The sequence below is a fragment of the Ictidomys tridecemlineatus genome, chromosome 14, assembly GCF_052094955.1.
Source record: "Ictidomys tridecemlineatus isolate mIctTri1 chromosome 14, mIctTri1.hap1, whole genome shotgun sequence".
Taxonomy (NCBI): domain Eukaryota; kingdom Metazoa; phylum Chordata; class Mammalia; order Rodentia; family Sciuridae; genus Ictidomys; species Ictidomys tridecemlineatus.
Genome location: NC_135490.1, coordinates 66130309 through 66202397, shown reverse-complemented (window position 1 = coordinate 66202397; position 72089 = coordinate 66130309). Strand labels below are relative to the sequence as shown.

Below are 72089 nucleotides of genomic sequence, written 5' to 3'. Positions count from 1 at the left end.
ACAAAAAGGACATTAGAAACTATTGAGGGAAGAGGACAAACAATTAGACTGGGAAGCTGGGGTACAATTGTGAGATAAAGCTGACTTCATGGGGTGTTATGAGGATTAAGAAGAGTAACTTGTGAGAAACAATTTCCCATTGTCCACTCACAAATGCTCTATGAATATTAATCTCCTTTGCTCCTTCTTTTTCTGTAGGGTAATCATTGAAGCATGTATGTATGCATTTAGTTATTTTTGATACCAGGGATTGAACCCAGGGGCACCCTACCACTGAAGTGCATCCTCTGATAGGGGCTCATTAAGATTCTGAGGTTAGCCTTGAAGTTGCTGACTTGGCCTCCCAAAACTCAGGGGCTGCAGGTATTCACCATCCGGCCTGGTTAGTGTGTGTGTATGTGTGTGTGTGTGTGTGTTTGTTTCTATGTGTGTGTGTGTGTCCCACTCAGGGCCTTGGGCATGGAAGGTTAGTACTCTATCACTGAACTACATCCCCAATCCTGTCACTTACTTTTATTTTCATTCCTGTAGAACTTTGTACAACTAGACAGGAGGCAAGACTTATGTAATTGTGTATTGAATTTATTTTGAAGGGTTTTCCTTATCCTAACAAGTTAGGGAAAAATTGTTATAATGTGGTTTGTAGAATATGACCTGCTTAAAGGTGAAAATACTTCCATGTTACGAAAAATGCCACATCCTCTAAAGTAATGCGAGTAGTAGTATTATTCTCTCAACTAAGTCTTTTTGGAAAACTAGAACTTACTCCATTGAAGCTGTCATAACTCAAAACTTTTTGGATCTTCTTTCCTTTTTGTGGAAAGAAACAGTACTGGCAAGATGACTAAAAGGACAGACTTTGGAACTCTGGGCTTATTGGTATTTGATCCAACTTCTATTGCTTAGCAGTTTTGTGGCCTTCAGTAAATGAGTTTGTTTTCTCACCTATAAAGTAGGAATATCAATAGTATCTATCTTATAAGAATATAACATATAAGAAATTTAAAATATTTTTAGCACCTAGGGTGGAAATTGTTAACACTCAGAGACACAAAATGAACACATGCCAAAGATTTTATTTAATGTGAGAATCAGCAAAGTGTTAAAACTTTTTCACATGGAGATTTGACCTTATTTTCAAGAGGACAAAACTCGGAGCTGGGATTGTGGCTTAGTGGTAGAGCACTCGTCTAACACGTGTGAGGCCCTGGTTCAATCCTCAGCACCACATAAAATAAATAAATAAATAAATAAATAAATAAATAAATAAAGATATAAAAAAAATCAATAAGAAATTTAAAAAAAAGAGGACAAAACTCATTTGTACTGCCATCAATAGGAATCACTGCATAGTGAGGCAGGACATATGCACATTATTTTAAGTTTTCTCTGCCAATTTTTAAATTTTATTTTGAGACATGGTCTTGATAAGCTGGCTACACACACACACACACACACACACACACACATTTTTAAGTTTGTTGGCCTCAAACTTGTGATCCTTCTGCCTCAGCTTCCCATATAGCTGGGATTATTGGCATGCACCACCACACCCAGCTCCTGTAAGTCAACTTTTACCTTTTCAGGGTTGTAAAATGACCTATTGGAAGACATGTGTGCATACTCCACAGGGAACAAGCATTCTATTAAAAGGAAATCTGGTAATTTCTTCTGCCCATTCCAAAACCTCAAATTCTCCCATGCAGAGGGTTGTCGAGATTTACAAGTTTAACTACTTAATGCATAAAGTCTGATTCATAGCAAACACTTAATCAACACTAATTATTACTAGTCCTTTCAGAATCTTCAGTATAGTATGTTCCTTTAAATTCTCTCATCAGTTTTTTGGCCTTGTAAGGAATATCCATTTTTTTTAATAGCTGAGTTATCTGAAACTAAATCTGTTAAATAAGTACAGAATATTGATTTTGCTTTTATAAGAATGTTTTTGATTTGGGGTACAGTGGTAGAGTGCTTGCTTAGCGTGTGGGAGGACCTGGGTTTGATTCTCAGAATCTCCAAAAAAAAACCAAACCCAATTAAAGAATAAAGCTTTTTAAAAAAATATTATGTGAGTACTTTCACAGTTGGTTGATCAGATATATTTAAATGCCAATTCTTTAATTCCAAATGTTCAAATAGCTAAGACAAGCTATTTGAAGAACATATTTAGAGTTGATATCTGTGTTTGCTTTGAAATTTACTCTGAAAGCTTTATGGTCAACTTTTATGTATTGTAAAAGGAAGGTGCATTCAAGGGAGGTGCTAGAGCTGGGTTGATTGCAGAGGCTGCAGCATCAACCCAGTTGATATACTCTGCTGGAACAAACCTGTATAGACCTGCAAGAGTTCTAAGGAAGAGCTATCTTACAAAGGGACAAGCTTATAATAAGGGATGTTGTTGTCTGGATACAAGGTGTCCCTGTTAATGCAGGAATGTTTGGAGGTGAAATGATTGAATTGTGAGAGCTGTAACCCAACCAGTTCAACCTACTTTGAATGGACTGACTGGGTTATAACTGTAAGCAGGTGGGGTGTGGCTGGAGGAGGTTGGTCACTGTGGGTGAGGCCTGGAAGACTTCATCTTCCCTGCAGTTCCTCTTTCCCTTCCTTTTCTGCTTCCTGGCAGTCATGAGTGGAGTAGTGCTCTTCCACTAAGCCCTTCTGCCATGATGTTCTGCTTCATGGTGGACACACCACAATGGTGTTGGCCCACCATGGACTGAACCTTGGAAACCATGAACTGAAATAAACTTTTCCTTCTCTAAATTGTTGTCAGGTATTTCGGTCAATGATAAAAACCTAACATCAAGGAAGATGTAATTATTTGATGAAAATGTTCTGAAATGCTTTCAGTAGTGAGTTTTTAACAATAAAACAATATAATAATCATGCAAAGTTAAAGTCAGCGTCAATTATACCATATCATTTCCCTTTCTACTTGGTTTTGAAATTCAACTTCCCCTTTATTTACAGATGACATATCGAATGAGTTTTCCTTTGAAGAAACAACTTAGGAAATGGAACAGTTCACCTTGTGGTTTTAGGAGATAACATCATCTCCCCTGTGCAGCTTGGTACGTGCATGTCAAGAGCTGCCCAAGAAGGTGTAAAGTCCTGCCACTCAATGTAGTCCCTGGACCTGAAACAACTGCACAACTTGGGAGCTCCCTAGAAATGTGGAATCTTGGAATCCATTCCAGATCTTCCAAATCAGAATACATGTTTTGTTTTGTTTTTTAATGCTAGAGATCGAACCTAGGGACTCTATCACTGGTCCACATCCCTCTCACCACCACCTGGATCTGTATCTTAACATGATCTCCTAGTGATTGATATACACATTAAGACTTTATTGGGCTGGGTTTGTGGCTTGGTGGTAGAGCACTTGCCTAGCACATGTGAGGCACTGGGTTCGATCCTCATCACCACATTAAAAAATAAAATAAAGGTATTGTGTCCATCTATAAGTATCTATCTATCTATCTATCTATCTATCTATCTATCTATCTATCTATCTGTCTATCTATCGAGAGACTGACTTTATTTGTTGAGTACTGGGGGATTAAACTAAAGGGGACTTTTACCACGGAGTTGCATTCCTAGTGCCACTTATTTTTGAGACTGTGTTTTGCCAAGTTGCTGAGGCTGGCCTAAAACTTGTGATTCTCCTGTCTTAGCCACCATTTTGCTGGGATTACAGACATTCACCACCAGCTGGGTACATTAAGCCTTTATAACTGTTCTAGATTATAGCCCAGGTTCCTCTCCTGCCTGCTTAATGCTACCATGGGGAGCTTGAGGAGGAGGAAAGACTTGGGTTGATCTCAGTCTTAACACTAAATATCTGCTTTGTTTTCCACCACTTAATACCAGCCCTGCTTACTTACTGCTGTGTGGACCAAATGGGATCCAACAAAGTCCTACATGACCTGGGTCCAGCCTGTATAAGCCTACAAGCTGTTTCTTCATTGAGATTCTCCTACATCACCAATCTGGTCACCTTCTGGTGAGTTACTCTGTTTTAATTTTCTGTAAGGCATTTATGACATGATTTGAGCAGAAACAAAGTCAGACATATTCAGGATTGTAACCCCAGTGCCTTGATCTGTGTCTGACATACTGCATACTCAATGCATTTAATGAATAGTTGGAGAATAAAAACACTCTGGAAAACATAAAGCACTAGAAGAATATCAAATGCTTTTATCCACATTAAAAAAAAAAAGCTTCCTTGCTATTACCTATTGATTTCTCTTGGAAATAAGAGCAATATTCTACTGGTTATTCCCCAGCCTATATTATGTAAGTGAAAACCTGCTGACTTCATTAAGCAAGAAAGACTGGAATGCAGATTGCTTTTTATTATGTTTCAAGGTCGTAATTCATTTGTTGTCTGTATCTCCTGCCTTTAGGTATCACTGTGAGACTCTTCATTCACATTAGGTCCATTTTATTCATTTCCATGGAGAAAGGGAAGAACATAAAGGAGAAAAAAGATACTGCTAAAGTCACATTATGGGACAGCTGATGCTGCTCTGCTCAGACACTTTGCCAAGAATGGCCAGATGGATGAAGGCTGGCCTGGCAGAGCTGCCTGAGGCTCAGGAAGGGCTGCAGGTCAACAGCCAGATCACACTGCATGAAACCACTAGCTGAGAACTAGTCCGAGGTTCCTTCTGCCATGAACCTCAAATGTAATAATGGCTTATTGGTTTAGTTGTGATTTTCAGTTAAGCATGACAGAAATTGGTTTTAAGTTCAATACTGTAGGTTCCAAAGGTTAGTTCACACAATCCAATGACATATTTTAGTAGACCACAGCTGTTTTCTTTAATCTATTTAGTTCTCTTACCAGAAAGGTTTAACAAACTCTCCTATTGTCATCAGATTAGGGCTAAATACATCCCTCTGATCATAGGTAGTGATGCCTTTTAATGAATATGCTATGAACAAAGACAGCAAAAAAGCCACAAGAAAAAAGTGCACAAAGCGACAGCATATTTATTTGCCTAGTTTGCAGAATAAACAGAGCAATGGCCCCATCTGCTGATACTGTCTAAAATGGCAGGAAATGAGGATGACGCTATAGCAATATTAAGACTCCTGCCTTGACTTCATTTCAATGCCAAAGTGATTCACAGCATTGCTGAGAAAAGTCTGTTTGGAGAACTATTTTGATGTTGTTCTTAGGCACAAAGTGATGAGAGGTTTCTAATATTTCCTATAATTCCATGCTTACTTTTAAATGAGCTGTACTGCTCCAGAAGCAACGAGAGGTGCAATGGTTTTATATCGGATCAAGTGTTGTGAGCCCTCTTCCAAGTCAATCACATAGTCTCTGAAAAAGGAGGGAAAAAAGATTTAGCTGCAGAGATTAAGCTGGTTCTCCATTGCGAGGAGTATTTCCACTGAGAAAGACACATAACACTCACCTCTGCTCATCTGTTTCTGGCTCTACCAGTATGTTTTCTTGTCGTTCTTTCACTCTCAGAAACACATATGAATCTAGATCTGGTTTTGGAACTGCCGGAAAAACAATAATGCAATCAGAAAATGTGTAGCTAACAAGGTTGATTTGGGAAAAGTCACTGGGGTTAATGGTACCGAACACCCAGGGATCCCTGATGAAAAGCACTGTTGGAGGGTGACACAAGGAGAGATCTGGCTCCTTATAGCCACCACTCATTCAGTAACTAAGTATCTATAATGTGTAGGGAATTATTCTCTGTAGTGATTCCCCTAATCCAAAAAAAATGTATTCCAAGGCCCCCAATGGATGCCTGCAACTGTGAACAGTACCAAATTATATATTTCTTACTATACATATCAATAATATGTATAGAAATAAAGTATAATAAAGTTTAATTTATAAATTGGACACAATAAGAGATTAACAATAATATAAGAAAAATTATACTGTAATGAAAATTATGTGAATGTGGACTCTCCCCTTTAAAATATATATATTTTTTCTTTTTGGGTGGTACTAGGGATTAAACCCTGGTTTTATCACTGAGCTATATCCCCTACCCATTTAGTTTATTTTGAGACAGGGTCTTGCTAAGTTGCCTACATTGGCCTCAAACTCGCAATCCTCCTGCCTCAGTCTCACAAGTGACTAGGATTATAGGGAAGTCTCACCATACCCAGCTTCAAAATTTTATTCTACTGTATCTACCTTTATTGTTGTAAGGTTGTGAGATGATATAATACCTAGGTGATAACATAAAGTGAGGGGAACGACTTAGGCATTGTGAGGCAGTGTAGGTTGCTAGGTAAGGATTATTTGAACCCAAGAGGTGTGTGACAGTTGATTTGATAAGTGAGATTTCATCATGCTAGTCAAAAAGGCACACAATTTAAAACTTAGGACTTATTTATTTCTAGATTTTTCCATTTATTATTAATGGATTGTGGGATGTAACAAAAGCTAAAGAAGGAATATACATGAAGTTTTAGGAGGGAGTGTTTAAAGGAGAGATTAAAAAGTTTGGGTCATATGGTGACAGTCTTGAATGTTAGACTAAGGAAGTTAGGTCTTGTAAGTGGTCTTTCATTGATCAGTTACAGGTTAAGAAACTGCTGCCCTCCTGCTATCACTAGCCAACATTTCCAATAAGTGCCCTAGCTGGGCTGATCCACTCTAGTTCCTCATCTCCTAGAGTTCCATTAGTACCTAGAAGACTCAATCAACTGCAGGGTCCAGAGAAGCTAAGGATACTTTCCCATTCTAAGAGTCCTGCTTAGGTTTCATACTACCCTTGGCTCCCTTATCTACGGGAAAACTAGCTCCAAAGTTCTAAGGAGGGTCCCTTGGGCTGCTTAAGAACTCTGGGCCTATTAATAAACTCCAACTTCATCAGAGTAAATTTGGCTCCACTGGAGAGTTTCTGATTTTAGAAACACAGCTTGGGTTTCAAAAAGTCTACCCTTACCCTCTACTTGGGGCCCAGATGTTCCAGAGGCTTTAGGAAGACTAATTAAGGAAGACCCTGATTTTATCAGGGGAGGCTAGTTCTGCCATGCAGCTTCGATTCCAAGAGTCTGGTTTTTGTCCTTGGAAGTGATCCAACATAAGCAATGAGTATCTTAGGAAGCGTTCACCAGTGTGAAGTAGAAGTTCTGGGGACAATGGCGAGATTTAGTTCCAGGAATTCATATGCATGCCCATCAGCAGTCTCTCAGCTGATGTGATCAACCGGATAAGATAGCACCAGGAAATGATTGGGGATATTGCCTTGGTCCACTCCTGTTCCTGCAAGGTGTAGATAACCGTGACTGACCAAGGAGGGAACTGGAAATGCATGGGGCTTTTTGTTTCCCTCGGCGGGCTTGCAAAATGACCAATCCAGAATTCAACAAATCTGGTATAGATTTGGCTTGCTCCTGGTGTTATGGACTAAATTGTATTTATGTCTGGAAATAAGGCTTTTAAGGAAGTAATTAAATTTAAATGAGGCCATTAGGGTAGGTCCTAATCCAGTCTCAGTGGCATCTTTACATAAAGAGATTAGGACACAGATAATGATATTAGTGACCTTAATTTTTTCAGTGCTGAGGACTGAATTCAGGGCCTTCATTCCACTGAGCTACACCCCAGACCCATATTAACAACTTCACAAATGAGGCCTGAGGGAGGACTGGTAGTGTAGCTCAGAGTATAGACCTTGCCTAGCATGTGCGAGTGTTTTTTTTTTTTTTTTTTTTTTTTAAAAAGGAGATGATTTTATTTGCCCCTTCCCTTCTAACATGTGAGGAAACATAGAAAGCACCACCATGAGGGATAGGTTCTCACCAGACACTGATTCTGCTGGTGCTCTGATTTTGGACTTCCCAGCCTCCAGAACTGTGTGGCTTGGACTAACATCCTATTCTACTGCCACAGAGATTCCAGTGTAGCACCCAGGCCAGGTCAGGGAAGAGATGGATTTCCAAGGCCTAGCCACACTTGTGGCCATAGTACACCAAGCTTAGCTTGTGAGCAAGGTGGATTCCAATCTCCTGGAGAACTTTTTTATTGGATGTGGAAATTTTGCCTGACAAGATCCTGCTCAGATACAGCAGATTAGGAAAGACTAAGGAATTTAGATTTCACCTGTAAGCCAGAGGTGCCTAACTGCTTCATCCAAGGTTAAGTGTGCCTAACTCTCTCTCCTAGCTCAGCAGACTTCAGGGGGCAGTGTGAGGGCTTGGGCCAGAGATTTGGCCAAGCCACCTTTTCCCTGGCTGTTTTCCTTTTTCTGTTTTTTTTTTTTTTGTTTTTTTTTTTTTTTAACCAGAACCCTTCTTTTCTCTTCTTTACTGCTTATCTACATACTTATTTTTTCAAATTTGTGAGAGTGAAGATGAAGATTCTACTCTCAGGCACCTGGAGGTTATTTAGGATGTATACTATGGCACCTGACCTTGGTGAAAGACAGGGAGGGTTTTGCTTACCTGCCCTTAAGAGGTCCACCTTCTGTAGGTTGGGAGGCATGTGCTTTAAGGCAACATTTTTAAGATAGGCCTCTGTGTGAGCCATGTACCTGAAATACACAAATTCAAATTGCTGTGGCACACATGACTGGTTAGGAGTCACCTTGGTTGTCAGACAGATAGCAATGGATGAGGCTCTGGCTCTGGCTCTGTGGGGATAACCACCAAAACTTGTGCCTACAAGCTGAAGACAAAGGCAGTTTCATGCTTCCTGCTCACTCACTCTTTGGCAAAGGCAAACTCCTCTGGAGAAAGGCTGGAAGACTCTCCCTCAGGTCGCATTTTCTCCTTCTCAAGGATGTGAGGAAAAAACTTCTCTATCTGTGAGGATAAACAAAAACCATGAAAACATCTGTTAGGATTCAAATGTCAAATATATCTGCTTACTGAAAGAAGTTGGAGATAAAATCTGATAAGGGGCTGGGGATGTAGCTCAGTGGTAGAGTGCTTGCCTGGCATGTACAGGTCCTAGGTTCAAACCCCAACACTCATAAACAAAAGGAAAAACTTTACAAAATGGCAAGTCTTCATGGTTAAAACTCCTTTTTGTTGTTGTTGTTTGTTTTATTATTCATTCTAGTCAGTGTACATCATTGTGGTTTTAATTTACATTCTTTAATGGCTAATGATGCTGAGCACCTTTTCACATAATCATTTGCCACCTAAATGTTTTACTTGATGAAATATATGCTCAAATAATTTGCCATTTTTTCACTGCATGGTTGCTTCCTTGATATTTTAGAGTTCTTTATATGTTCTGGATACATTGTCACTTCTATGATTTGCAAATATTTTCTTCCAGTCTATAGCTTGCTTTTTCTTTATCTTATTGGTTTCTTTTGCAGAATAAATGTTTTAAATTTGGATGAAATCTAAATTATCTTTTTTTTTTTTTTTGAGATGTTCCTTTGGTGTCATATCTAAAAATTCTTTGCCAACCCCAAGGTAATATAGATTTTCCACCATGCTTTCTTCTTAAAGATTTCTACTTTTAGCAGGGCATGGTGGCACATGCCTGTAATCCCAGTGGTTCAGGAGGCTAAGACAGTAAGTTCACAAGTTCAAAGCCAGCCTCAGCAATGGTGAGATGCTAGCAACTCAGTGAGACCCTGTTGCTAAATAAAATACAAAACAGGGCTGGGGATGTGGCTCAGTGGTTTCGTGCTCTTGAGTTCAATTCCCAGTAACCCCCCCCCCCAAATTTATACTTTTACATATATATATATATATATTTTTTTTTTTTTTTAATTTCAAGACAACTTTTACATAAGGTATGAAAACTGACTTTTTTGCATGTGGACATCCAATTATTCCAACACCATTTGTTTAGAAATGTAAATTACTGAATTTCTTTTACATCTCTATCAAAAATCAATTGATTATTTGTATATTTATTGGCTCTACTCCATCCACTGATCTGTTGTTCCATAGGTTCACCAATACAGACTATCACAATTACTGTGGCTTTATCATACATCTTAAAACCAAGTACTACACTTCCTTTATTTTTTCATGGTTTTGGCTATTGGTTTGGGGATAACTGATATATTTTCTAATAAGACTTATGCTCTGGACTTTAAGAAGGGAGGTTTCCAAAAATTTGAGGAAAGATACAGGCTCTAAAAAAGAAGACAGTTAAAGAGAGATGGGAGGCTTTCATAAAAGAAAACCTGAAAATACAATTGTAAATGATGTCAAAGAAGAAAAGGTATGACTTAACATTTTAATATAACTGCACAGAGTGTTCTATGAGCTGAAATACAAACACTATAAAGATGTATACAGAATACACAAGTAGACATAACAACAACATTTAATTATAAGACTAAAACCAGAAATGCAGTAAGGCTTGGAAAAATATGCTAAGAAAAACAAACATCTTACAACCAAACAAACCAAAAAGCTAAAAGCTACAAAATGGTGTATATCCAAGAACTGGAAAAGGACTGGCCTGTGGTTTGTGCTGTTATTTTTGTCAAAGGAAATGTTCTTTGGAAGTAGGAAATTGACAGTGGTTGGCAGGAAATAAAGGCCAAGAGAAAGTAGCACTTAACTGTTTTTAAAGGACAGTAAAAGTTTTTTGGCTTGGACCAATTATGTTCTGGGATAAATTAACAAATTAACATATGTATGGAGTTTATGCTTAAAAAACCTTTTCTGTCATATGTAAATTTCTACCACATCACTTAATGTACTAAAATATGTGTAGTTTCATGATCTTAGAAGAATCACTAAAATCAGAAGGTGCTGTGAAAGATTGGAGATAGGAAAATTTCCTGATTTTTCAAAAAATTCCCTGATTTTTCAAAAATCTGCATCTTCACGTATGAACTAGTGGCCTTCTCATTGATAAATGGCACTATATTAAGATGGATAATTTTAGAGAGACTTATTTGTCTTTGTGACAGTGGAGATTGAACCTAGGGCCTCACATATGCTTACCACTGAGGTACATCACTAGCCTGAGAATTGATAATTTTAAAAGGCTTATAAAATCAAAAAGATGTAGTTACACATCTGACCAAAATAAGGAGAAAAAGGGGTAAGTGGACTAGTTGGGAGTGGGAGGAACATCTGCCTCCCTGTCCATCTACCTCCCTATCTATGCATACCTGCCTATCTATCTATATAGTACTAGGGATTGAACCCAGGAGATTTCTATCACTAAGCTAACATCCCCATTCCTTTTTATTTTTTGAGACAGGATCTATATTACTGAGATTGGCCTCAAATTTGATCCTCTTGCCTCAGCTCTCAAGATGCTGGGATTACAGGTGTGAGCCACCATGCCTGGTAACATATGTACTTTTAAAATTATCTACTAATGTCTTTGTGATACCCTTATATACAAATTACTAACCTGGGGTTGAAGTAATAGTATAAATTGGGAGGTTCACAAATGGTTGAATACAGAATATTGATTCCAGGCTGGGAATATATCTCAGTTAGTAGAGTGCTTGCCTCACATGCACAAGGCCCCGGGTTCAATCCCCAGTACCACACACACACACAAAAAAGAAAAAAAATTTGGTTCAATGGATAGATGTCAATATATGTATGGAGTTTACAAAACAGAGAGTTTTGTAAAATCTCTGTTGAAATACTCTTACATTGGCTCAGTCTTATTAATGAATGATATTTTTTATGAATATACATAAAAATTGCTGATGACATAAAGTGTTAAGAGATGGCTAATATATTAGGTGATAAGGTCAGAATCCAGAGACTAGGGAAACTGCCTGTATGATTAAGGTAAATTTTAAGAATAAGTATCAAAATCTTACATTTGAGAGTCAAAACCCAAGCCATACAAAGACAGGATGGTGACTAAGGGGTGATTATAACTTAAACATTTTGGAAGGGGTTAAATAAGTGTGGAATGAGCTTTGCATGATGTCTCAGTCAAATGTGCTAATGTGACAATGGGTGGTGGTACTACAATAAGTTCAATGTCCAGAGTAACAGAAGTGATCATCCTATTTAACAAAAGTGGCCAAATTTCAACTGGGATATTTTATTTAGTTCCATGTAGTATAATTTGAGAAATATAAACCTTTTTAGAGAAGAGACCAGGAGAGTAAATGGATTCAAATGGTTAAACTGGTTAACCAAGATAAGACTTGGATGAGATTTGTGGGCTGTCTTCAGATATCTGAAACACTCACATGTATTGTGAGTATGTAGAAAAGAGAATGTATTGATTTCTAATAACTAGACAAATGGAAACAAGAAATCTCAAGAAAGTAAGAATTTCCAAGGGCTAAAAAATACATCATACAAAATAATATTCATAATTTCATTTTTATAAGTTAGATGACAATAGAGCTATAGTAGAATGCCAAGCTTTCATGGTCCATTTGACAGATGTAAAAAAAATTTTAAAACTAGTTTTCTCTAGGCAGTATTTCCTATTCAAACAATGAGAACCATTCTATCATTATTACTCCCTCATTGTAACTCCATGGGGCATCATCCATATATCAATAAACAGACTAGAAAATATATATAGTGTCCCTGGGTTGTACATCCAATGTTTCAGCTATATTTCCCAAAACAATCTCTTGCCTTCCTTATTCTTTGGCTACTTTGATGTTGGGCTCTTAATAGCATCTTCAGGCTCTGGATACTCCCAGGCCCTGTCCTAATTCTCCCTGGGGCCTTTATTATAAACTTTATTGCCTTAATGCCTACAGGTATCTCTATGTCAAACCTTCATGAGTCGACACCGCAAGTAGCTGCTGAGGACATAGCGGATCCTCTCCATCTCCATTCGATGGATACTGACCTTCAGATCCCCCTTTTTGGCTCTCTTGAGATTTTCTTCCTGTTAAAGGAGGAACTAAAGTTTATTTAAAACATAATGTTCAAAGACTAAGAACCATCAACACCAGCAAAGTTGAGGACCCAAAGACTGTTTTAGACAAAGGAAAACAAAAAACTCTTATACATGAGTTCTTATTTTCAAGTTTTTTGAGGGGTGATAGAAATTGAACTCAAGGCCTCATGCATAATCTTTTAATTATACAAATAATATATGACTACAGTCTTGATATATAGTTTAATCAATACTTAATTACTTTTAGAAAGTAACCATTTGAATAGAAACTGAATATGGCCAGCCACAAAGGCTCTGAACTCCAATATAATCACAAAGGAAATTTTACAGCACATAGAAGGAATGCCTAAAAGCTTTATAAAGCAGTATAAATACCAATTGAGAAACTGTAGAATAATCACATTTTAAAACTACTCTGAAGTTGATAATACTTAAACCCAGATCACCTAAGCCAAGCAGCATAAACTCAAAATGGTTGTAGAGGTCAGGCAGGTAAGGGAAATGAGCAAGGAGGGTAGTCAGGGATTGTGGAAAATAGAGGAGCCCTATGGAAGTGGGTAACAGCCCGCTCTGGTCAACTCTTCTCATGTGGAAATGTGGGATCAGCAATGACAGGTCTTTAGACCTTTCATAGGACGCTGACAGGAACGTTGATGTTTTGTAAATATAAGTAACCAACTCTAATATAGCCAACAGAACAGGTTTTTTTTTTTTTAAATCAGACTACAATATCTCACTATGTTTTAATTTTCTCATCCTTTGTAACCCAGAGACAAGCAATTCTTACCATGTGATCTAGTTGTTCTATGACACATTCTACAATTTCAGACTTGCTTTCTAGCAGTTCAGGGGCAAACTTTTCATTCATCCAAGCCTAAAAAACAATGTAGAGAAATGTGAGGGTCATTTATAATGGAGAAAAATAATCCAGTAGGTCAGATCATAGATCATGAAAATCACAGATGTCACAAACAAAGAAAGCTATTTGCATATTACTTGGAAATATTAGGAATGCTCTGAAGACAAAGTATGTTTAAGGATGGCTCTTTTATGTTTTCTTTTAGTGGGAAGGCTGTGCTTACAACCTTTTATTAAAATAACAAAAAAATCAGTTCACTTCAGTTGTCAGTATAAGTTTTGATGAGAGTTACGCCACCTGGTGTTCCAGCAGTACTGTCATCAAGTAGCATTAACACATTTCTACTTCTTCACCAGCTACTTCTCCCACCAGGGGGCACTGACTGTCACCTATTTTAAGAGACAAGTAATCTTTGTGAATCTATACCTCTTTATTCCTAAAGCTCTGTGCACTTTACAAATACTTTTCACTCATCATTATAATATCTGAGAGGAAGTGGATATAATACTAATATCCAAAATAGAAAGGATCACAATAGAAATGGATAACTCATTTATTAAGGTTTTAAAGCATGAGGTTAAGTGTTTAATTTATGACTCAGAACCAGCTGCTTGGTACATTTTGCAGATTACCAAGGCTTGGAGAACTGAAATATACATAAGTGACCAAGGAAAGCTAAACTTATATTTCAATTACAGGAAATTGAGTTTTAGCATAGCTCAAAATTACATGCCAACCAGACTCAACCTATTTTTTCTGATGTCCTTGAGTCTCTGCTTCCCCAATTACCATCATTACAACACATTATTAAATGCTGGGTATTGCTACAGTAATAAATTTTTTCAAGTGCTTGAGCTTCTGTAAGTTTTGTAGCTATATAATTTTGTGTGTGTGTGTGTGTGTGTGTGTGTGTGTGTGTGTGTACACGCACATGTGCTGAGGATTGAACACAGGACCTTGTGCATGTAAAGCAAATATATTAACACTGCACTACTGGTACCCCCTCAGAAAAGAAATATTTAACACAAAGAAAAATGATATAAACATTTGTGTGTATATAACTTTATTAAAGAATAGTGTTATTATTTTAAAAGTCCTTGTGTGTGATGATTATTTCCTTAAAGATAATCATTAGCTGACATTTAGCTCTTAATTTTTTTTATAGTTTCACTACATTTGTTTGCATCAATACATGTCTTCCCAGCCTTTTAATAAAAGCACATTGGAAGAAAGTGATAATCCTTGTATAGCACACTGGGGTAAAATAAAGTGAATTTGGGGAGATCTTTCAGTTATATTGTGAAATTATGATAATATCATCATTAGAGAAATTTTTCTATTAGTATAAAATTTTTAAATAAAATCTTTCCAAAGTTTATAGTGAAAAACTTGTGTTTGAATTCATGATCTTTTAAAAAATAATCAGGATCTATGTTTGTAGTGGCTATATCTGGTTCCTGCTCTGCCCCTGCTGCCAATTTTTTTTTTTTTTCTGGTGATGAGAATCAAAACCCAGGGCCTCGTACATGCTAGGCAAGTGCTCTACTACTTAGGTACACACACACAACCCTGAGCAGAATTTTTAACAGCCTGTTTATCATCATTATGCTTAAACTGTATCCCCCTCCAAAAATCATATGTTGTCTGGAGTACAGCTCTGTGGTAGAGATCTGGCCTGGCATGCATGACACCCTGGGTTGGATCTCCAGAACTGCAAATCAAACAAAATCATCAGAAATGAAAATCTATATGTTGAATTTCTAACTCCTAATACCTTAGAATATGACTGTGTTTGGAGACGGGGTCTTTTAAAAAAGTAATTAAATTAAAATGATGTCCTTAGGATGGGCTCTAATCCAGTTAGACTGGTATCCTTCTAAGAATAGAAAATTTGTGATATAAGAAAAACTTTTGAAAAGCAACAAGGTAGACCACTTTAAAAAAAGTTTACCAGTGAATTTAAGTTCAAATATTTTTTGGTATTTATGTATGTTATGAATTTAGCAAATAGCAACAACAAGCCTGTTTCAATTTTTGTGCTTTTTTAAATTTAAATAATTTTAATGGATAAAATTAAAAATATAAATATTTATGCAACAAACTTTTATGTATATATTGCATGATGTTTATAATGGAATAAACATATAGCTCTTCAAAAAAAAAAAAAAGAACAGAAAATTTTATCACAGACACACACAAAAGGGAGACATGAGAGTAACCTACAAGACTATGTGAAGACATGAGAGTCATCTTTAAGCCTAGCAGAAAGGCCTCAGAAGAAACCAACCATCCTGGTATCTTTATCTTAGCATTCAGAGTTGAGAAGAGTTCTGTTGGTTAAGCCACCCAACCTCTGTTATGTAGTCCTAGCAAACTAATACAATCATTAAAAGGAGAAACACTGCACTGTAGACAACACCTTTTAAACCATTGTTTACAGGCATTCATCAGTATGCCATATATGTTCCTAGAGCTATGTTCATCAGTGGCCCCATCAGATTGTTCTTTTAGACTGTGCTACACAGCACAAGTGCTTCTATTTGCTACAGTAGCAGCACTAGTTCAGGTTGTGGATCACCTCCTTGGCAGCACTTGGGACTGCAAGAGACATCAAGCAAAAGATACAACTCATATGCACTGCCAAGTTGTAGCTGTGCTGTCAGATCCTGCGATCCTCAGACTGCTTTCCAAGGAGTCCCTAAGGACACCAAAAAGAGCATGCAGCCTAGGAATTCAAGCCAGGAAGTGCTAAACCACTGAGCTATACCCCCAGTCCTGCAGAAGGTCTTTTACTCTTTTTCATTATTGTTTCTTTTTTTCCCAATGTGCAATTTTTTACCAGTTGTTTTGTTGATGAATATCTGGGCTATTTTCATTTTTAACCATTGTAAACAATACTGTGGACATACTGTGCACATCTCCTAGTGTACATGTAGAAGCTTTCTCTAGGTACATACCTGAAAGAGTTATTGGGCCACAAGGAATCTGCATCTTCAACTTTACTAAACAGTAACAAATTATTTTCCAAAGAGATTGTACCAGTTTGCACCTCCACTGAAGTACATAGGTTGCAAATTATTCTAAATTCTTGCCAGAGTTTACCAAAAAGAGCATGCAGCCTAGGGCTCTGGCTGTCCAAGGGTGGAAGGATCAACACTGTGAGGTTCTTGTAGCATATTACTGTACAAATGGCATTACCCAAGATAACAAGCTTTGCCTTAAACAATAGTTTTGTGAGCATGTGAACTCTAAACAAATGGTTGTACCTTTTTTCATTTCTGCCAATCTGACTGGTATAAAATGATCTCTGATTGTGATTTTAATTTTCATTTTTTTAAATATTTTTTTAGTTGAGATGGACACAACATCTTTATTTTTATTTTTTTTTTTTTATGTGGTGCTGACGATTGAACCCAAGGCCTCACGCGTACAAGGCAAGTGCTCTACCACTGAGCTACAAACCCTGCCCCATAATTTCCATTTTTCTGATTACTAAAAAGCTTGAACAATTTTTTTTCATATGCTTATTGGCCATTCTGATTTCTTATTCTGAATGAAAACCCCTGAAATAATGTGCAAAATTCTGCATAGGCACATATCTATGTGCATATATATATTTTTATATTTTATATACATACAGATTATTTTTACTGGCCTCTCAAAATGTTCTGTGACATAAAAACAGACTAAGGGGCTAGAAATATAGTTCAGTTAGAGTGCTTGCCTTGCATGCACAAGGCCCTGGGTTTAATCCCCAGCACCACAAAACAAAACAAAAAACAAAAAACCTAGATTTTTAAGAATCCCTGCAAATGGCCAAGGATGTAGGTTAGTGGTAGAGCCCTGGCCTAACATGTGTGAAGCCCTGGATTTAATCCCCAGAGTCATACATACAGCTTGTCACTCATGATATGGCAGGAAAGAATGAAGAATACTAAACTTTTAAACATGAGAGAGTTCTGGAAAGGCAGTTAAAGAGAGAGGGCAAGAGTAAGGCAGCAAGTGCAGTGAATACACAGCACAGGTTGGGACCACTGGTGTAGCTCACTGGTTGAGTATGTGCTTAGCACGTATAAGGCTCAGAGTTCAATCCCTAACATGTTTTCAAGTCAGAGAGATCCGAGTTCTCCTCTTAGCTGTGGTCTTACTGTGTGACCTTGCTTAAAGTACTTCATATCTCTAAGCTTTAGTTTCCACATCTGTAAAATGGAGATAATACTACTTGCCACAAAGGGTAAGGAATACAGTTACTAAGAGCTACAATTCATTGAGGGTTTTTCATGTATCAGACAATATGTAAGCAGTTAATCATTACAATTACTCTATGAAAGCAATAGTAACAAAAACAGCATGGTACTGGTACCAAAACAGGCGGGTGGACCAATGGTACAGAATAGAGGACACAGTAACCAATCCACAAAACTACAACTACCTTATATTTGATAAAGGGGCTAAAAGCATGCAATGGAGGAAGGATAGCATCTCCAACAAATGGTGCTGGGAAAACTGGAAATCCATTTGCATCAAAATGAATCTGAATCCCTATCTCTCACCATGCACAAAAGTTAACTCAAAATGGATCAAGGAGCTTGATATTAAATCAGAGACACGGCATCTGATAGAAGAAAAAGTTGGCTACGATCTACATACTGTGGGATCGAGCCCCAAATTCCTCAATAGGACACCCATAGCGCAAGAGTTAACAACTAGAATCAACAAATGGGACTTACTCAAACCAAAAAGTTTTTTCTCAGCAAAAGAAACAATAAGAGAGATAAATAGGGAGCCTACATCCTGGGAACAAATCTTTAATCCACACACTTCAGATAGAGCCCTAATAACCAGAATATACAAAGAACTCAAAAAATTAGACAATAAGATAACAAATAACCCAATCAATAAATGGGCCAAGGACCTGAATAGACACTTCTCAGAGGAGGACATACAATCAATCAATAAGTACATGAAGAAATGCTCACCATCGCTAGCAGTCAGAGAAATGCAAATCAAAACTACCCTAAGATACCATCTCACTCCAGTAAGATTGGCAGCCATTAGAAAGTCAAACAACAATAAGTGCTGGAGAGGATGCGGGGAAAAGGGCACTCTTGTTCATTGCTGGTGGGACTGCAAATTGGTACAGCCAATTTGGAAAGCAGTATGGAGATTTCTTGGAAAGCTGGGAATGGAACCACCATTTGACCCAGCTATTCCCCTTCTCGGTCTATTCCCTAAAGACTTAAAAAGAGCATGCTACAGGGACACTGCTGCGTCGATGTTCATAGCAGCACAATTCACGATAGCAAGATTGTGGAACCAACCTAGATGCCCTTCAATAGATGAATGGATAAAAAAAATGTGGCATTTATACACAATGGAGTATTACTCTGCATTAAGAAACGACAAAATCATAGAATTTGGAGGGAAATGGATGGCATTAGAGCAGATTATGCTAAGTGAAGCTAGTCAATCGTTAAAAAACAAATACCAAATGACCCCTTTGATATAAGGGGAGTAAACAAGGACAGGGTAGGGACGAAGAGCTTGAGAAGAAGATTTACATTAAACAGGGATGAGAGGTGAGAGGGAAAGGGAGTGAGAATGATATATAAGAGGAAAGGAGGGGTAAGACAAGATAATACAAATGGAAGAAATGATTTACAGTAGAAGGGGTAGAGAGAGAAAAGGGGAGGGGAGGGGAGGGGAGGGGAGGGGGGATAGTAGAGAATAGGACTGACAGCAGAATACATCAGACACTAGAAAAGCAATATGTCAATCAATGGAAGGGTAACTGATGTGATACAGCAATCTGTATACGGGGTAAAGTTGGGAGTTCATAACCCACTTGAATCAAACTGTGAAAGATGATGTATTAAGAACTGTGAAATGTTTTGAACGACCAACAATAAAAAAACAAACAAACAAACAACAACAAAAAAAACCAATTACTCTATGAAGTAGTTACTATTGTCATCTCTATTTTATAGTTAAGGAAAGGGCTTGGAACAAGCTATATAACTTGCTTAAGGGCACATAATAGACTAACAGCATGAAGGGATTTAACTCCTAACTACCAGAACTCCTAAACTACCAGAGGCTCATGAGAAGATCTTTGTAAAGAACTTAATACAGTTATTAGCACACAGAAAATACTCAATAAATCATTGACATTTAATTAGAAAGAAATAACTCAAATTATTTTAAAGAGTTGAACTACAGAGTATGACTCAAGAAAATATATGGGAGGAAAAGAAAGAATATGACCATTTTTTTCCTTAAAGAAGGTATTTCAGCATTTTCTGGCTAACTCAGTCATTCTTCAGGGAAAGGAGAGGTACTTCAAGTGACTCAGGTGCAGAATTTAAAAGTCTAAAGTACACTTCTACATTCTCTGTAAATACTAAGTAGATCTTTGTTGTGTGAAATGTTCTATGAAACATACCCAAAGATGTCCCCTAATAAACTCCCTTGAATATCTGGTTTGATATTATGAGATTTCTAACAGAGGATGTCCTCTACTTTCTATTTTTGGGTAAAAATTCCATTTCCTCATATTTCTAATCAGTGACACTTGCACAGTTGATCTAATTTTAAAACCTAAAATTGGAACAAAGAGTTTCTGTTTGAAATGCTTACCTGCTCCAGCCTTTCAATGAGCTCTGCAGGAGTTAGGACCACCTCTTCACTACCCCCATCAGAGTCTTGCTCTGTTAGATCCAGTTCCTCTGCCATCCTCTCTGAAACCAGAAATCTAGTAACACCAAAAAAAAAAAAAACATTAAAATAACACTAAAACAATAACACTAAAAGAACCAATGGAAAGGTGTTTTCCATTTGCAAGAATAGGCTACTAGGTATCTGAAGATGAGAAAAATTTATGGGATTTGTAGGAGCCCACTGGAGGTGGCTAGGGATCTCACACTGACTTCTTAATATCTTGCCTCTTTCTTCAAATCTTAGGTATCAGTTTCTCAAAGAGGTCTTCCTTAAAACTGTTTCCACTATGTATACCTTGAATTAAACACCTTTCACACTAAACGATAATTATTCTTTGGTCTTCCTTTTAGTGGTCCTTTGCCTCCGTGGTTGTATTCATTTCGGTTCAAGTAGGAATCCGCATCTGTCCAGTGCCTAGCACCTGGCACTTCCAAGCACTGGGTATACAATCACCTGTACAGCCTGCGCAATCAGCACAGTGCGTGACTCGCAGCCCGCACTTAAACATGTTGGAGAATCAACGCCTAAGCTTTAGTTTCCACAGCTGTAAAATTTCCCAGAGGCACAAGGTGCAGCAACATGAGACTAGTCGGTGACCCCTTAAGAGAGAGGATGGTGAAGCGGAGATAACTCCCCGGCGCCCCAAGGAAACTGAGCACATATTCCTTCCTCACTTTTCTCGGTGTCACCAGTACAGGCCATCCCCTCCCCCAACACATACACAGACGTCCCACTCGCATACCCACTCCGGGACTCAGGAAGCAGAGACACTCCAGAGAAGCAGGGGGTCGGAACGCGAAGATCGTAGGGAAGCAGCTGGGGGTCTCCCAAATAGCACCCGGAAACCTCAAGGCAGTAGAACGAATCGTTTGAGGCCTTCCCGGGACGAACCCAAGAAGCTTCCCAGCTCCCGCGCCACCTTCAGAAACTTTCCGCCCAGACAAAACGTCACCACGCACGGGCGGCGCTAACCAATCATGGCGCGGAGAAAAGAGACAGGCATTCCCTGTCCCCGCCCACAGGGGGGCGGGGCGAGGATTCGCTCAAACTCTAAGAGCACTGATGGAGGCTGACTCTCTGGTCTGCAGACCTGGCGGACAAACCCAAGGGTCGCCCAGAGGGGACGCAGTGCTTTGGGCTCCTTAGTCTTTGCCAGGGCTTTAGCTGTGATGAGTACTTGTTTTTCTAAAACTTTACCCTAATGGTTCTTGAACCCAGATTTTTAGGCTAGTGATGCAAGACGGCCAGCAACAGCTGGGAACCTATGAGAAACGCAGGTTCTCAGGCTCCACAAACTGAATCAGAAACTCTGGGGCGTTTCCCCAGATCCTCCAGGTGATTCAGATCCAGGTGACATTTGAGAAGCACTGCTTTAGATGATGCTTTCATATCAGCTGCGTGACTGATTTTGTTGACATGTAGGGGGAAAGAAGGATAGTACTATATATTTTTTCCTTCGTGTGATGTCAGTGTTTTTTGTCAGAATTGATGCTTTTCTCTCTGCTTTCATTTCCTGTGCATAGCTTCTGGCTTCCCTAGATGGCTCTCTTTCCCATCAATTTGAAGACTCTTTGTGAATTTTCCTATGTCATATCGATTAGCTAGAAAAAAGGTTGGTTGATTGACAAATTGATAGTATCTGCCTGATTACAATCGTATTATGAACATCACAATAGAATATGGCAGGTGAGAGAGTAGGCATATATACATGGTGCTGTGGAAGAAGGATTTCCAAGAGAAGGGGATTGTTTGCACTGTGTCTTACAGAATGTGTTTTGTGAATGACAGGTAGATGGCTTTTTAAAGGTTCGTTTGTTTCAATGATTTTACAACACAGCAGTTTTCAGTTGTGGCAAATTGAATTTTCCAAAGATAGCTTCTCTGATATAGATCTCTCCCACAAGCCCCTTTTACAGTGTGACATTGATACGTCCCCATCAAGAGGTAGGGAGTCTATGTTCTTGTCTTTTTTTCTTTTTCTTGTGGTGCTGGGGATTGAACACAGGCCCTCACACCTACTAGGCAAGTACTCCACTACTGAGCTATACCCCCAGCCCTGTTTTTGCCTTTTAACTATGGGAAAACCTTTGCAATTGCTTTAACCAGGATCCTTTGGCATAAGTGATGTTGCGTGGTTTCTATGACAAAGTCATAAGAGGCCATGCAACTTCCACCCAGCTTTTTTTTCTTGAGTCACTGGGGAGCAAGTCTGGCTACTCTAGAGCTGCTTTGCTGGAAAGCCCCTGTGGAGAAGAGAGAGAGAGAGAGAGAGAGAGAGAGAGAGAGAGAGAGAGAGAGACTGCAAGAGAACCCTATAGTCCAGACGCCCAGCAACCCCAGCAATTCCATTCTCCAGATGTTTGAGTTGACTGAGCCTTCAGATGATTCTATCTTTCAGACTTGAAAATATTCCAGCTAACATGGAGGGGTGCAGAGACAAGCTATCCCTGCCAAACTCTGCCCAGATTGCAGATTTGCAAGCAAAATAAATGTAGTTCCAAGGTCCTATATTCCCCCCTTCTGATTAACTTCTGATTAACACTGGTCTTTGATCATAATTCCATTCTTCCATAAATATTATTAACACAAACATTTCAATTATTTTTATTAACGTTCCTTAAGTGTTACAAATTTGAATTTAAGCACAGGTAACTTCTCTATACAAGTGCCAATTTTTCAGACTTCACTTCTCTGGAATCGGCTGCATTCTTCAATCTCCCACTGATTCTCGGGAGTCCATCTTCTGCTTTTTTTTTTTTTTTTTTTTTGAGAGAGAATGAGAGAATGAGAGAGAGAGAGAGAATTTTTTAATATTTATTTTTTAGTTTTCGGCGGACACAACATCTTTGTTTGTATGTGGTGCTGAGGATCGAACCCGGGCCACACGCATGCCAGGCAAGTGCGCTACCGCTTGAGCCACATCCCCAGCCCCTCTGCTTCTTTATTTAACAAAAGTATGACTTAAACAAATCACTCCTCTGGGCTTTTGTTGCATCGTCTATAAAGTGAGAAAATATGTGTATGCCTGAAGGCAGAGGAAGACCAAAACATTGGGAGGACCCCTCTCACATCTAAGATCCTTGACTTCAGCTTAAATTCACCAGATAAAATAAGTTTGCAGAGAAGTCTGGCTACTCTATCTACTATGTAAATAAGCCTTTAAAGAAATGGAAAGAAAGAAAGAGAACATAGACAACTAATTAAGGGAAACTGCACAGACTTTGGTGAAACTCTTGATCAAGTGGTACTATGAAGTTTAGAAGGGTGTGGGAAAAGACATATCTTTATGTTACATTATGTAGAATTAGGAGAAAAACCAGGAATGTCAGGTTGATGGGTACTCAGTGTCAAATTTTTTAGACATAAGTGCATAACTATAAAATAGATCTCTGTAACATACCTCAACATTGTAAAAGCTATAGATGCTAAACTGAAGGCCAATATCATTCTAAATGGAGAAAAATTTAAAGCTTTTACTCCAAGAATTGGAACAAATATTCCCTTTTTCACCACTTCTATTCAACATTATCCTTGAAATTCTAGCCAGAGCACTTGGACAGAAGAAAGAAATTAAAGGGATATTAATAGGAAAAGAAGAACTCAACATGTATTTGCCTACAACATGATTCTATATTTAGAAGACCCCAAAATTCCACCAGAAAACTTTGAGAGCTAATAAATGAATTCAGCAAAGTAGCAGGATATACAATTAACACCCATAAAACAAATGCATTCCTATATATCAGTGATGGATCCGCTGAATGAGAAATTAGGTAAACTACCCCATTCACAATAGCCTCAAAAAAAATTAAATAAACTACTTGGGAATCAATCTAAGAAAAGAGGTGAAAGATCCCTACAATGAAAACTGTAGAACACTAAAGAAAAAAATTGAAGAAGACTTTAGAAGATGGAAAGATCTTCCATGCTCTTGGATAGGCAGAATTAATATTGTCAAAATGGCCATACTAACAAAAGCATTATACAGATTTATTTCCTATTAAAATCCCAATGACATTCTTCATAGAACTAGAAAAAGCAATCATGAAATTCATTTGTAAGAATAAGAGACCTAGAATAACCAAAACAATCCTTAGCAAGAAGAATGAAACAGGAGGCATCACAATACCAGAACTTAAATTATACTACAGAGTTTTAATAACAAAAACAGCATGGTAGTGGCATCAAAACAGACATGTAGACTAGTGGTACAGAATAGAGGACACAGAGACAAACCCTCATAAATACTGTTATCTCATATTAGACGAAGGCACCAAAAACATACATTGGAGAAAAGATAGTCTCTTCAACAAATGGTGCTAAGAAAACTGGAAATTCATATGTAGCAAAATGAAATTAAACCCCTAACTCTCACCCTGCACAAAAATCAACTCAAAGTGGATCAAAGACTGAGGTACTAGAACTTAGGTACTAGAACAGAGAACTAAGAAGACAAAAAGTAGGCCCAAATCTCCACCTTCTCATCTTAGAAACTGACTTCCTTAACAAGACTTCTAAAGTCCAAGAAGTAAAGTCAAGAATCAATAAATGGAATGGAATCAAACTAAAAAGCTTCTTCACAGAAAAAGAAACAATCAATAATGTGAGGAGAGAGCCTACAGAATGGGAGAAAATCTTAGCCACCTGCACCTCAGATAGAGCATTAATCTTCAGGATATATAAAGAACTCAAAAAATTTAACATAAAAAAACCACTCAATAAATAAATAGGCTAAAGATCTGAACAGACACTTCACAGAAGAAAGAATACAATCTATCAACAAATATGTGAAAAGATGTTCAACATCTCTAGCCATTAGAAAAATGCAAATGAAAACTACACTGAGATTCTATCCCATTCCAGTCAGAATGGCAATTATCAAGGATACAAGCAACAATAAATGTTGGTGAGGATGTGGGTAAAAAGGTACACTCATACATTGCTATGGGACTGCAAATTGGTGTAACCACTATGGAAAGCAGTATGGAGATTCCTCAGAAAACTTGGAATGGAACCATTTGACACAGTTATCCCACTCCTCAGATATACCCAAAGGACATAAAATCAGCATATTGCAGTGATGCAGCCATATCGATGTTTATAGCAGCTGAATTCACAATAGTTAAACTATGGAACAAACCTAGGTACCCTTTGACAGATGCATGAATAAGGAAAATGTGGTATATATACACAATGGAATATTACTCAGCCTTAAAGAAGAATGAAATTACAGTATTTGCTGGTAAGTGGATGGAACTGGAGACTATCATGCTAAGTGAAACAAGCCAATCCCAAAGAAGCAAAGGCCAAATGTTTTCTCTGATATGTGGATGCTAATTCGCAATGGGGGAGCACTGTGGAAGAAGAGAGGTACTTTGGATTAGATAGAGGGGAGTGAAGGGAGAGGGAGCCGTATGAGGGTAGGAATGATAGTGGAATGAATCGGACATTATTAGCCTATGTAATATGATTACACAACCAGTGTAATTCTACATTATGTATGAAGAAGAGAGAACCAGAAGAATGAGAAGATATACTGCATGTATGTATCATGTGTCAAAATGCATTCTACTGTCATGTATAACTAATTAGAATAAATGTTTAAAAAGAATTTAAAAATGGATTGTCATTTATTAAAATGAACATGCATAAGAGAGAATGACATAGGTTATGAAAGCAGGAGGAGGAGGTCTGATGTCGATAAATGTAGCTGCAGGGAAGAATTTGTAGGCAAGCTCTGATGATTGAAAGAAGAAGATGAACACCCTAAGATGCAATCAGAATATGAAGTTACAAACGTGGCAGAAGAAGGAAAAAGCCTCTGTCTAAAGTTGATGTGGAAAAGGAACATCTTATAAAGTTGAAGAAAGTAACAGGTCAATGCAATTTCCAGATCTTTCTCAATGAAGACAGTAACAGAGTTAAGAGGGGGAAAACGAAAGAGCAAGAGAAAGAGGGGTATGGACACAGATGCTAGGCAAGAACTTTTAAGGGGCAAGTTCCTATGCTTGGGAGGGGGGCATGTTGCTACCCTAAAAAAGGGACTGCTAACATTCCTTTATTTTATTTTATTTTTTCAGGTACTAGCAATTGAACCCAGGGGCATTCTACCACTGAACTATAAACCCTACCCCCAACTCTTTTATTTTATTTTTTTTTTTTTAGTTTTTGAGACAAGGTCTCTTAAATTGCACAGGCTGGTCTGGGAACTTGCAATTTCTCTACCTTAGCCTCCTGAGTAGCTGGGGTTATATGTGTGCTCAAATTTTTGTTTCAGGGAAGTCTCTCCAGAGAAAAACACATGAACCAGTCCAAAAAAAAAAAAAAAATCCTCTGAGTGATGCTGAGTCATTCTTCTAGGTGACTAGAGTAAAAAATTGCTAATTATAATCTCATTATAACTCGTGGAACATGCATTAGTTTCCCTGATAAAATTCCATTGCCCGTGTATTTGGGGAGATGCTTTTTTGGTGATTATCCCTAGTATCCTCCTTACTTGTATAAGTAATAAACTCCTCTTCACTCTTATTACTGGTTGTTCTTGTTGGCTTTATATTCACCAAGGGGCAAAACATTGTGTTCAGTTATTTGGTATATTTATTTGGAAAGCAAAGAATTGCAATTTGGGTATACTGAATCAGGACATTTTTGAATAGCGTCCTGTAAGGGACGTGCAGAAGTTTTTAATAAGCGTTTTCCACAAAAATCTGGTTTTGGAGGCAGTTCATTTACTGGGCAGAAATTCTAAATTGAAAACCTCTTGTGATGGGTTATTTAACTAGGTTCAATTGTTTATCCAAGCCTATTGGAACAGTCTGTGGCTTAACCTTTAGCAGGTATGCATGCAATCCTCTCAGTCACCTGATTCCACTCTAGAAATTCTTAGACTTAATTACTTCATCTTCTTTCACAATGTCCATTATTGACATAGCAAATAGAACAGCCAAGATATTTGTGGGTAGCTATGGAAATATTAATTAATAGGAATGAAACTAACTTTTAAATCAAGTTTATAAGGCAATATGTATATATATCTTATACAGGAATGTGAGGTTTTCTAGAGAAAGATGAGTTTCAAATACAAGGTCAGACCTTTGTTATTGTTTTCCTATCTTCACTGACATTATCTAGTGGGTTAACAGCTGTTTCTTATTGTTGAATTCCATCACATTATTGGTCTCACTACTGGAGCACTAACTTTTGGGAGTGTGTTAGTTGAAGTTTAATCTGCCAGTTTTTCTGAATGAATGAAGATTTGAACTAAAGATAGGAATGTAAGAGGGAAGAATACGTATTTAAGGATGACCCCAAAGTCCTCTTAGAATATTTCCTTTTAGCCTTATAAGGAAAGCTTCTGCTTGGTACATTTTTAAGTATTTTTCTGGTCAATGAGAAAACCCAATACCCATTTGTGTGGTCAAGATGCTGGAAAACTCAGGAGGCCAAGGTCAAGTTTGGATCTCCCTTATAAATGTGAAAGAATTTCTTTCTTCTTAAAATTTAGCCTCTCAGCAACAAAAACTGTCCTGCCATTTGCTTGTTGTAAGAATATACAAAGACTATGAATTTTCATTTTTTGAAAACTTTAAGCTGGGCAGGGTGGTGCAAACCTGTGGTCTCAGTTACTTCGGAGGCTGAGCCGGAGGATCAGGGGCTCATGAGTTGGAGCCAGCTTGGTCAACATGAGAACCATCTCAAAAAAAAAAAAAAAGTCTATCTTTTGAAACACTGTGGCTAGCATAGCATTTAACAGATTGAGTAAAATGATTTTCCTAATGATTTTCTGGATAAGACTCAAGCAAAGAGATTATTATAATGCACCAATAAATAAAAAGTGAATATGGAAAAAAAGTCAAGCAAAAAGAAAAATGAGCTTTCTATAAAGAATTTATTTCATGGGCATCTTTGATAAAAAGCTCATATTATTAAGTTCTAGGCAGGTCTTCATGTTTATTAGTCAATATAACTTACTTCAGAGAATTGTCCTTAGGTCTAAATAAAAACAGGGCAAGCTCAGAATTTTCTAAATGCTTAATGCTTAATGCATACACTATCCTCACTGTGCGTGAATGTGTGTGTGTGTGTGTGTGTGTGTGCGCGTATGTTTTGAATTGCATCATATTGTTGGTCTATATACACGCATTCATAAGAAAAGGTTTGAATATAGACAAAGGAAATGCTTATTAATGTTTGGATCTAGAATGTCCTTCAGAAGCTCATAAGTTGAAGGTTTTGTCCTCAATGCAGCAATATTCTGAGGTGGGGCTCTTGGTAAATGATTGAATCATTAGGGTTCTAATTCAACAGATTAATCCATTGATGGATTCTTAGCTAAATATGCTATCAGGAGGTGCTGAAGACTGCAGGAGGTGGAATTTAGTTAAAGGGAGTGGATCCTTGGGAGCAGGGCCTTGGGATTATATCACGTCTGCAGCTGCTCCCTGGCCTTGCCTTCTCCTGAGGCCATAAATTGAGCAATCTCTGCTCTATCATCTTCTCTCTGCTATGTTCTATCTCACCAAAGCCTCAAATGGATGGAGGCAAGTGAACGTTGGCTGAAACCTCTGAAACCATGAGCCAAAAATAAACCTTTCTTCCTTTTAGTTGATTTTATCAGGTATTTTGTCACAGTCATGAAAACCTAACACAATGCTAAAGAGTAGCCTTGCTCAAGAATTGCCCTCTGTCAAAATTCCATTATTTTTAATTACATCTTTCATTTTTTCATGTGAACATATCATAGATATGGGCACCATTGTGAGAACTTTGCCTAAGTATAGAAATGAGCCATTTCACTTTAGATTAAAGGTGGCTGAAAGAACTTTTTTCCTGTGGGTCAATACTTAGAACACAATTCAGATTCATCTGTGTATAGGTAATGGTTTTCTTGAACTGACAAAATACAGTAAGATTGATTTAAAAATGTTTGTTAAGTTCCAAATTTCCTAATTAGAGTTACAGAGATGAATTTGTATTATAATTGTTATGATTATTTAATTTTTACATGTTATACCTATAAATTATACATCTCTTGGGGTGACAATACTTAAAATCGCAAGTAATAAGAGGCAGGGGTTAATGGAAGAAAATTGTGAAATTTTAAATTTATAATGTCTTGAAAACCAGTATCACCATTCCTAAGTTTCTTTATTAAAACATGTTGTGGTGCACACCTGTAATCCCAGCAGCTTGGAGGCTGAGGTAGGAGTATTGCAAGTTCAAAATCAGCTTTAGCAACTTAGCCCTAAGCAATTTAATGAGACCTTGTCTTAAATAAAAAATAAAAAACTCTGGAAGTGTAACTCAATGGTTAAGCACCCCTGGGTTCAATCCCCAATGGGGGGAAAAAAAGCACTTTGTACAGGTGAGTGCTGTAGCTCAGTAGTAATGTACACACTGAGCATGAGTAAGGTTCTTGGTTCAATCTCAGGCATCAACAAACAAACAAAAATCACTTTGTACAGGTTTCTCACTGGTGAAAAGTAAATGTTTTAATTAGCATTCATCCCCTACTTATTAAAAGCTAAGAGACATGATGATTATGTTTCATTATCTGGGTATTTTGCTATTAAATTAGCTCAGAGCAGAAAAGGCTATATATAATATTACCAGAAGAATATCCCAAAGTGATAAAAACTATTAGATTTTTTTCAGTTATTTTTACTTTAGTCATGAAAATACTTTTAACTGAAAATACTGAAATTGGTCATGAAGTTTTGTTGTTAGTATTTTTTGAAATAAGAACAAGAAGCCTTGAACCATTTGACCTACTATTGCACTGAACAGCTGTCATTCAAGGAGTTGTTAATTCAGAATCTTTAAGATTTGGATGTGACCCATGGAGCTCTGTGAAGGCTGAAATTACCCTGGACTTTTCTCTGTGGAGAAGTGAGATTCTAAGTTTCTCAGCCACCTTCTTTTTGCCTTTGACATGTTTACTTTAAGTGAGAAATTTCAGCCTGAATTCAGCACGAATTTGAACTTTGCCCTCAGTAATATGCAAGTTCATTTATTTTAGAGGTCTCCTCACACACTTGTTAGCAGGAAAAAGCATTTTTTTTTTTTTTTTGGTATGTTAGAACTAGCTGAGCTCAGAGGATAGTGCCTGTTGACTGAGACTTAGACTAACTGGCCTTAGCCTCAGAGGAGACTAAGCTGGAGGCGAGAGTGACATCCCAGGGAGTGGTGGCTATTGTGTCCAAGTGATCAAAGCACATCAAGATACTGCAGATGTTAACTGGTGTGCATGGATATTTATATTGACAAATACAATTGTTGTTTCTGTTATAAAGTACGGAAAATAAAAAGCCAGGTATTATAATTTTGGGGGTTAGGGGGCATAGCTTAGTGGTAGAGTGCTTATATGCACAGGGCCCTGGGTTCAGTCTCCAGATTGCAAAAAAAGACATTATAAATTCCATATAAGTTTTTTGGCGACTCTATTTCTTACCCCATTCCTCTTTCTAGAGGTAACTTCTCTCCTAAACTTGGTATTTATTGTTGTCAGGCATATTTTTCTATTTTAACACAAAGGTATGTGCCTCCAAAAAGTAATATAATAATGAGAGTGGTGTGTATGTATATACTCACTACATCAATTAGCATAACTCATGGCATATATAATCATAAAGCAACTTATTTATTTATTTGGGTTGGGGCCCAAATCCAGGGCCTCAAGCATGTTAGGCAACTGCTCTATACTGAGCTATAACCCTAGCCCCCTTATTTTTGTCCTTTTGCACTTATTTTTTGGGGATAGTTCTCCTGCTTCTGGATAAAAACTGATTACTCTTGTCATTCCTTGGTTCAAAAGAAAAGTTCACAATCTAAGTACCAGAGCATGGTATAAACTGATTCAGTAATTAAAATGTCCAACTTTATGTTATCATCAAAACCCCTCCTGGGAAATGGTGCCATTTGGGGCCTCGGCACTGGTCTCCATTGGCCGATTGGACACTCAGCAGTGGCAGTAGCCAGATCAGCCACAATGATGAAATCCATGTTGCTGAGCCAGACATATCCATCCATTCTTGCGGCCATGATCATTCTACGTGGTTCCACCAAGCCAGCATCAGGGAGTCTAGGAAGAAGTCAACTCACATCCAAAGGACTTTCCACTTCCTCAGTGAGAGCCTCTCTGCAGTGGGCATTTGCATGGTATATGAGTTTCTTCACACTCCTAGAGGTCCATTCCTAGAGGTTTACATATATAGGGTTCTTCTTCTCCTCCTCCTCTTTACCAGCCTCCATTTTTCTTTTTCTAGGTCCCTAAGCAACTGTCCAACTAGGTAGCAACTTTCATGCATCAGTTTCCATGTTCAGGTTTCTTGCTGAGGCCTCACTGAGGCTAACCCCTATTGAAGCTATAGGGGAAGGTATTCAGGTTGATACAGTCTACAGGATTAGTCTTTTAGAATACAAGAACAGAGGAGAAAGGACCTAGAAATAGAAAATGATCATACTACCACACAAGCTTGATCTGCACTGAGGTCTCTATTTTGTTCTATTTTCTTTGAGTTTATCCTTATACCAATGCCATGCCATCTCAATCACTACTTCATAACATGTCTTGCTAGTTGTAGGGAATGTCTCACCATTTCTAGACTCATTATGTCAGATTGGGATTTTTACTGCCAGCCAAGTAAGATTTGCCCCACCTTCCTTGTGCTAGGGATACAACCCAGGACTTGAAGCATGCTAAATAAGCATTCTACCACTAAGCTACACCCCTAGCTCAATTTTTAAGTTCTTGATGAAGCTTGTCTGTTAAATGAACTTAATCAGACTAAATTCTACCTTGTGAGATTAAATGTCTTCCTTATATCTCAGAGATTCTTTTATTTTCTGTTGCAATGAGTTAATATGCAGCTGCATATTTTTCTAACACATTTCCTATATAGAAAACTTGGGCTCACTTCCAAATTTACATTGTACTTGGGAATAAAAAACCATGTCCAGAAGCAAATTTCCTCAGAATTCTTTAGTCTCGATAAAGGGTCTGATTATTTTAAAGTTACAGGTCTCATTTGCAAGGGGTTAGTAAAGTTTCTACTGTAAATATATATGGCTACTCTTGGGGTTTCTGGTTACTTAAAAAATGTAAGTAAAGCAGCCTATCCACATAATTAGATAATTGGTGAAGATCTTTCCTGCAATATTAAGAATGTCCCAACATGTAAGCTGGCCTTTCCTTTCTTGTTAACTGAAGCACTCATTTTAAAATTTAGATACTGTCCTAGTCTGTTAAACCTTAGAACATTTTAAGACTGGGAAATGAGAGTGTGAAAGTGCTCCAGCCAGCAAAAACACATCCTTTTATAAAAACAACAGTATTAATCCATTCGGAGGGCAGAGCCCCTCGTCACCTCTCATTAGGCCCCACCTCCCACCACTGTTGCATGAGGGTTTAAGTCTCCAACACATGCTTTTTCAGGGACACATTCAAACCATGGCACTAATATTTACATTAATGTTGCTTTTCAAGCACATAATTAAGCTTCTACAAAAGAAGGAAATGTACTAAATAAAAACACTGGTACATAGATGTGGAAAAGTTATGCACATCAATCCTTTAATTGGAAAGAGTTCACACCTATGTTTTCGATCTTTGTATCCCACAGAACCTGAGCTTCTAAGGTTATATTCCTTGCCATTTGATTGCTTCCAAGAGTAAACACCAAAACATTTTGAATACAAATTATTCTCATTTTCTGGTAATAAACTGGTCTGTGAAAATATGAGGTAGTAGTACATATGAACATAACAAGAAAAACATACCTGGCAATAGAGGATTAAGTCCCTGTACTCTTTTTAAAAAAATGTGAATTTGTCAATTTATGAATTTGAACATTAAAAATTTCACTATCAAGAAAAAAAGGGACAGTACACAATTATCACTATCTTTTAAAGTTTAAGCAGTTAAATTATCATCATCATTAATTCAGATATTAATAAAACAAAGTCTGTGGCAAACATCAGTAGTTCCAACTACTTGACAGGCTGAGGCAGGGGGATTACTTGAGCCCAGGTCAGGGTCAGCCTAGAGAAGATAGCAAAATCCTATTTCTAAATATAAAAAACAAAACCCCAGAAAATTCCATTAGCATAAATAAACTTGTTTTAACTTGATAATTGTGCTTAACTAAAATCTTTGGTAGTGCCTGATTTACAAAATTAATTCTGCAAGATGGAGGCTTAAAAACTTGATAGGCATTCAATTCCTATAGGACTTCATGGTTTTAGGCAGAATTTCACAGAATGTCACATCTGCATATGGATGGGCTACTTCAGGATAGGAAAACATTTTAAGTAACCAGAAACCCCAGGGGTAGCCATATTGACAATAGAAAATTCATTAACCCCTGCCAATGAGGGGTATAACTTTAAAATAATCAGATCCTTTGCGGAGAGACTCTTGAGTTACCCCAAAAAGGATTACGAATCTCCTAATGTAATTGTATCCACTCATTTTGGAGCAGCCTACACCTAGATTGCACTCCTAAAGTATCCTAAGAATCCTAGAAGTTACATAGTCCAGAACCTACATTTTGGCATTCCTAACAAAGATGTTAATTAGGTGTTTGCTATGCTCTACACATTTCCAAGTTTACACTACTGGACATTAATTGACTACTTGTGTTACTATTTGTTTCACTGGAGAGGAAAGAAGTTGAACATTTTATGTAGGAAAATAAGGTCACAAATGAATAGACTATCTTATAAACTGTTATTCTCTACAAATCTACATCATTAAAAAAAAAAACCTGGCGTCATCAGATGATCTAAGACAGTAACAATAATTGTGACCATTTTCCTAATGAACCATTCCAGTCTCTTTGTATACTTTTAAAAACTCTTGGGAACTATTCCTTGACTTTTATCAACACTACTGTATCTGCTCTAAAAACATGTAAACAAGCGAAAGGTGTGACCTACTGATATTCATTTATGGTACGTGCAGGGACACTTGTAATTCCAGTGACAGGGGAGCCAAGGCAGGAGGATTGCAAGTTTGAGGCCAGGCTAGGCAACTTAGTGGGACCCTGCCTCAAAATAAAAATAGTGTAGCTCAGTGGAACAGTGACTCCAGTTTCAATCCCCCTAATCAAAAAACAAAACAAAAAACTAATCTACATTGTAACCAGGATTCAATCTTTCTGCCACATTTAATGCCATGTCATTTACTACTTTATCAAATCACACCAAATATGACACAGAGACAACTTGTTTAAGAAAAGTTTTACTAATGTGTTAATATTTCAGCAAAGTTATTGCAATGGGTTTAAAAGGCAGACACACTATAAGAGGCTATAAAGTAACAAAGTTTTATACAATTAAAATATTACACAGACCTATGGGATTTATTGAATAACTACCACATCCAGAAAAGAAATTACATCTGAAAGGTTAAATCCAGTATTAGCACCTACAATATCTCTGAAAGTAAAACTTTTAACTGCTTCATTCTCTCCTAATATATTTCTTAACTTTCTTCCAAATACAGTGCTCTCAAACCCAGAAAAGAATGAGGGGCATAAGAAACCCAAAACACTAGGAACATACAGACAAAAGAAGAGCTAGAAGTACTGATTCAGACTTAAGAGTTTAACTTGGAAGTCACTTAACTTATTTGAAACCAATTATAAGATTTCTGTGCACTGAATACTGTAAGAGGCTGTATGAGGAATCTATAAATCATAAAGTTGCCAGTAGGGTTAAAAATTAGCAATATACAGTATTATGCCTATCAAATTTTTTCTCATAAGTTATATTTATAACAAAACTATAATTAAAATATTTACTATACTTGCTTATTACACATTCAGGGACACAGCAGGGACATATGTGTTTGATGGTTTAGCATCCACTTTATTGTGCTTACTTATTTGTGTAATGAACAAGCAACACATACCACATCTTTCCAACATTCAAGGTAATGCAATAATAACATAAAAGGCTCCAAATAAAATAAATGGAAATTGCATTCAATACTGCTTTAATTAGATATAACTGCTATAGTAAAACAAATAACATTATACAGTATTTTTTCAATGAGTTTTGGTTTGAAAACTGAACAACAGAAATCAATCTCAAGATTTGAATCATGGCAAAACTGGTATTCTTTGAAATCTGGGAAATGCATCAGCATAACCACAGACACAGTCTATCCCTCACCTGGAAAAAAGCTATTTATTAATTTGGGGGAATAAGACTGAACATTCACTAATATAAACTCGTTTAAATCTAAAGCCACCTGGAAAATTGGCCCAAGGAATGAATAGATTTCATGATACTGGTGGCAAGTAAGAAATAAATAAAACTTTGTTTTGGGCTGACCAATTGCATATTTTATAATCACTTTGAATAAAAAAATGTGAAATGCTTCATTGTGTTTTCTCAGAAACGAATCAAAAGATTACAGAATCCTACACAATTTAAAGACACAAAGTGGATGCTGAGCGACTAGAGGTCACTCCAGGTGTGGAATTTTAGAAAGTTAGTCCTTGGAGTAAATGGCACCGTGGCTCTGGCAGCAGATACAAAGGAATGATGCTCTGGAGAGGAGGTAGGGACACTCTGTGATCAGCCAGTGGGTAGATGAGGGTCCCAGCTGGATGTGGGATCTATAATCAGAGGAGAAAAAAGTTTTAGAAAAGGATACTAAAAATCATCTCTAACCATCTCTCTTATATCAACTGATATGAACTTATTCTATATGGGCTATATTCCACCAAGCAAGGGTTCCAACTGATAGAATACTGACATCTGTATGACTTGTCTAAATCAGAATGCTGCTTAACAGTCTAGAAATCAAACCTATATAATCAGATGTCTGGCCAATCATGCCATGATAAGCACAGGGTCAGCTGCTGATCACTGAGACAGGGTGCTTGACTGCTATCTACTAGCTGTTTAATCTTTAAGTAACTTCAGTTCTCCATGCCTCAGTTTCCTCACTTGAAAAACAGGGAAAACAATATCCACCTGGGAGAGTTGTGATGATTAATCATTTACAATGGCTGTTTAACTGTAAATGAATTACAATTGATTGATTAATCATGGCTGGCACACAGTGCGAACAAATGTTAGCTATTTTTATTATCACTAATTTGTGATATAATAATCATTAATTTTTAAAAATAAAGACAACGCTCTTAATCCAGAGAGAAAATACTTATCAGAGTATCTACTAATAGAGATACATGATATTAAAAAAAAATCAAAGAGCAACATGATTGTTTAAAGCTCTTTTATAAAATGAAGACCATGGTTGATGTATTCTTTTGTTAAATTTAATTCCCATGTAATACTTTAATATGCAGACAACTTGCACACTTAAGAAAAACTGTAGAACTAAATAAATTATTCTTCTAATTTTCCCTCTTCTTCAAGATCTCAGCCCATACCAGATCCTGGACCAAGAATAGCTCTGTACACTATAAATTGTATTGAACAAAAATATTTGCATTCATGAAACTATCCAGAAGTTCCTAATGTAAATCTTCCCCATTTCAAAATTTCACAGTTGTTTGAATATTGATAGATTAGCCTCTGGTGTGTAATTGCTTAAAACCCCGTACCACCTCAGAAAAACATCCTATTAAGCAATAATAGCTGCAAAATGAGTCATGACAAATGGGTTGTGCCAAGTCAATGCAGCTGCGATTGATAAAACAAACTTATTCAAATAGCATGTAACACAAACCACACAGAAAGTTCCTACTTGATTGTTTGAGAAATAACATTTTGAAAAATAACAGTTTAAAAATTGTACACAAGAAAGTCTATGGACAAGTAACATTATGTGTTCCAAAACAAAGCCTTTTTAAAGGAATAAAACATATGGCAGAGGATGTCATCATTTAAATCTCTGGTTTTTCAAGGGTTCAGGTGGCACATTAGTGCTCAAATAAGGCAGCTCTGGAATGTTGGATGATTTGTAGAATTCAATAAATGGAACAGGAGCAGGAAAAAATGATCTTTTAAAAAGGCTGTTGAAAAGGAAAGAGAAGAAAGGGACACACATCTAGAATACTCTGATAAACTCTTTCCTTTCTGTATTTTCCTATTGCTGCAAATACTGCAAAAGAAGTGTGGTGTACAAAACTGTCTTCGTTCACTATGGGATCTTGATAATTTAATACATTTGGTACCCCAGTTTGCTCATCTGTAAAATGGGGGAAACATTTTACAGGGTTTTGGGGTAATTTAGAAGGACCATTGGTACAATACCTGTTACACAGTGGGTGTGATGTAAGTGGGAACTATTATTGTTGCCTTAGAAAAGAATATGTAGCTGGGCGTGGTGGTGCATGCCTGTCATACAGCAGCTTGGGAGGTTGAGGCAGGAGGATCAAAGCCAGCCTTAGCAATGGTGAGGCACTAACTAAGTCAGTAAGACCCTGTCTCTAAAAAAAATACAAAATAGGGCTGAGGAATGTGGCTCAGTGGTCAAGTACCCCCGAGTTCAATCCTTGGTATGTCCTCCCTCTCCAATGCATTTATTCTGAGTCTGTGCTGCCTGTGAATGAGCAATAAATATCTGCAAGCCAATTAGAAAAGTGTAGCAGCAGAATACTTTTGTAGAGAGTGCACATAACTGAAATTGACAATGGTTAACTATTATCTACTGTCCCTTAGAAGGCCAACCAAATGTAGTTATGGGCTCAACATGATTCTGCCTATAAATTCTAATTAGTATTAACTAGTTTGTTTCTTACTTATTAAAGGGCATTATCTGGATATAAAAGAAAATTAACATTTTAAACAGGAATCAATTTTACCTACTAGGTCAAGTTTTTTAGGCAGGGCTCTGAATCCACTTAAATATAATAAGAGAAATATTCAGAATCTTACCACTTCTCTCTGAAATAAATATTTCTTTCCTTATTAAAACCGTTTGTCAAATATGCAGGCAAATCTCTGAACTGATTCATATACAAAAAATCCAACACTTAAGTGTTTAGGATAGTTCAAAATGTTAAAACAAGACAAGACAAATAATCCTTACTCTAAAAACAAAAAACAAAACTAACCTAGAGACAATATGGGGAAAAAATTAAATTCTATTACTAAATTTATCTTGAGTTATTTTAAAAATCAAATTGCTTGGGTGATCAGCTTAAGCTAATACAATAAATATAACATTATTTAACTGCATGATTCAATGACTTATTTACTATGCAGGTAGGAAAAGTCATGTATAAATCTTCAAAAGCTGTATATAAACCATATTACTTCATATTTACCTTTAATTTTATGGTTTATCTTCCACTGCTCATGCCTCTGTCTTCATAAATGGTAATTTCAATCTAAACAGCATGGCTGTTAAGAAAACACACTACAGAATGCAATGTACAAAAGGGGACTGACTATGGCAACATGTATATGGTTTGCAGAGATTTGCTACTTTGTTAAACCTACTTTCTCCACTTTGCTGAAAATTCTAACACTTATGATTTGTTTACAAAAAAAAAATATGAAAAGGGTGCTTTATTTGTAGAATTAGGAAATTCTTAACTGAGAATTCATGGAGGTAATGAATTCAGTGGTTCAAAATTGCCTTGAAATTATATGAAAACCTTTTCTTGAGAGAGGGTTCATGACCCCTAAATGTTTAAAAATCACTGCTGCAGAGTATAAATAAAACTGCTGAAATTATTATCAGCTGGAAGGCCTAGGATTTTGTGACCTAGGTTTTTTAGGAAATTATTTACTCATTACTTCAGTTATCAAGCTAAATTAGTTTTTGCAATTTTATTTACCAAATTCACTTAGCGATTTTCAAAGCTTACTGCTTCTAAAAATATGCACAGTGTGTCAAAGGTAATGAAATTAAACATCTGGCATCTGTAATTGATTTCAACTAGTCAGATGACCCCATGGAACTGCAATTCATTTGGATGACAAGTCTCACCACACATTATGAGTTTATACATTTCAAAGGGGCTTTAGGTTCAGAGTTTCTGCAGCTGAAATGCATTACTCATACAACCCCCATTATTACTACAAGATGCCCTCAGAACCACCAAGAAAGATGGTAACCAGAATACTAAACAATCCAGAGACCTGTACAATGCAAAAGACATGCTTTTAGAAAAAATGATGGAGACAGCATGTTTACAGTAGATATGCAATTCACATAGAAACTTCCTACAAAAGATAGGAATTAAACTGTCTCTGGCCAACGCACAATGGTACCATCAATTTTTTTTTTTTTTAAATATTTAGACCTTATGATGTGGACTAAAAAAAAGATACAACTCGAAGTCCTCTCTCAATAGGGTCTGTCAGGAGGAGACCTTGGGGAGCATATATCTTCTCATTCTGTTCTTGAATATACTTGGAGACTTTCTTCAGAACCTGGCAGAAAGAGACACCACAGCTTTTTACAAATTTCAGCAGATTTCCCTTGTAGCATAAGCTAGATCTCAAAATATTCAGACAGTGGAATTAGTTTTCAAGGGAAGTTAAATGGATATTGTAAGGCAGAATACAGAGCTCTGATTAATCGGCTCACATCAGTTGTATTCAATTTATAGCACAGGGTGATAAGACTGTTCAACTCAAAAGTATCTTCCATGCAGTGTAAATACAAATGTATACAAAAGCATGATGAGAACCAATTTCCTTCCTTCTTACCTCCCTGTCACCTCAATCATGGATATACAGAAATAAACTGACAATTACATATGCAATGGCTTGTTATGCTTCTCTCATTACTCAGTGTCAGGTAATGCGATCTTTTCTAAAATCAAGGACAGTTCCTGGCCTTCTCTTTCAACATTTCTGAATGTTTTCCTCTCTTTGTGCATTTTCGTAATGGTACAAAGTTGGCCTATAACTAAAGGGAACCCAGTCATTTTAGAAAAGGAAAGTTTATTTCCTTTTAGAGCATGCAGACATTAGCTGTCACGGAGTTTCTGATTGTGACAGTTGTGCATTTCAATGTTTGCATGTAGTGTTATTCTGCAGTTTACTCTTGTTTCCCAGGCAGGAACCTCAATTTATAAGTTTAATATTAAGCTTGTAAAAGTCAAGGCAAATACAGACAAAAACCAGATAGAATAAAAAGGAACTTCTGGAATAGCCACATCTCTAGCTTTAGTAATGGCAATTCTGAGACAGATAAGCTAGAAGAAAATAAATCTTAATAGCTTTATCCAAAATCAAAGAGTTACATGTTTTATTTCAGGCTCAAAGTTATTCATAACCCTTTTCTGGCTCTAATGTTCAAAGGGACTTTGATTCAGCTCTTTAAATTACTATATATTTTCTTAAACTCACACTATCAGTAAATGATAAAGTCAGAAACGTGACTGCAGCACAAAGGGGAAAAAGAACTATATAAAAATAAAGCTTAAAGTTAAGCAATATTTTAAGGATGGGGGTATGTGTATCAGGCCAAACTAACAAATTCAGATGTTACAATTTAGATGCTGTGGTATAAATTTGTTTAGAACTTAAAATTATACGGTTGTACAAAGAATTTCCTTACTGAAGAAAGATGTAGTTTTTTCAAGTTATACCTTTGTGGACAGTACAATCTCAAGTTTTCTCTTTTAAAAAAGGGTAGAATTATTGATAGAGCAGTCTGCATTATTCTTTAATTAAAAATACTATTTCTAAAGAAAGATTTTTTTCACTTAATTACCTGAAGCAATGCATATATCACTCCCATTTTCAGCTTTCAAAGAATCTGAGCTGTGCTTGGTCATTATGAGCCGGAAAAAAAAAAAAAAAGGAAAAAAAAAAAAAGAAGGCAAGCTTCAGGTACTATCTGTGTATCAGAGTTGTCAATCATCCTAAAATAATGAACAGAAGGAAGTATCCCATAAAGGTGTCCAACTCAGGACTCTTAATCTTTTCTTCAATTTCCTTCTGAGCTCAAATGCCAGAATCAGCAACTAGAGACTCAGTCTCTCTTTGCCTCTGTCCATTAATACTGAAGGGGACACTCAGAAAAAGGTTTGCATGGCTGGTTTTGAAGAAAGGATTCCTTCAGAACAGCTTTCCTTTTCTTTTAGGGTTACAAGTTACTAGTAAGGAAATAGCATTCCTTTATTTAATTCAAGCATAACTTTGTTGGGCAAGATTTTTATTTAAACAAATTTTTATTTTAACATAGTAACATTCATGTGCATATAGGTTCAGTTCAGAAAGAAAACAATTAGTCTTCTTTTTGTATAAAATCCAAATCCTTTTATGCTACTTTGGTGAAGGCAATTCTGTCCTAAACAAGATGCTTTTAAACTTTTAAGGCCCCTTAGAAACATAAAATTAATAATAGTGGCAGCACAAAGCACAATTCTCACCCCAAGAAACCTTACATTGACATGTTATTATTTTGGTAAATCAATGTCAAAATAAACCATAATATTTAAAAAAATTATCTATTATTCTCAGACCTTTGACATGATTTGTGTATTTACAAAATGAAACATGGTCAAACCTCTGGAAGGTTTCCCTAGAAATATTAAACTGAAGATGGTCCACTAGACCTTCAAGAAAAAACAGCCTGAGTGAGGCTTGGTGTGAGCATATACAGAAAATACCCAAGTGTCTGTCTTTCTAACTAATCTCTTTAGATTTCAGTACACAGTAAAAAGAGATGCTTTCTAGTTGATAAACAAGGCGGACAGTTACTGAGAGGAGAACCTTCCACAAGCTCATTTGTTCCCTAATTATCATGGATAGCAACAATAGAGAAACAACACTGAAGTCTTTATCTTCATTTTAAATCAATAAATGGCATAGTATGGGAAACAAAATGCATGAATTGTTCTAGCAAGTTTTAAAAAGCCTATTTACAAATTCAAAAAATTTAACCCACATGACAAAAGTGTAAGCATCATTATATTTGCCTAACTCTAGACTAGAAACTTGATTATTTAAAACAAAAGACACTGATGACTCAACCCTGCCTTTTCATAAATAAATAAATAAAATCACAGAAATTCCTAGGGGACAGTCTGGGAAGGGAGAGGATGATTATTCTTACTTTTTCTCTTTTTAAAAGATTATTAAAGACAAAAAGACATATTTTAAAAGCTTTCTTTTAAAAGTATAGGTATGCAGCTGGCAGTGGTAGCATATGTTTGTTACCCCAACAATTTAGGAGACTGAGGTAGGAGGACCACAAGTTCCAGTCCAGATTTGGCAATTTAGAACCTGTCTCAAAATAAAAAAGGGGCTGAAGATGAACTCCAGTAGTAAAGCACCCCTATGTTTAATCTCCAGTATTGCCTCCCACCAGCCAAAACAAATAAACAGACCCCAAAAAACAGAAAAGAAAAACAAAGTATAGGTACATGCTGGGAGTGTAGCTTAGTGGTAAAGCTCTAGCCTAGTGAGGCCCTGAGTTCCATCATCAGCTCCCCCCATCAAAAGATAAAAAAAGTACAGGTACACTATATTATAATCATTAGTTACTAACTTTGCAAGATCTGGTTATTTGTACCTAATTCCTAGGAAAAAATATCATTTATTTGAAAAGTTTGATCATGCCTTAAGTCTTTGTTTCTTGATTAATTTCATTTGGTTTTCACTTGCTTTATAAAAAGAAATCTTGATTAGGGCTGGGGTTGTGGCTCAATGGGAGAGTGCTTGCCTAGCATGTGTAAGGCACTGGGTTTGATCCTCAGCACCACATAAAATAAATAAATAAAGCAAAGGTATTGGGTCCATCTATAACTTAAAAAAAAAAAAGGTCTTGATTAGATCTATAAACTAGTACTTCATATATTGTCTATAAATCTAAGTTAAAACATACTGGGATCAATTTCCATTTATATTTGATATTGAGAAGAATCATCTTTTAACGTTATCAAATGGATTTTAATTGAGAGCTAGGTATTTTAGCATCCAAACTAGCAGATGGCTAAAAAGTATTATTTATGCTTAGAGTAAAAACACATTTGTGAGTTCACAAATATCCCATCAAACTTATATAGACATGAACTTCATTTTAAAACTGATCTTAAGAAAACACCACTTACTAAGTATTTCCTGAATGTGAGGCAACATATAATTCCAACATACAATTTACAGTTGAGAGAACTCGGAAAGATGAATGTGTTCAGGATCCCTTTAACTAGTATGACTTGGCTGGCACCCAATTATTAATTTCTTTCCACAACTGATGTCAGCAGGAAGTATCTAATATCTATTTCAGCAAATATACATGAACAAATTAATTAAAATTTTATAAGCAAATTAATTAAATTTTTTAATTAAAATTTTATAAACAATTTTAAATGGTATAGAGAAATAGTCTCTAATATGCCACTAAACACAAAACACCTAAGAGGATGTATTTCTATCTTAATTGGCAATATCATGTACTTCTCTTTAAATGATCATTCTTGAATGACAAAATTTTTTTCCCCTTATGCACTGGGGATTGAACCTAGGACTGCTCTACCACTGAGCTATATCCTGAGTCCTTTTTATTTTGAGACAGGGTCTCACTAAGTTGCCCAGGATGACCTTAAACTTTGGATCCTCCTGCCTCCCATCTCCAAAACTGCTGGGATTACAAGCATGCATCACCACGCTAGCTGGATGACCATATTTTTTATCCATTTGTGTTTAGCACACCTTCCTCTCTTATATGGAGCTCTTCTCTGAGGGTCTTGGTTCTACTATTAACATATCTCTTGAAGGGATCACTCCCTTTCATCTACACTATTGTGTGTAGTACTTCTGTGTGGACTTTTGTGGAGCTTCCTAAACTTTTTCTCAGAGCGAAAAGATCTCTTTGAAATGAAAATCTGACTATATTACTCTCCTGTTTAAAACTTCCAAGTAACTTCTGGCTGCACCACAAATAAAAGCTATACTTCTTTACAAGAACAACATACTCTTGTGTGATGCCACTCCTGTGAACCTTTCCAAATCCATCTGAGGCATTCTCTGATCCCTCTTCTTGTGCCATACTATCTTCTTTCAGTTCCTGAAACACATTAAGCTTCCTGGGCCTTTGCATATACTCATCTCTCTGCCAGAATGGTATCAGGATTTTCATCCTTGAGAGAGCAGCTTAAATGTCATCACCTTGAGGTCTTTTCTGACCATGCAATCTAAATTAGGTTCCTATTATATCATAGGTCAGTTTATTTCCTTCAAGGCACTTATTCATTTTATAATTTTGTTAGTTTTACTTCTTTACTTGTTAGTATCAGTTTGATACCATGAAATTATCAACTCCACAAGGTCAGCAATCATGTTTGTTTGTCTTGTTCAATTATTTCCCTGGTATCTTGCTTAGCACGTTACTTAACACACAGGAGACTTTCAACAGATATTTATTGAATGAATGAATCCCCTGACCTTTCATTCACCAAATTAAATTATTAAAGAAGAGATACAAAACAAAACAAAACAGATTGCAAGCTGATACTAATCCTGGGTAACTTTAAAAACAGAAATAAATGTTAGCTGCTTCTGAATGTGATATGCAGGATACAAGCTGCTAACTTAGGTATTTAAATATACCTATTATATAAGATAGGCTTGTAGTTAAGACTAAGAGAGTACAGTGTTAGGCATTAAGAGGGATATTAAATGGTGAAGGTATTATTTGACCTCAACAATAATACATAGTTGAAGGGCAGATAAGACGTGAAATCAAATGGTGTAGGGATACAGGGGAAAAGAAAAAAATTCAGATTAGAAGAGTAAGGAGAAGTTTGATGAAGTGGGAAATAAGGAATGAGTGGTATCTGAATATGGGAAGAATGTCATTCTAGATGGATGAAAACTATGGAGAGCATCTTTTGTGACTGATGAAAATCAAGTTTAGATGATGAAGAAAGTGAAAGGGGAGGGAGACACAGCTGGCGTGATAAGCTGGAGGTCAGCTCAAGGGTTGCTTGAACCTGACCCAGTAGCAGTAACTGGGAAGTTAGAAAAGATCTCTTACGTAGCAGCAGTGGTAGGAAGTAAGGCTGTTTTATAAAGACAGTAGCAGATAGGCTGGAAAAGTAAAAGAAGGGAAGAAATCAGACGGATCAGGAGACTAATTCAATAGAAGAGAGATAATAGGGGCACAAATTAGGATAAAGACAGATGAAGTGAATTAATAAACAGGAAAATGAAAGACATTTCGGTCTTTGACAACTAATTATTTTTCTCTTTTTCATCTCTTATACCTAAAAATGGTAGTGAAAAGACAGTGGTATTATTGAACAAAATAAAGAGATCGGAGTTTTGACTTTTGGACACCTCAAGTTGAGAAACCAGCAACTCTGGATTCAGCAGTTATTTGGTAAGAAAAGAACTCAGGTGGCAGGATAAAACTGAAGATGGAAATCTGGGGAAATAAAGCAAAATGATCCTCAAAAAGATGGGACAGAATGAGAATATATAATAGATTCTCCACATTCATCTTAAGAGAATCAAATGACATGTTGATTCCCAGTGGACACATCAATTCTTCTCTGTTTCTGAAACACTCAGGACTCATTCTTATATGCTCTGGATAAAGAAGCAACATTATAACTTGAATTATCACCTAGATGCCCTTATTAACTTTATGACAATTTTCACTATGGAAACACAAATGGATAATAAATGTACTTTCTTTATGATTTCAAGAGATTTAGAGACAACAAATGTGGCTTTACCTTCTCATAATGAGTTTCCATACATAAGAAGATGGTATATGCTGTTAAACAAGCCAAACAGCCTTCAAGATACGATTGGCCCCCAAGCTTCTCTGCTTCTGCATAAAGGTTATTTAGAGTTCGAACTGTCTCTTCAAACTGCTGCCTATCAATCTGTAGAGAAGAAAGAATTTAAAAGTAAGTTTTGGAAAAACCCCCAGCAACTCATTAATGCTTTCTATGACTAAATTATATTGATATGTTACAATTTTAAAGTCAGCAAATACTCATCATTATACAAAATACATGTATGAAGATGTGAATTTGGTGTCAACAAATCTTATATATAATCAGAGATATGATAAATTATTGTATAATGGTGTATTAAGAATTGCAATGCAAAAAAAAAATAAATAAATAAAGTCAGCAAATAATTTTTTAGGTGATTCGATCTGGATTGTTACTGAAACCGATTGGGGATTGTTTAATTTTATCCTTCTTATGAACACTGGATGTCTTCAAGGCTGGTAGTTCTTTATTCTTTATAACAAATTTCAAATAACTAAATTACATAATCTATTCTTTTCTTCATTCACTTGTATTCACATTGATTGAGCACCTCCTATCAAATCCTATGACCAGCCTTAGAGAAAGATGAATAAGACACTGTTTCAGTTCTCAAGAGTTTAGTTCTGTAAAACATAAAAACTCCATAAACTAGATATCATAGTAAAGGCATATACAAGGCACAGTGGGGTCATAAAAGGAAGAAGTTCCCTGTATTTGGGAAGAATCTTAAATTGAGTATCTAAACATTAGAAATTACTAGGAAAATGAAAGGTTATTTTAAGTAGGGTGATTAAAAGCTACAAAGTTCTATATTCTGCTTTCCCTGTCTGCCATCTTTTAAAATAACTATTTTGTTACTAAAAGCTCACAATGGAACAAAATAACTTTTCACACCAAGTCACTCCTATTACCTCTTTCTATTCAATGACATTGTTGCTATAAGTTTACACTAATAGTCATGCCCTGTGATGTTTCACTCAATGAGAGACCACATATGTGACAGTGACCACATAGATTATATCAGCCAGCAATGTGGCAGCCCTTAGTGTGTGTGACTACACTCCATGATGATCAAAAGGGAGGTTGTCACCTAATGATGCATTTATGTGTTCCTGTTCATGTTATTGTTAAATGGCACACAACTGTACCACTCTAACATCTACTTTTTCACTCTAACTATCTGCTTTTATTTTATTCTTCCAATATCACTTTACTTTCTTCTTCTAATAGTGCTTTATAGATTTTGAATCTCAATATTTGACCCTAGAACTTTTAAGACCCATTGTAAGAGTATTTTATCTAATACTGTCATTCTTGGTAACAAATTACAATTTACCTGTCTTCACTTTAGGCCTTCTCTCACATAATGCCTCCATAAATCATAAAACTTATAATTACTTACTTATGAATCCCCTTTTATGAAGTTTTCCTTTCAATTGAAACAGATTCAGAAAGATATCAAAGAACCTCAAAGTATGTACGAGGCAAAATCATAGGCCAGGTAGGAAAAACAAATAAGCAAAAAAACCAAAGTGGAAACTGTTTTAGAAAAATATTAACAGAAGAAGAAAAAAAGTTTTTGATGGGTTTATGGTGTGGTTCTGTGGTAGAGCACATGCTCAGCATTTGCGAGGCCCTGGTTTCAATATCTAATACACAAAAAAAAAACTTTTGAAAGCTTATTTTTAAAAAGCACAAAAGGCAACAGTAAAGGCATACAACATAATGGTAGTTTACTACATCATGTTTAGGTTGACAGGCTGCATATGACAGTGGTCCCATGTTGTTATAATTGAGCTGAAAATTTACTATCACCTAGTGACACACACAAAATAGTAGGGGAATACATCCTTCACGTCTGTGGTAGTACTGGTGTCAACAACCAACCATGTTGCCAGTCATACAGAAAGTAGTAATGTATTCAATTATGAATAGTACATAAAACTCCCCATGATGATAATAACAAGTGAATGTTACTGGTTTATGTATATTCTGTGCTATATTTTATTCCTACTTATAAGTTTACTATAAAATGTCAGCAGCAGCCTCATACATTTCAGATTTGTGTAAGTTTATTCTATGATGTTTGTACAACAAAAAAATTGCTTAATGATGTATTTGTCAGAATGTATCCTTATTGTTAAGTGACACAACTGTCCTTAAAATGCAAGAGCTCAAAATAACAAATTAAGGCATTTTTTCCCCTACTTCCTTTAGGCCCTAAGAAGACAGCTCTCTGTACTCCTGTCACTCTCTGAACACTGATACAGGAACTAAATCTAAATTTGGTGATTATATATAAAGTTGGAGCAAAATACAAATTTGGACCATTAAACACTGAAACCCAGAATGGAAATGGAAATCAGACTCTTTCCCAGAATTTTTTTGTTCTTGTTGAATTGCATGGTGCTAAAGCTTAGAGTGATCTCAAAACCAAGGTGGCAAATCAAAGGTAATCTCTACAGACCAAATGTAGACATATTTTAAAAGGTATGTAGGGGAATTACAGCCACAATTATAGTCCACTCATTTTTCTTCTACCCAGACTAAGGGTGACTAAGATATCTCTGCATTTTGGCTGAAATGAGACTAAAGCTTCCTTTAAAGAACTATCTGGCATAAAGTTGTTATTTTGTTGAAATATTGTACCTATACTTAATCCAAATTTGAGTAGACTATGCTTTAGTGTATTTATATTTGCAAATTTCCAGGAAAAAACAAAACAAAACAAAACAAACAAACAAAAAACTGTCTAACAACAAAGCACTTAAATGTCAAAGCATTCTAACAAGTGGTGGAGAGGTAATCTTGTTAATAGAACTTATCTAAACTCTCAAAGTACACAAATGTATGCTTTTAAAAAAATGCATACAAGTAACACAAAACATTTTTATGTTAGTTTCTTCTTCTATTAAACTGCCTAGTGGGATATTCTCACATAAGGAAAATCAAACCCAGTGGCAGAGCAATCAGTGACATTTCTAGGGTAGTAGAGAAACAGAGAGGGAAACCTTTCAGTTTCCCATCAAAGTGAGGAAGATTTAAACCTGTAATTTAAATGTAATCTTGGCACAGAAAAAAAAAAAAAAACCCAAAGCTTTCCTAAGTGGTTTAAAATATAAGGTAGTATTTTAACCCAAACATTTAAAAAGACAAAAAAAAAAAAAAATTAAAAAGCACAACTGAATAGCAACATATAATATTCCAAACAGTATTTAGTACCACAAGCCTGTTCTGGGCTATATAAAGTCAAAGAAGTAAAATAACTCCAGAATTTAGCAACATCAATTTCCTATAATAATCAGTTGAAGTATTATGATTACATTGTGCTTCTGTACTCCACTATAAAAAAAGGCTCTACCATACTCAGTGGAAGGCTTCTGCATAAATGTATTTGTCTCAACTATGAGCTGGAAGTTTGACTTTTAAACATACAAAGGAATCTTGCAATATGCGAATGTGTACAGAAAAAAGTTTACATTGCTTTGAATGTATTTAAATTATGTAAGTCATAGTTTCTAAAAGAAGCTTAAAAATATTTGATCCATTTTATGTAAGTATTCACATGTAGAACATGTTAACTGTAAAATACTTTAAAAATCTAGTTCTAAACTTGCTCAACTTCTACCTCTTCAAACTACTGTTGAAATGTACACTTACTGTCATGCCAAGTTAACTCAACACTGACAACAAAATGTAGCATTTGAATAGCATTTCACAACCAAGCGAAACTACAAACCATCTTTTTAAGGCATGCTTGAAATATTTAATTTACTGTTAAAGAAGCATATTTGGGTCCCTAACCTACCGGTAGTTATAAATCAAGCTGAAGGAAATTATAAATGATCATTGTTATAAATGATCATGTCAATCAGGTAGAGCAACACACCTTGGTCAAAAAATCTGATTATTTTTGATGTTTGGGATTTGAACCCAGGGCCTCAGGAGTGCTGAGAATATGCTCTAGCACTAAGCTACAATCCTAGCCTGCAAGCTGGCTTTAAATGGCTGCTGTAGGTCTCTCTCTAGTAAGCACTTACCTCACCCTCCTAGTCTATGACCAGCATTTCCAATCCTCACACCCACATCATACCTAATTACCTCTCAGTCCCTCTCCCTGGATACCAAAGAGGAAAGAACCACAAAACTTGCTCCCCAGCTAACCAGAAACTGATCTGAATAGGAAACAGAGCTGGAGACTAAAAGAACTGTCCTTTGGTTGGGTGAACACATGGGAGCACAAGAAAACACACACCTTCACCCACTCCATTTAACTTTTTCAGAAAGATAAAATTGAGGGGATGGGTAAATCTGAAGGAAGAGGAAACAAATCTTATTCTTTCATTTTTGTCTTATACGCTGATGAAAATTTTGATATGCAAGCCAAACAGGTAGCTACCAGTGATCATAACTGGGAGTGACAAGCTTAAGGCCCTCTTCTGAAATATTTTCCTGTCCAAGCCCATGTCATGCTCTACGTTTTTCAGGTTCCAAGAAGGCCTGTCTGCCTTGCCTGGCACAACACTTAACAAACCTTTTTAGCTAAGCAGTTTGACCAGCACAGTGACCACAAATGCCAGTCATGAGGAAGATGATGCTTTCTTTGCAAGGAAAGGTAGGAGGATATAGCTCACAACCAGCTGAGTGAGATGGCTGATCATCACTGTTGTCAATAACCAGGAGGTGGGGATGACTGACAGAAGGGTACGACGACTGGTGGATAGAGACTTCCCACACTGGGCATCATAAAGTTCTATAAGAACATCACACCTAGGAGCTTGGTCTTAATTTTCCTTCTCCAAACATCAGATCTTGCTGCCTTCATATATCTTTGGCCACGGCCCCCTTCTGGATCTGCCTCTCCCCCAGAACCGAGACACAGACCGGATGTCTTGTCCATTCTCCCTCTCCGCTCCGAATCTCAGTGCCGTGATACCCTCCCTCGCCCCAGAGCAGGTGCAGGGAGATACGATGCGTACCCGGTTCTCCAGCTCCGCGGGGAACTTGGTCTGGAACTGGCAGCGTGTACCACTGCTGTAGTCTCGTTGAATGAATACCTTCCCGGACACCGGCGCCTGCTGCGGCCTCATGGCGAGGACAGGACCGGCCGCGCTGCGAGTTCGGGAGTGGGGGAGGGGGCACCATGGGTCAGATCCCCGGCCTGGACCCGGGACTCTGGCCCGTCTGCCCTTTGGACCCACCCACCACCCAAAGAAGCCCAAGGCCTCCCCCTCTCCGCTCCCCTTCACCCATGCTGTCGCAGCGGGCTTTCAGCTACCGCCCCTGCCCAGGCCCCGCGCCCCCCACATCCCGGTTCGGCCCGGGAAACACCAACCCGCCTCTCCAGCCCTCCAGCTGCTGTCGCGCCGCCTTCGCCGTCACTTACGTTCTGACGCAAAAACCTCCTTTCCCCGCCCCTCAGTTCGGCCTCCTACCTTAAGTCTTTGACTCCTCCGGTCGTAAAGCGACCCTGCCGAGGCTGCGCGCTGCGGTGCCGGGTGAAAGAAGGCGCGCCGCGGGTGGGACCAAGCCGACCCCGCCTCCTGCTAAGGAGGGCGGAGTCCTTCCGGAAGGAAAAGGCTACAGAACTGGGCGAAGCGGGCGGGGCAGCTGTGGAGACTGAACCCCACAGCCGAGGCTGGGGTTTGAGACTCGGAATTTCCCATTGTGTCATTTCCCCATTGGTTGTGGCAAGGTGATTTCTGATCACTGATTGTAAGTGCGTTATTTTCATTCTTGATTGGACATCGCAGCTTCCACGTGGGTTGCGTCACCCAGTTTAAACACAAAAACCAAACAAAAACATCCTCCCTCAAACGCAAAACAAACTGCTCCCACATATTAGAAACAGAAATCAAACTACTGGGAGTGCATTTGACTACTCTCCGATAAATTCCTGAAACAAAGAGTTCGAGGGAGGACAAAGAATCTGCCTGAGCTACATTCTCAAACATCCATCTTCCAGCTCTTCCCTGGGGTGTTGTCTTTCTTAACCCCAAAGATTTGCATCCAGTACCACAGCCTACACCCCTCACGTGACCTCAGCAGACAAGCAGTTCTGGGCCCGTGGCCCTCCCCTCACTTATCGTCTCTTTGCGAGGCCTTCAGAGAAACCCCACCTTACCCTTGTCTGGTGCTTCTTGGCTAGTAATGTTGTTAATTCCACTATCTGATCCTCTCTTTTACATATTAAACATTTTTTCTTATTGTATTTTAAAAAGAGCTTAATGAAGGCATAAAGGGCATACTATAAAACACGCATATATAAAGTGGGAAAGTTGAAAATTTTTGGCATTTTTATGCCATATGTCATTATCACCATCAAACTATTAAATCTTTGTCACCCCCAGAAGTTGGCTCGTGCTTCTTTGCAATACTGTTTTTCTGTCCTCCCAAAGCCCTCCTTGCCCAGATACTGATCTTTCTCTCACTATGCATTTGTTTGCATTTCCTTGAATTTTACATAAATTAAATCAAAGTGTGTACTCTTCTTTTGTCTGGCTTATTTCACATAAATTATTTTGAGGATCATCTCTACTTTTTTTATGTTGGGTAGTTATTCCATTGTGTGGATATTCTACAGTTTGTTTTTCCATTCCCTCATTGATGCAAATTTGGGTAGTTCCAGTTTTGGGGTATTACAAATAAAGCTGCTATGGACGTTCATCTACAGATCTTTGTATAGATACCTGTTTTAATTTTTCTTGGGTAAATACCTAATGGTTGGATCATGGTGTATTTTACTTTTGGGAAACTGCTAAACGCTTTTCAAAAGAGCTGTGTATGAAAATTCCAGATTCTCCATATCTTTGCCAACAAAAATGTAGTGATATCTCCTTGTAGTTATAATTTTAATTTTTCCATGCCTAATGATTTTGAGCATATTTACAAGCACTTATTTGCCATCATATATCTTCTCTGGTGAAGTGACTTCATCTTTTGGTTTGTGTTTGTGTATTAGTCATCTTTCTATCACTATGCTGATATATACCCAACACAATTTGTGAAAAAGATTTATTTTGGCTCATGATTCTGGAAGTTCAAATCCCAAATTAGCTGGCCTCATTGGTTTGGGCCTCTGGCAAGGCAGCATATCATGGCAGGACAGCATGTCCAAGTGAGTGTCACATCTTGAGCTAGGAAGTAGCAAGAGACAAAGGATGGATGGACTCACACAGTTCCCTTTGAGGGCACACCCCAGTGACTTAAGAACCTCTGGTAAGACTTCACCTCTTAAAGGCCCACACACTTTCCAATACTGCTACCTTGGGGATGGAGCCTTTACATAAGGACCTTTGGGGGACACTACCCATTTTAAAAGCATACCAAATTTTTTCCTGTTATTGAGTTTTGAGGTATTCTGGAGAAAAGTCTTTTCTCAGATACGAGATTTGCAAATATTTTTCCTAGTTTGTGGTTTATCATTTAATTTTCTAAATATTATGAGCATCTTGGGGAGGACATTATTCTGCCCACCACAGATATAGGTTGAATCCCCCCACAATATAATTACCCAATTGTTCCAGCACCATTTATTGAAAAAACTCTTGTGTTCTCCTCTAAATTGCCTTTGTGTCTTTGTAAAAAATCAGTTTGTATATGGACTTTGCATTCTGTTCCTTCATCTGATCCTATTTTGTATTAAAAGTTTACTTGTATTTGTCTCTGAAATAGGTGCTTCCTTGCCAACTTGGTACGATCTCCTGGGAGCTGTTTTTCTACATACCAATATTTGCAGTTTAGAACACCCTGAAAAATGTAAAATAGTTTCTACCTTAAAACTCTTGGTCTAATGGAGTATACAAGAAAAAAGAAAAGAAAAGAAAAAAACCAACCCAGACAATTTTCTTACATTGTGTATTTGGAGCCTTCCCTATAGTCTTTGGCCACTAAGAATAGGTGATAAAGCAAATTATTGTTTCCCCAAGAAATGGGTGGGTAAATGAAACTCAAAGAAAACTCTCTTAGAATTTGGGGAGAGGATCCTGGGTGAAAGAGGAATCAAAGGATAATAAACCATTTTATGTAATTGTTTACCCCATCCCAAAACACACTCCCCATGTTTATACTCTTTTGGAAAAAAAAACTTGGTAGGGGAGGCACTGATGGGCAGTAAAGATGTCCAGAATATTAGGGCAGGGTAGCTTGCTCATTGTTTCTCAAGGTTTAGATCTTAAGTTCCTTTTTGGGAATTGGAGCAACACGCGGTGCTATTCAGCTCTCTGATGAGAGATGGCCAAGACTGGGCCTGAGATGGTATCTCCATATGTCCTGTTCTGTGGTCCACCTGTGCCTGGGGAAACCAGACAGACCTATATGGAAATGCCAAGGAGCCCAGTAAATTAGAAGAAGCCTGGGATAGGAATAAAGAGGCTGCTGAATAAGAAAATCTTTGGTTAGGTATGCTGACTCTATATTGTTGTCAGTATGATGTTACAAGAACTAGGTGGAACCTGTCACCTGTAATTGAATAAAAACACAAAATTTCCAAAGACTAGGTAGACCCCTTTCTGGAGAATTCCACAATAAGATCTCAGCTTTCCTTCTTACAAATCAGAATGATATGTAAACTCCTTTAGGACTTGAAATCCCCTAGGGGAAGAGGGAACTCACGGTTGACTCAGCTTAAAACCTAACCTCTTAAAAAAGAAGTTGAAAGAGAAACTTTCTTGAATGGACACATTTAGAGGTCTTTCTCCCCCCCCCTTTTTTAGATATATAATTTACTGACCTGGAATAAATTTCATTAAGCATCACAAAATTTAAAAAAGATCATTACAGAATACATAAAGCAAAATCATTTCTTTGGTTACAACCAACAATGATGACAGCAACAAAAATTCCATTTTTTTTAGTATAAATGGAAATCAGAGAGAAAGATGTATTAGGTTGGATTTTTCCAGAATTAGATGTGGGGGTCAATATTTGAGTGTGTATAGTCTATCTGGGAGGAAATCATAGGAAGCATGGTAGAAAAATAGAAAAATGACTTTCTCCCCTCTTGTTACCAAGAAAGAATAAAGAGAATAAAGAAAAAATAACTTCTATTTCTTTAGCCTACTTGTCACAGCCTATGCATATCACCTCACATAAACCACACCTGGAAAGTTATCCCAAAAGGGGGAAATGTGATCTTCATATGAGTAAGAGTTAATTGGTTGAGTGGACTCTCTCTTCAACTATTGTTTAAGTTGGGGTTGAAGTTCCACCTAATCACTGATAGAGATGTACATGTGATTATGGAATCGTTTTTATTCTTATTTTAAGCAAAATGGTTAAGACTGGATCAGTGATATTCCTTTACCTAGTGATTCCTAACTTGTTTTTATGCCTTGATGCACCTGATGGATCACAGTTACATTTATGACATACTTCCATGGATGTTCCCAGTTCAAAGATTATGTAATAGATAAAACATTTCATTTTCTATCAATCTTCCCCTCTATAATGTAGACCCAAGATGGCTATAGTTAGATTCCCTTACCAAGGCTTCAAGTGGGATATATTTTTAGTATGCAGCAAGGTCATGAACACCCTGATTCAGTGTATGCACTCAAGGTCATGAACACTTTCTTGTGAGCATGTGCTCACTTATATAACCTGTTGGCAGTTAGGCCTATGGAAGGAATCAGAGGGCTGGAGGGTGGGGCCAATGCCATCTCTGAAGCCTGTCTACTATCCAGCTGTGCCTTGTATCTTCCTAAATTTACCTGCTGGGATCCTGAATTTGTTTCCCAGGGTCTGAGCCTCATCCTGACACACCCTCCTCTATTTTTCATCCTCCTTCTTCCTTTCTTCCTTCCATCCTTTTAGTCCTGCTTTATTAGTTGATTTCACTATTGGTGGTATTGATAGTTTGTAATGACCCCACCCAACTCATTTGGGCACTACTAATACATATGCAGTCTTAATTATTAAAGAAACCTATAGCTATGGCATGAAATGCCCTTGAAATTTTTTTCTAAACAATTCTCTCATAGCAGAAATTTCAATCATCTATTGGACTCTCAGAATGATTTCTATAGTCTCTTGGTTTTGACAGGTATAGTTCAGTGGTAGAGTGCTTGCCTAGCATGCACAAGGCCCTGGGTTCAGTCTACAGTACTAGAAAAATGAGGGGTGAAGTACTGGGGAATGAGATTGATCATAACATAACTTCATGAATGAATATGTTGTAATGAATCTTGCTATTATGTATAATTATGATGTACCTACCAATAAAAACCATATAAAAGCTTTCTGAAGACTCTTGGAAGAATGTTTCAAACTATTCACATAATAACCTTTGATATGTATAATCTAATTTCCTCACTCTAAACTACTTCCTTGATTCATATTTAGCTGGGACTTCCAATTGTCTTTTTATTTCTAAAGATTAATCCTTTTACAATTCTAATATTCTAGCACTTGTCTCCTGTTTAGGAGACTAAAACATTTCCTATCATCTATTGTATTTAAACAACTTCTTTGATGTAATTCAAGTGCATGACTCTTTTTGCTTACAACTTTCCTCCATTAGTCAGGCTCTTGTGTTTACTGACCTTTCTGTAGCTCTCCCCACCCCCAGTTCCTCTACCACATCTTCATTTATCCATTTCATCTCTTAGAGTGACCTTTCACATTTTCTTGCATTTAAACCAAGTCATATTCTTTTCATACTTACTTCAACCCCTCATTGGTTTATTCATTCATTCATTCATTCATTCAGTTCATTTACTCAACAGATCTTCATTGACACCTATAGCAGAGAGACTCTCCGTAACTAAACTCTTTACCCTATCAATAACTTTCCTTTCTTTTAATTCTCCTCAGCACTTATGATCACCATTTGAACCATATTATATTGCACTACCTCAATCCCTTGGGGATTATTTCCTTTTAAAATGCATACATTTCTAAGTGTAGGATGAACACAATTATAGAAATGATAGAATTCTAAAGAGATGGTTGATGTTACCTGTTCACTTCCCATTCTCAACAGAAATTCCCTGTACAATCAATTGGGAATTAACTACCAATTTTAGAGACTAGTAGATTACAACTTTATGACATGGATCCAGAAGGATAAACTTTTACTGGTTGGAAATCTACATTCCTATATCATCTGTAACAGAATGTTAGGATGGAACTCTTCCTCGGAATTCTGCAAAGGCCCTAAATGCTGAGAACAGTCATTGAGTGCCAAGTACCACATATCTTGAAGCTTAAAGTTTGACTACCTCTATAGACACATTAAAGAGTTTGTAAAATCTATCCTGTCATTATCAACCCGTCACCATCTACCAGTCCTTTGAACCTTCGTTCTTTGAAGGGATTATTGGAAGACTGTGGCTTTCCACCTCATACTAAGTCAGAAGAGTTTCCAGTGTATCCCCTGGAGTTTGAAGAGCTCATACTTCAAATGTTTAAGGCTGAAGGCAATGCCTGCCACTGCCTGTTACTGGTGAGGAAGATGCATTAGAAGGGAATTGAGTGTTGGGGTTGTAGCTCAGTGGTAGAGTGCTTGCTTAGCATGTGTGAAGCATTGGGTTGGATCCTCAGCTCCACATAAAAAAAAATAAAGGTATTGCCATCTACAACTAAAAAGAAAGAAAGAAAGAAAGAAAGAAAGAAAGAAAGAAAGAAAGAGGACTTGAACATTCCCTGATGGTGCAGGATTTTCCTAGGATCAAGTATCAGTCTGCAGAAGGCAATTGGTCTCAGTTTTCTCAGAAGGGACAAGAACTCCTAGAAAGGAAAAAGTACTTGAACAGACAGGTGAATGGCCAGGGGAAAATTGTAAGTTGCCTATAGGAGGAGAGGCATTGCTTCAGCTGAGGAAGCCCAGGTTGGTTCCTGGAGGAAGCCCCCAAGTGCTTACGAAAAAAGAGGTCCTTCTGTTCTGTAATGGTTAATTTGAATTGCCAACTTGATTAGATTAAGATACCAAGATGAAGAGGCTTAGGGGTGTGTCAATGAGGGTGTGTCTAGGTAGGATTGGCATGTGGGATAGCCAGTTGAAATGGAGACCCTCCCTAAGCTTGGGCAGCACCGGTCCATAGGATGATGGCTTGGATGAAAAAAGTTGGAAGAACAAGGAAGCAGCATCAGATGCTCACTCCATTGTTTTTGAATGGATTCTCGATGGCTGCCATATTAGTCTGAGGATATTAGACTCTTGCCTCTTCACTCTTACAAAACAGACTCTGCCAGTGATTTTCCAGGGAGTTGCCCCAAACCCTCAGTCTCAGACTAGGGTAGAACCATTTGTCCCTCTTGTTCTGACGCTTCTTGAACTGTGTAGTTACTGGTTCTTTCAGCTCTCCAGTCTGCAGACAGCCATTGTGGACTATCCAGTTTCTGGTTGGGTAAACCAACCTAATCTCCTTTTTATAATTATACTTCTTGTTGATTCTGTTCCTCTAGAGAACCCTGACTAATATATATCCCCAAGAGGGCATGGCCACCAGATTACAACCATATCTACTACTTTGCCCTTTTTCTCTAATCTCCTCTTCCCTTTGGTCTGACCCCAAAGTATGAGAAATGGTGGCTGTTCACACAGGGAAAGCAATGGAGAAAGAAAGAGAAACTAACTCACCCATGCTCCTTCCCCCAACTGTCCCTCTGTTGTCTCTGTTAGATGAGGAAAGAAGTCTTAGCTGGGCATGGTGGGCACATGCCTGTAATCCCAGTGGCTCAGGAGGCTGGGGCAGGAGGATTGTGAGTTCAAACCCAGCCTCAGCAATTTAGCAAGGCCCTAAGCAATTCAGCAAGACCCTGTCTCTAAATAAAATACAAAACAGGGCTGGGGAGGGGCTAGGGTTGTGGCTCAGTGGTAGAGCGCTTTCCTACATGCTTGAGGCACTGGGATTGATCCCAGGCACCACACAAAAGTGAACTAATAAAATAAAGGCATGGTGCCCATTTAAAATGAAAAATCCATTTTAAAAAAGGGGGCCTGAGGATATGGTTAGGCACCTTTGGGTTCAATCTCTGGTACCAAAAAAAAAATTAATTAATAAAAAGAAGACTTAAAGTTAAAGTTTGGAGTGTTGATGTTACATCGGAGGAAAATTTTAATTACTGAAATGTATGTGTTCAGGTGATTGAGAAGAACCAGAACAGTTATGGTATTTGTTGGAGACTTTCATCAAGGAATTGAAAAGAACTAGTCCAGAGAGCAAGCTTGAAGGGACTTTGGGAGAAAGTATAAAAACTTCCAATCCTCAATCCCCATTATCTCTCCAGACTAATATAGAATCAATCTATAATTTATATAGAATCAATCCTCTTCAGCATTTTAACTTGTCTTTAGGTATTTTAAAGAAGTTCACAGACTCATACCCATCCCAACTCCAATCAGATTAAGTCTCCTTAGTTTCTAATGTAACATAAGTTTCAGGCAACACTGTTATACTCTAGTTTATCAGTGTCCCTCTGAACATACCACATGTAGCAATAGTATGGCCTTCTGGAACCTGGACACCAGGCTTATTAGTGTAGGGCATCTCATGGGTGATTCTTACTTAGACTTTGTTTCTTTAAAATCTTTGTAATTTTTCATGAGCTGCTTTTAAGTCAAGCATTCCCTACTTTTTGTTTATGTATTTTTATTATTTATTTACTTGGTGCAGGGGATCAAATCCAGGGTCACTGAGCAACAGTTCCTGTTTGTTAGATTTTTTAACATTTATTTTTTAGTTGTAGGTGGACACACAATATCTTTATTTCATTTTTTATATGGTGCCGAAGATCAAACCCAGTGCCTCACACGTACTAGGCGAACACTCTACTGCTGAGCTACAATCCCAGCCCTGTTTGTTAGAAATTCTTAAAACTCAGATGTAGGAATTTGTATTTTAAGATGTCATAGTATTTGATGTTTATTACTTATTATATATTTATATCATAAACGATAAAGTTTTGTCTTATATTAGAGTTTGAGAATATTCTGAATCTTGATTCTGTCATTCTATGATATTAGTCACCTATTAGTCACTCTTCCTGCCTTGGAGTCATTGACTAGTATTACAAGTGATTCTTTTGTGACTTCATGGGAATGATTGAGAAGCAGGATGCTATGGCTATCAAGAGAATGGACTCTGGAACCAGATTCAATGTATTTAAAATCCTGGAGCTGTACCTGTGTTAGTCAGCTTTTATCACTGCGACCAAAATACCTGTTCAGAAAAATTTAAAGGAAGAACAGCTTATTTTAGCTCACAGTTTTAGAAGTTTAGTTGATGGTTGGCCAACTCTATTGCTCTGGGCCAAAGGTGAGACAGAACATAATGGTGGAAGTTCACCACAGAGGAGTGCTGCTCTGGTTATGGTGGCTAGGAAGCAGAGAGAGAAGGGAAGGAGATGTAGGGAAGATGAAACCTTCCAGGGAACACTCCACTGACCTGCTTCCTCTAGCTATACCCAATCTGCCTATGGTTATCACCCAGTTCATTCAAATTAGGATGGATTTAGTAGGTGATAGTTCTCATAATCCAATCATTTAACCTCTGATTATTCCTGCATTAACACAGCTTTTGGGGGGCACCTCATATCTAAACCATAGTAGCCCCCTTTTAGCTGTATAACCCTGGTATATTAATAAACCTATGTCTGCATCAGTTTCTTCATATGTGAAACGGAATACTACTAATAATGAACGATTCTTAAGGTAAGTACCTGTTGGAGACCAACCTTACTGAGTCGTACTCCCCGGCTAGGTGCTGAGACGCTCAGTCACAGAAATGTGGCAGAGCTTTCCCTACCCTTCTTGGGTTCGAGGTCAGTGTCTCGTGCATGGGTGTGTCTTGCTACAGCCCCATGGGTGAAGCTATGCTCACCTGTTCCTTTGTGATATAATCCCTTTCCCTGTTTAGGATAGAATCTTCCATGGAAGTGCCTTGTGTGTGTCCCCTTCTCTTACTGTGCCCTTGGGTGTGGCCTACCCAGGTGTCAGTCAACCTGCTGACAGTGGACATCATGAAGATAGACTCAGCCCCCTGAAACCTGACCCCTTGCCTCATTTGAATAGCTTCTCCTTAATAAAAGGGGTCAGCGTGTGCTCTCGCGCTCTCTCTCTTTCTGCAGACCCTTAAGGTCAGAGGAGCCGTCACAGTGACCCCAAACAAAAAGGTATTTGTGTCTCTTATGTGGTTATTTTGTGCAGCCCAGTTAGCTCAGTTTATCTGGAATGACCTCTGAGCCTTTTAGTCGCTAACCGAAACCCGGCAGGTACCTGTGTCCATTAGCTCTTTCTGCTGAATAAGCCACCTCAAAACTTAATAACTTAAACAATAATCATTTATTTAGCTTATAATTGTTCAGGTTGGTAAGAGGATGGGCTCTCCCAGTCAGGTCTTTTGGTCTGAAGCTGGTCGCCTCATTTATCTGTGGTCATCTGCAGGTTGATGGGCAGCTCGCTTCTGGGGGCAGGCTAATCACCTACTGAAATGCCTCAGCTCTTCTCCAGCAGGCTGACTCTGGCTTGTTGCATGGTGTGGAGCAAGAAAGCATGCAGGATCTCTTAAGGCTGGGGCTTGCATCTGCAACATTATTTACTCTCACCACTTTATTGACTAAAGCTAGTCATAGGGCCAGCTCAGATTAGGGACTGGGGAAAGATGTTGTATTACTTTTTCATGGAAGGAGCTGCAAACCACAAAGTAGGGGTCTAGGTGATATTGCCAGTTATCAATGCTGAGTTCTGCTCCCTCACATGTTGAAGTATAACATTAGAGAAGCACATCAAGGCAAGCATATAAAGCAGGGTTTATTTAAAAAGGGGTAACATAGACTTCTCCCCGGAGAGAGAAGGGCGCCATAGCTGGTATCCTGATATCCCAAGAAGTGGGGGTGTTTTGCCTTTTCATATGTCCTAGGCTTCCCTTGTTCTCCTGTTCCCTTCCCCTTATCTCTTTGGAGATGAGAAGCAGATGGACTGGAGGTGTGTGTGTGTGGCAGATGTAGCAGCCCAGGACACATTAATTAAAAACTTTATAACTCCCTGTACGTGGGGCAATTCCTGGGACAGGTTACCTTAGCAACAGGTTGGATCGGGGGTGGGGTGGGGTGGGGGGGTGAGGGTGGGGTCAAGTTAGGATAGGATGGAGGAAGGGCTTTGAAGGAATTTACATTTCAATTCCTCCATTCTGTGGATCTGACCCTTGCCTATTTACCAGTCTAATTCTGGCTTCTTGGATATAGGGAAAAATTAAGAGTTCACACATTTTTTTTTAAATAATTGTCCTTCCTATTTACTCATATTGGGGCTGAGAAATAAATGTGTTAATATGCATAAGTTGCTTACCTGGTGTTTGGCTATATAAATATTAGTAATTGAGCAGAGTCTGTGACAGCTTCCTCACTTCTATAAAAATGAATGAATAAGTGCATATCAGAGGACTCTTCAGGTTGATACAATCTATTGATTAGCATTCAGAAGATAAGTCAGCTATAAATCTGTGTATTGGTTTAGATGTTAACTGCATTGAGTCAGAAATATCTTGGCATTGGAGTTTGGATTCTGCCCCTTCCTAGCTTGGCCCTTATTGTAACTGAATATGACAATATCTACTGTATTAGTTATCTAGGACTACCATAAAAATTACTGAAAATTGGGTGACTTAAAACAACAAAAATTTATTCTCTTCCAATGTGAAGGCTAAAAATCGTGCTGTCAGCAGGGCCACATTCTCTCTGATGGCCCTAGGGAAGAAGCCTGGTTTGTCTCTTTCAGCTTCTCATGATTGCCAGTCATCCTTGGAGTTACTTTTTTTGTGACAGCTTAACTTCAATCTTTCCCTGTCTTCCCAGTCTTTTTTTTTTCCTCCTGCATCTCCTCTATGTCTTTCAATTTCTCTCACCTTATAAGAAATACCAGTTATTGGATTTAGGAAATCTTTCATGTCCATCTTAACCTGATTACATCTTCAAAGACGCTATTTCCAAATAAGGGTCTGAAGTTTCTGAGGACATGGATTTTGGGGGATACTATTCTTCCCAGTACACCTGCCTTATGGGGTTTTGGCAGCAAATAATACATACTTGAGAAAATTGACTCATAAAGAGAAAAGATACATTGTGACTCATGGTTTTAGAGGTTTCAGTCTGTGAGCAGGTGGACCCCTGGTTTTTAGGCCTCTGGTGGGGATACTGGATGTTAATGGTGGAGAACATATGGTAGAACAAAATCACCTATCTCATGGTCAGGAAAATATAAGGGGAAGAGGATGGAGCCAAGGCCCCACTATCCCCTTTGTGGGCATGCCCTCAATGATCTAAAGACTGCCACTATACCTCTCCTGTTAAAGGTCCCACCACATCCCACCAGCACTACCCTGGGGACTAAGCTTTTAACACATGGGCCTTTTGGGGACATTCAAGACCCAAACTATAGAGTACTTAATAAACATAAATAATTGTTATTATTATTATTATTGGAGATGTGGTCAAATGCTTTGCTAAAATCAGCATAGTATATATAATAACTACTAATCATTAAGCTATTAGTATCAGGAACTAGGCTGAGTTCTTCAGATAACACTATATCATATAATTCCTACTACATATACTACTCCAGTAACACTGGCCAAAGATGATATGGTAATATGTTTTACAATCTGTAAACCTATGCAACTTCAAACTGTCATCTTATTCTTTTATGTTTTAAAAATCCTGAAGGATTTTTAAGAGTGGAGTTGGAGCTGGGGATGTCCCAACATTTTACATTCTGGGGCTGTGTTTGTAGCTCAGTGGTAGAGTGCTTCTTTAGCATGTGTGAGGCGTGGGTTCGATCCTTAGCACCACATAAAAACAAAATAAAGGTACTGTGTTCATCTACAACTAAAAAAAATATTTTAAAAAATCCTTTAAGAAGCTGGATGTGGTGGCGCATGCCTGTAATCCCAGTGACGTGGGAGGCTGAGTTTGAGGCCAGCTTTAGTAATTTAGGGAGGCCTGAGGCAACTTAGTGAGACTCTGTCTCAGAATAAAAAATAAAAACAGAAAGGTCTGGGAATTTGGCTCAGTGGTGAAGTGCCTCTGAGTTCAATCCCTGGTACCGTCCTCCAAATTCTTTAATATTTAAATATTTTTAAAGCATCCATCAGAGCTGGTGTTGAAAGAATGGGCCAAAAATAGAGCATGCCATGAAAGCTCATATCTTATAGGGTGTCAGAAAGGTGGGAGGAGAGACATTATAACAGATAGATGATAAGCTTTGGAGGAAGGAGGAAGTTTAACTGAGGGAGAATTGAACATTCCAATTCCTAGGGTAGGGGACCATGAGGGTTCCTGAAGGGAGGGAGTGGAGCCTGGTGTCTGTCTGGTTGAGTGGGGTGAAGGGGTAGGGATGAGAGATCTTAGATAGTGATGAAAGGTGGTTATAAAGATCTTACTTCCTTTCTTCCTTATGTTCCATCTATTGTCTCTTCCTCAAGCTAAATGAATAACAGTTTCTTTCATCTCTTATGGTGTGATCTCTATTCTGAAGTTGCTTTTTGTTTGACTCTTAGAAGCTTCGGTGTTTCAAACTAGTTACTCTAATAAGAGCATTAACCTGTGCAGAATATTGTCAGAGAATTCCTTTAGTCTCTTCATTTTAAATTCTATTTTTCCCATGTCAGAATAAAGCTAGCATTTTGATAGGGGATCTCATTCTGTATTGCTGACTCATGTTCAATTTTCCACCTTCTTTATAAATAATTTCCCATTCTGCAGCTTGTTCCTTTTCTTCAGCTTCTCTCTCTCTCTCTCTCTCTCTCTCTCTCTCTCTCTCTTTGTTCTGTTCATGTCCAACCACTTCCTCCCAAGCCTTTCACTAAAATTTGAATTGAATTGAATGATGTACTAAAGAAAGTTAAACTGTCTTCCTTGTCCACACTCATGTTGCTGTCTAAAGCTTCTTTCTGTTTCTTCTCACATTGCCTTTCATTGTTTCCTTCTAAAGCATTGTAGCAGAACTGAGTGGGTAGATCAGATCCATTTCTGAGTTTTCGTTTTTGGTTTCTAGGGTTTACTTGTATAAGAGGCAGAAATCCAAAGTTCATCGATTGTTCTCATATGTTTGTTGGTAACTTCAAGTGAGCTTGTGTTTCAGAAGCTTGCACATCTTTACTGCATTTTAAGACAACATTATTAGCATACCTGAGTCAACAGCATCTGTTCCTTCCCATTTAAATCCCACCATCCAAAACAACATGCAACCCAGTTTCTGGAAATAGGCCGAACAGATGTCTAATAGTTGTACTGAACACTTTCCCATGAAGAAGCTGCTATTGCTTGCATTTTTATTTTTATTTTTCTTGTGGTATTGAGAATCAAATCCAGGGCCTTGTGTGTGCTAGGTAAGTGCTGTACCACTGAGATATATCCTTAGCTCTGTTGATTGGGTTTTTGTGTTTCTTACATTGTGAGGGAGAAAAGCAAATTGAAAAATGTCATTAGTAAGGTACATTGCCTTTTTTACATAGGTTCAAATGGAAGAACTCTCAAATCTGCAGTGGCTAGTAGTTAAAGGGAGAAGAGGGCTTAGAGATGTCAGACTCTCCTCATCAATACAGTGCAGAATCACAGAGCCAGAAGCAAGGCTACATTGTGCATGTGTGCTACAGATTGGATCCTGAATGTCCCCCCAAAGCCCCTGTGTTGAAAGCTTGGTCCTGAGCCAGTGGTGCTATTGGGAGGTGGGTGGAGACTTAAGGAGGTGTGGTCTAATGGAAGAAAGTTAGGTCACTGGGGATATGCCCTTGAAGGGAGGACACTAGCCCTACCTCTTTCTCCTTCTTTGCTTCCTAGCGGCCATGAAGTGAACAATCCGCCTCTGCTTAGTGTTACTGCCATGATGTACTTGGCTGCCACAAGTCCAAAGCAACAGGGCCAACTGACCATGATACAAAATCTCTGAAATAAGAGCCAAAATAAACATTTTTCCTTTTAATTTTTATTATCTCAGGTATTTTGTTATAGTTAGTGACAACTGGCTAATATAGTGTGCAACCTGTGCAGTTGCACAGGGTTCTTCATTTAGAAGGATTCTCTGCTTGGTTAAGTTTCTTTTGTCATCATCTTGAGATTCTTAATAATTTTTGAGCATGAGGTCTACATTTTAATTTTACACTGGGCCTCAAAAATTGTGTACCTCATCATGGATAGAACTTCAAATGATGAGAACACACCTTTATTATCTGGGATAGATAGTTAAACTTCCTTCTTTCTTGTGGAATCTGATTCAATGTGAGTTTTAACAAAACTTAAAAAGAAAAAGAGTCTTCCTTAGAATTTTATTTATTCTATTTTATTTATTTTAATTATTAATTTTATTTATCCTATGGGCTGGAAGGACCTTGCTGAACATGTCCAGGCATCCTTTTTTTTTCCTAATATTTTTGAGTTGTAGTTAGACACAATACCTTTATTTATTTTTATGTGGTGGTGAGAATTGAACCCAGTGCCTCACATGTGCAAGGTGCATGCTCTGTCACTGAGCCACAACCCCAGCCCCAGGCATTCTTTTAAAGTAGGGCACAATTTAAAGTGTTGTAGGAATGAATGCTTCACAATCCCCCAGTGAGTACTTCCATGTTCACTGCAAAACTATGCCTAGTTTTCTCATGAGACCATATAACCTTCAAACACAAAGGATTGATTCCTACAGCAGTTTATAGCCATGTGCATTTTAGGGCATTGGGGAAAAACTAAAAGAAACAAGGATGTCTATAAATTTAAGATGGTTATCCTTTTGAGAACTACCATTGTTGAAGAAAGGATGCATTCTTAGAGTTTTACTTTTTTGCTGGGTAAAATTCCTATCCTCTTGACATTTGTTCTGGATACATTTTTTTTAATAGAGGATAATGGATTGGACAACTCAGGATCAGAAAAGAATCAAGATGGGAGTTATGGAAGTGGAATGTCCCCTCAAAAAGGGATAAAAGAGAATATAGTCTTATATAAGATGTTCCTTTGAGAAGGGTACTATTATGGTTTGGATGTGAGGTGGCCCCAAAAGCTCACAAGTGAGACAATTCAGGAGGGTTCGGAGGAGAAATGATTGGGTTGTGAGAGTCTTAACCCAATCAGTGATTTAGCCCCCTGATAGGGATTAACTGAGTGGTAACTGAAGTGGTAGGTTGTGTGTCGCAAGCCAGCCATGGGCTGTGTGTGTGAGCTATGTGATTTTGAACATATGAGGGAACTGGACTGAGGTTGCTGCTCTGACTGCGCTGTGTGACGTACGTGTCCTTTTTCCTTTCTCTGCCTATGATCCCCACACAGGACCTGAGATGGGTGTGACTTTCCGAGATGTCAGTCAAATTGCTGACCAAGACACCACCAAGCAAGACTTCACCCGCTGAAACCTGTATCCTTGTTTTCTTGTAATATTACTCCTCTGCCTTATTTGGATAGAATGTTCTTCTGAATAGCTCTCCCCAGTCAAAACCAGGATTGGAACATGCTTGCACTCTCACCTGCCTCTCTGATCTTTCTCTTGCCTCCCTCATGGGAGCTTAGGGAGAGGAGTCGTCATTATACCCCCAAAAAGTTATTTTCTGTGTTTGTAATTTTTTAGTCCCCAGCCCAATTCACCTGGAGTGACCCTGATCTAGTCACGTGTTGCTGCAGGTGTGCCTGAAGGAGGTAGGAATTGGGGCGTGGCTTTGTGTATATATTTGTATCTGGCGAGTGGAGTCTCTCTCTGCTTCCTGATCGCTGTGATGGGAGCTGCTTCCTTCTGACACACGCTCCTGCCATGATGTTCAACCTCACCTCGAGCCCTGAGAAATGGTGCCTGCTTTCTATGGGCTAAGACCTCTGAAACTGCGAGCCCTAAAATAAACTTTTCCTCTTCTACAGTTGTTTTGGTTAGATCCTTTAGTCACAGCAGTGAAAAAGCTGACCAAAACAGGTACAATCGTCTCCATAAACTCAGAACACTGTTGAGCTTGTTTTAGAAGCCTCTTTGCTTTTCAAACATCCATTTACAGTTTCAAATCCTGCTTTGTATAATCACTGCTTGCTCATCTTCTCTCTGTAGTCCTCATACATTTCCTAGCTGAGTGATGCTAAATGATCTCCATATCATTCATGGTGCATTTTTAGTTTTATAACTTAAGAGTTGCATAATGTGCCTATGATACTCCATATTGCCCTTAAAAATCAGTCTAATTTGTGCCTTGCTTAATTTCATAAATCCCCTGCATTTAACCACAGGATCTCTACTCCATCATTAAAGTCACTGATATGAAAGTATGTGATTGGCAGAGTAATTGCATATTAGAGATTTTAAAAATCTCTAATCATAACTGAAGGATGGCCTAAGGACCCTTTTACCCCAAAATGCATCTCCCACATGCGCTGGAAGCCACAATTGATGAAATGTGCATTTCTTACCTGAGATCTGTTAACATTCATGAATTATCCTACACTGATTTCTCTATTTCCAGAAGTCTGGATGACCTGTTAGGGTACAAAGGAGCTGAATGTGTCTTATTGCTGTGGAGAAACATGGAAGGGTAATGCAGCACCACAGTGTTTCCTGGGAGTTTCCCAAGGGTGCAGAGGTGGCCAAAAGGCACAGAGTGTCTATATATAGAGACATCATGATAGTAAGTGATACATGTCTCTCAATACTTTTGAAATAAGGAATAAATAATTAAGAAATATTAGAAAGAGCCCAGGCTAGGAATGTGGCTCAGTTGTAGAATACTTGCTTGATATGTCATGAGGTCATGGACATCATGGTAGTGGATGTTTCTCTGGACCATTCACTATTTTGCTATGAGATAATTCAAGAGGAGAAGTTAGCACTATATTTTGTCAGATCCATGGTGGAGTTACATTTCTCCATTGTCTGTCAATAGTCACCAGGTAGTACCACAAAGAACAGAAAAAAGATCAGGCGAGACTGGACTAGCCAGATAAAGAAGGAGGAGGTCTGAAGCTGGAGGATTTTGTATGATGCTATCTAACAGGTAAGTGGGAGGTGGACTGGCAGTGGGGAACAGAGGTGGGAGGCCTTAAGACAAACTCTTTCCCTTTGGCAGTTTTACTGTCAGGGTTCTACTACAACTGACAAGATCCCTTTAAACAGTGATTGGACTGTCAAAACCAGCTGGATTTAATGGAACTGAGGAAGGGTAGCTGGATATGCAGGTGTTGGGAACAGGTGTTTGGTATGTTGTATGCTGTGCTGGGTGAGTTGTGTCTATGGGGAAAAATGTGCCCTCCATTGAATGCTTTCAGGGACGAGGAGAATCCTTTCCAATGATCTATATCTCTAACCCTACCTATTCTTTAATATATTTCTTTCACATATAAACATATCATATATATAAATTAACATATATATGTTAATACTTAAAATGGCTTTAATTTCCTTGTATGAAATATATGATCATTAATTGCTGGTCTCACAGGTTGTAATGAAGATAAAAAGAGAATCGAGGCAAAATTCTTAACTCACCTTCTGGTAATGTTTGTTACCCAGTGGATGATACTTTGTTTTCCCTTCTAGTATTTCTTTTCTCCCCCGACCCATGCTGGGAACCTAGGGCCTCACACATATCAAGCAAGTATTCTACCACTGAGCCACATTCCTAGCCTGGGCTCCTTCTAACATTTCTTAATCATTTATTCCCTCTTTCAAAAGTATTGAGTGACATGTATCAGTTACTACTTCTGAATTTCTCTAAATAATTATTGTCTTGAAAAAAAGATCTAAAGTACTAGGTTGCTTTAAGAGTAGTTGATATTATGGATCAATATTAATTATGTAATCAATTATTAATTAATATTAATATTAATTAATTAATTAATATTAATCAATAATTAATAGTACAATTGGTAATCATACAAATAATTAAGTGTATGCTTGATAATTATACTGTGGTTCTGTAAGATGGTAACATTTGAATAAGCTTATATGAAAGATTTTACACAATGAAAAGTTAAGAATTAAAAAAAGTACTCAGGTCTCTTTGCTGAGTAGCAATCTATGTGTATTTACATCTTTGTCAATAGAGGATGCTGAATAAGGACATTGTAAATTATCCTACGTTTCTTTTGCTGGCTGGAGATTCAGGGGGAGAGATAGTGGGGTGGAGGACTTCAAACTCTGCAAGTCCCAAATTGAACTAATTTTCTTCTTCCTTTTCTTGTCTCCTCGGATTCCTTAAATTAGTAACTGGCCCTCCCTCTTTAATCAGTCACCATCAATTAGTCCTTATACCTTGCCTGTCTGCCTCCAAAATATCTCCTGAAACTGTTCTCTCCTTATTCCTTCTGCTACTGTTTGTTTGGGACTCATTGTCTCTCATCTGGTCCTTCCTTGTTGCTATGGTTTGCATCTGAAAACCCCCACCCACAAGGACCATGTGTTAAAGGCTTAGTCTCCAACTCGGTGAATATTGGGACCCATCCCGTTCCTCTGTCTCTTTTGTGTCCCAGCCATGAGGTGAGCAGCTCTGCTCTGCCATGTGCTTCCCACTGTGATGCCACGCCTTGCTTTAGACCCAAAAGCAATGGGGCCAAAAGTCCACTCACCATGCACTGAAAACCCCCAAACTGTGAGCCAAAACAAGTCTTTACTCTTTATAAGTTGAATATCTCAAGTATTTGTTATAGGAACAGAAAGCAGACTCACACACCTGCCTTCATGTCTGTCTTAACTTGCATACTTATTTATTAACTTTTATTTAATCAACATATTTATTATTTTCTTTTTTAAAATTTAAATTTTTAATTTTATTTTTGTTCTTTTTTTTCATCTTCCTGCATTGCATACTTCTATTCCACCTTTCACATCTATCTCCCAGAATGATCTCTAAAATGCATATTTTATTATGTGACACTCTTGCTTAAGGGGCCTCTCTGCCTAAAAGATAAATTTCAAAGGCCTAGATGAGTGTTAAATTGAGTCCTCCCAAAAGATACATTGGAGTCCTAAATCCCAGTACCTCAGAATATGACTTAATTTGGAGGTAGGATCTTCACAGGGGCCATCAAATTAAAATAGGATTGTTAGGATGGGTCCTAATCCAATATGACTGGCATCTTTTAAAAAAGGAGAAATTTGGAGATAGAGATATATATAGAAGGAGAATGCCTTATGAAGACAGAGTTCTGCTGTCAAAAGCCATAGAACTACCAAAAGCTAGGAGATAGCCCTGATTCAGATCCTTTCTTAGCTCCTTCAGGAGGAGCATTACCTTCCTGACACCTTGATTTCACACTTTGACACCCAGACCTATGAGACAATAAATTTGTATAGCTACCTAATTTTGGGTACTTGTTGCAGCAGCCATAGCAAACTAATACACTGAGTATTACCTTTCAGAACTTATTTCAGTTATTTTTGCAGGAAATGTTTGGTAAGAGTAGATAATATGCCAGATATTGTGCTAGATTTTGGGTTTTCATTGCAAATAAGTCAGGCAGCTCCTATTTCATGGAACTTATATCCCAGTGAGGGCTAAGACAAGTAGCTGGTCATCAGAAGACAGGGAGAAATCTCTGATTAATAGGAGAGGACATGAATAGCAGGGCACCAAATCAGTACTTGAAAGGCTAAAGAAAACTTCCTGAAAGAAGGGGCATCTAAGCTTGGAGTAATAAGAACTCTCCCTTTACTGCAAGATGTTTCAGATGAACCAAAAGAATGGGAAAAAGAGAGGTAATCTATGGTAAATGATACTAATCATTCCAGCCATTCCTTTGAGGCTTTTATGTATTCTCTGAAACAAGTTTTCCAATATTTGGTGAGAAGTCTGTTTTTGTACATAACTTTCATTTACACTTTGGGTATATGTACTATAACACATACAACAAGACAGCAGGCTGTACTATGCACTCCTTCCTTTCCTCGTTCCACTGGCCATCTTCCATTGTTCTATTCAGGAGATAACTGTGATGTATTTTTTCCTTTAAGGTTGACCTTGTTCATATTAACCAGATGTTGACTATTTTAAAAACATGATCAAGGAGGATTCAAGATGGCGGACTAGAGGAAGACTGCATTCCTAGTTGCTCTGTGACTCAGGATTCAAGC

At 37.7% G+C, this 72089-nt stretch overlaps 2 protein-coding genes across 5 annotated transcripts; both read right to left on the bottom strand.

Annotated features, from left to right (window-relative positions):
* Positions 1-4984: 4984 nt before the first annotated feature.
* Gins4 (GINS complex subunit 4) lies at positions 4985-21332 on the bottom strand. Of its 2 annotated transcripts, none has more exons than XM_005340320.5 (8): positions 21133-21332; positions 20310-20424; positions 13602-13688; positions 12689-12802; positions 8702-8799; positions 8440-8528; positions 5436-5526; positions 4985-5341 (listed from the first exon to the last, which is right to left on the bottom strand). In XM_005340320.5, the coding sequence occupies exons 2-8, from the start codon at positions 20403-20405 to the stop codon at positions 5245-5247; spliced, it is 672 nt and encodes a 223-aa protein (XP_005340377.1). In that variant the 5' UTR covers positions 20406-20424; positions 21133-21332; the 3' UTR covers positions 4985-5244. The 2 variants fall into 2 exon arrangements, with proteins under 2 accessions (XP_005340377.1, XP_077887383.1); XM_078031257.1 differs by having other exon boundaries at positions 21137-21332.
* A 13281-nt stretch (positions 21333-34613) lies between these two features.
* Golga7 (golgin A7) lies at positions 34614-51520 on the bottom strand. 3 transcript variants are annotated; one of them, XM_040268520.2, is made up of 6 exons: positions 51499-51520; positions 51043-51175; positions 46016-46168; positions 39651-39752; positions 38639-38706; positions 34614-36013 (listed from the first exon to the last, which is right to left on the bottom strand). In XM_040268520.2, exons 2-5 carry the CDS (start codon positions 51151-51153, stop codon positions 38668-38670), a joined length of 405 nt encoding a protein of 134 aa, XP_040124454.1. In that variant the 5' UTR covers positions 51154-51175; positions 51499-51520; the 3' UTR covers positions 34614-36013; positions 38639-38667. The 3 variants fall into 3 exon arrangements, with proteins under 3 accessions (XP_040124454.1, XP_005340378.1, XP_021575878.1); XM_005340321.4 differs by lacking the exon at positions 51499-51520 and adding an exon at positions 51399-51479 and having other exon boundaries at positions 38639-38701; XM_021720203.3 differs by lacking the exon at positions 51499-51520 and having other exon boundaries at positions 38639-38701; positions 51043-51278.
* Positions 51521-72089: the final 20569 nt, after the last annotated feature.

Excerpts from the sequence above, each read along its gene's own strand:
- Golga7 (XM_005340321.4), bottom strand. The coding sequence starts at position 51,153 with ATGAGGCCGCAGCAGGCGCCGGTGTCCGGGAAGGTATTCATTCAACGA. Across the intron at positions 46,169-51,042 it reads CCGCGGAGCTGGAGAACCGG|ATTGATAGGCAGCAGTTTGA; the intron begins GTACGCATCGTA and ends TCTTCTCTACAG. Across the intron at positions 38,702-39,650 it reads TTGAGAGAGGACTTCGAGTT|ATTGAAATTACCATTTATGA; the intron begins GTATCTTTTTTT and ends CATGCTGTTTAG.
- Gins4 (XM_005340320.5), bottom strand. The coding sequence starts at position 20,405 with ATGGCAGAGGAACTGGATCTAACAGAGCAAGACTCTGATGGGGGTAGT. Across the intron at positions 12,803-13,601 it reads TAGAACAACTAGATCACATG|GAAGAAAATCTCAAGAGAGC; the intron begins GTAAGAATTGCT and ends CTCCTTTAACAG. Across the intron at positions 5,342-5,435 it reads CCAGAAACAGATGAGCAGAG|AGACTATGTGATTGACTTGG; the intron begins GTGAGTGTTATG and ends CTCCTTTTTCAG.